The following is a 70354-nucleotide window of genomic DNA, read 5'->3' as shown; positions in this document are numbered from 1 at the left end:
GAAGCGCCCGAAGGAGCCACACTGAGAGGTAAGTGGCCCTGGACGGCCGGTGTGCGCCCACCCCCCTTTGCTGGATAAACACCCTCTACAAGGGAGCAGCCACTGCCGCTGGCCCCCCCGACGGGGCTCCTCTGGCTCAGGAATCTGGTTCCAATCGTTGGGCTCCACGAGGCCTGGCGTGCCCAGGGTGGGGAGTGAGGGGCCCTCCGGCTACCCTGGACGTCTGTGCTCAAAGTGGCCACCAGGCTACTCCAGGGCCGACCCCGGGCCCCCTCCTCCGAACAGCAGCCCGGCCCTCCCCAGACCCCGACCCTGAGCACCGGACCCCGAGTGAGGGCGGGCAGGCCGGGCGGGCAGTCTGCTCCACGGCACCCTTCCCGTTTCGGTCCGGACGGGCGAGGCTCTCAGAACTCAGCGGGTACCCGTGAAGCCAGACGCGCAGGCGAAGGTGACACGCTCGGGCTCGGGTGGAGGAGCCCGAGGGGCCCAGGGCTGGGGTGCAGAGGGAAAGGGGCCAGGGGGCTGCAGAGGCTCAGGAAGGACGCGGGGGGGGGGCGCTCTGGGGAGAAGGGCCGCGAGGGGAGGATGGGGCCGCACCCACCTGCTTGACGGCGGCTCTGAAGGCCCCCAGCACGGCTGCGGCGCCCCCGCAGTCCCTCTTCATCCCTGGCATGGTGGTCTGTGGGTGGCACAGGGGGACGAGAGAGAGGTGAGCGGATGCTGACCCCCCAGCGCCAGGGCCCCCGCCGCAGCCCGTACATCAGGGCCCCGGAGGTGCAGGACCTGGTGCCCACAGAACCCAGGAAACGCCACTGGTCGCCTGGGGTCCCCTAGAAGCAACGGGAAGCAAGGGCTAAAGATGCCGGGGTGCCTCCGGCTCGAGCAGAGCTTTGGGAGTTACTGAAGGGAACTCTGCAAGGGGGGAGGGGGAGGGGGAGACGTCCAGAGCTGCCGGATTCGCCGTGGCCTGGCTCCTGGCTAGGCCATGACCAAGTCCCCCTACCCTGACCGCCCCGTCCGGGTTAATGGGAGCTCTTCCCAAATGTCACCAGTCACTGTGACATCACCAATCCCACCCCCACCCTGAGGATACCTGCCACCCGCCCCAGCTGGCGTCTCTGGGGTGACGGGTCTAATGGGAGGATCACTGGAGACAAAGGCGCCCTCCGGCCCCAGAGGCAACACGATTTTCTTTAGGCTAGCTGAGAGCAGGTACGCGTTTTTACATTCCATAGGTTCCCAACACTAACCAACAGGTTCGTATTTTAAATTAACAACAGGTCATCGGATGTAAGGATTTGGGATTGAAAGGTGCCAAGAGATTTTTCTCAACCCTTATTGGATTACGTGAGCCTCGAGTTTTAATGGAAAGTATCTTTAGATATAAACGGAGCTGCTTTTCCAATTACGTTGAGTGAAAATGACTCAGCTAGCACTACTGAAAATAAGCCATCTCTTTTGACCTAATCTGCAAGAAACCACAAGATTGTTTAAATGGAAAAACAGGGCCTCAGACCTAGAATCAAACCCCTTGCAAAATGGCCACACAGAAAATGGCTCGAGATGGTCCCTGAAACCCCGTGATCCCCTGTCACGGGCAGAACAAATGTCCCACCAAAAACGCAGCTCAATTGACTGTGTCAGCTTCTCGGACCCCACCCGTCGTTCCTGTTTTTATAAGAGAAACGATTTCCATGGTAACGCCTTGGTCACTGGTAGGCTGACGCGTGCACCAATGGGGCAGGGGCAGTGATGGCTGGAGCCGTGGCCCGGGGCCCCACGGGAACTGGTAGTCACTGGATTCATTTCCAGGCCTTCCGGGAAATAAGGCACTGCTCATTTCACTCGAGTCTTCTTGCTGAAGCAGTAAACGATTAACTTTTCAAAATCTCAGCCGTGGAGTACAGCTGTTCCCAAACTGTCTGTGATGAGATGGAAGGTGCCGGGAAGGCCCTGCTCTCTCTCCCCGACGCCCGGCAGTCGGTCACGGTGGGTCGGCTGGAGCCCAAGTGGGAGCGGGCACTGAGTCCTTCCTGAGCTCAGCAAGCCTCTCTGTTCTTGCAAACACCGTTGTACTTGGAGGAACCACTGACACGTGCTGGGGATCTAGACTCAGGTATCTGCAGCCATTTTCTCAAAAACTATCAAAGTGAGCCTCTCGCCTCCAGGAGGGCACCGGGCACTGCCTGGTGCCAGTGGTGAACTCGGAGCTGCCAAGCAAAAACCAGAAGTTTGGGAAACTTGTATCTGCCTCCATGAGGGCTTCCTAACACTCACCTTTCTACATGAGCTAGATGGTGATATTAACGAGTATGGTTTTAAAAGATATTATATAATGAAATGTGTCAAAATCTGGAGGTTCCGCATAACTCTGTGAACAATATTTTCCAAATGACCCACATCATGGGTGATATTATAAGGTCATACAAAGTTCGAGACAGACCCCGCAGATTTCAACGTAGCAGAACACCAAAGCGCGCAGACGTGGTTTCAGATGCCACATCGTAACTAACCTTTCAGAAGCTCCCACCTGTCGAGTTTTGGTGTAATAGCAAAGAAGAATGTCCTGAGTTACCTGAAGAGGGTCCTAAAATGCTTCTCCCTTCTCTAACTACAAAAGGACTGAGGCCAGATTTTCTTTTTATATTTCAACCAAAACAGATCACAACAGACTAAATGCAGATCACAGCTGTCGTCTATTAAGGCACACATTAAAGAGCTGCAAAAATGTAAAACACTGCCACTCCTCTCGGTAATTTGTTTTCGTTTTGGAAAATACAGTTCTTTTCATAAAACTGTATTATTTACAATGGTATGCAATGGGGTCATATTGTTATTTTTTAATGAATTAATAAATATCTTTAAAATCTCCCAGTTTTAATTTCTAGTAGGGTAAATACCAGCAGACATCACCCTTATAAGCAAAATCTCTTTGGAATCAATACTTGTTAAGACTGGAAGGGGTCCTGAGTCTAACACACTCGAGACCTGTTAATTCATGCTGATCCTGATTTGCCTTGAAAACTGGGGTTTTTCCTGCAAAACTGGGAGAGGGTACCACCGGCAAAATGACTAATTTCCAGGAAGTCCTGCTTCTCACTCCTGCCCTCCAACAAGCCACCATCCAAATGAGCCCGAAATCCTGCCCCCAGAACTCAAGGCAAGAGCCCTCGTCAAGGGTGTGGGCGGGGAGCCAGCCCCAGGTGCAGCTAGAGGGGCTCATCATCTGCAGAGCATTTAAAACGGTAATAAACCTACTAGAAGTCAGTCTGCCTGTTGTCATCAGTGGAAAAAATATTCCTCCTGCTGTTGGCTGAAGCGAGCCCTAATCACGTGAATAAAAGCTTCAAATCCACCTATGTTCACTCCTACAACACTGACTCCAGCAACACTGTCCTACACGGATGCTCATCGCTGCCGGTGGCGCAGACTCCGCGAGGTGCCCTGGTTCTGAGTCGGGCGGGCTCCGGAGGCGGCCGGCCGGTCAGCGTCCACGGCGCCTGGGATGGCGAGTTCCTGCCCTCGGATGGTGCGCTCGGAGCGAACCCCAGGGAGCAGCGAGCCTCTTCGCTGCCCTCAGTCTCGGGGAACCACTGGAGTCGTGGTGTTTAAAATGTTTTTACTCCACAGACGTCTGAAAGCTGCTGGACTTGATCTCAAAGGACCGGAGACACGGCTGCTACACCAATTTGGGGAGTTTCTTGGGAAATGGGATTCTTAGCAGTCTCTGCTGAGGGACCCTACTGTTGGAGACTTTCCCTGAGTATTTGTGTATCAGCTGCTTCATGGGATAGAAACTCTTCAAAATTAAAATGAATTGTGTTGTTTTGGGTCAACCATGAGTGAACACAGACTGACCAACCCGGCACCTCTGTCTAGTGAACACAAAGATGTGAAGATGACCGATTTGGATAAAGTCATTGACAAGTCCCCAGAAGCTAAGGCCTGGCAGCAGAGCCTGATGCTGGCACGCATCACCACGCGAGAACAGCGTGGAGGCGTCAGTTTTTTCCTATCAAAAATGACATTAATGCTATTTTCTTTTTTTTTTTGGCCGCACCTCACGACATGCGGACTTCCCTGAATAGGGATCAAACCCACGTCCCCTGAAGTGGAAGGTGGAGTCTTAACCACGGGACCACCAGGTAAGCCCACATTAATGCTGTTTAGAGGTGTTAATGGATGACTGTTTTATTTGTACTATAACATTCATTTTTAATTTTTTATTGGCATGATAAGATGTATGGAATTCAATAAAAGGGAATTCACTATCGGGGAATTCACGACTGGTGTTTGGTTTTTTTGAACATTTATTATTTGTTTCATTTCCCGATTAGTCCTGAAAGTAATTTTGTTGTTTAGAAGAGGAGGGATGTTAAAAAAAAAGATCCTCCACTCTGGGTACCAAATACAGAAATGCAAAGAGGAGCAGCACAAGCCCTACCCTAACCAGCAGCTGACCCTGGGGTGTGACGTCAGAGGAGCGACAGGGAGTGGCGGGACCGGCCACCAGCCGGAGGAAGGAGGCGCACCCACAGGGGCAGCTGCCGCTTAGCTCCAGCAGGGCGCCCCAGGTGCCAACGCACGACCAGCGCTGCCAGGTCCCCTGAGGTTACAAAAGGTACGAGACCCAGTCCCGTGAGAATTCTTCCTGTTTTTAAATGCTGGTAACGAATTCGGATTTTAAAACACCATCTGGGCCAAGAGGACGCGTCTGAGAGCCACGAGGGCTGCCAGTCGCCAGTGTCTTCCCTGCGCGAGCTTGGCTCGCGCTCGGCCGTCTACAAGCTCCCTCTCCGGGATGGCTGACTCTCCTCTTCCAGTTTCCCCCTAGAGCCCAGCCTGGGCCTGGAGCACCTGCATGTGGGACGAGCAGATGAAGACACCTCTCCCCCTGCTCCTGGTGCAGGGCAGGCCCCTGGGCGTGAGAAGGGGCCGCCCCTTAAGAGAGACTCTGGGACTTGCAGCCTCCCAGCAACGCTCCCAGGCGCCTGGCTCCTGGGCCCAAACTCCCCTCCCTTTAACCAGGGTGTCTGCTTTCCGAAGGTCTCGTGAGAACCACCACTAAGCATCCTCTTGGGGGACCTCAGACGGTCATGGAGACGGTGGGCGTCTCCCCAGGCCCCTTCCTTCTGCTCCTCCAGATTTTCTGTTTCCTGCCTCCTGTCTGAAGTGCGGGCGTGAAATCGTCTGCCTCTCGGGGGACTGGGCCCCACGGTCTCCCCCCTGGACACCCCGACTCCGAGGCCCAGGAACCTTGCTCCTTCCTCCGACGCCTGAGAAGGGGCCCTCCCACCCGGCCCCGCCCGAGCCCCAGCCCCGCACCTCACCTTCCCCTTCATGCTGAGACCCCCGGTGTCGTAGACGATGCCCTTGCCCACCCACGCGATGGTCTGGGTGGCTCCGTCCGGGGTGTGGCTGAGGACGGCTAGGGCTGGGGGGTGGAGGGCGGCCTTGCCCACACCGTAGATCCCTAGGGAAAGCACAGGACACGTCAGTGAGGTGCGGGCTGGACCCAGCAGAGGACTCCCGGAAGCCCCCCAGCAACACTGCTCTCCCCCCGAAGTAGCCACTGGCCTGTGGACGTTCCTCCCGGAGAGCCCCCTGCCCCCTCCCGCCCCCTCCCGCCCTCTCCCGCCCCCTGGCCGGTGTGGGATCGGGGAAGGCAAATGAGTTCACTGCCCTGGGACTGCAAATGAATTCTGCACGAAGTACTGTGAGGCAAGAAAACCCGCTGAGAAAAAAAATACTGTATCATTCCCAGAAAGACGTGAACAGGATTGCAGAATGAAGTGGTTTCTGGATAATTCTGCAAGGCCACTCCAGCCCCTGCCTGCCCTCCCTTCCCTAACCTCTCTGTGCACTCAGGAGGTACCTCCCTTCCCGACCTCGCCCCCACCACTGCCTCACTGTTGGTTCCTGGGCCCCATCTTCTCAAGAAAACTGTGGCTTGCTGTGGGCACAGCCCATGCCTCACGGTCCCCCAGTAATCAGACCAGTAACCGTAGCAACCAGGATAAGAGGCAGTAATAGCTGCCTGGCAAACTGCTACTCATCCTGCGAGACCCGCTGCCAACGTCACCTCCTCCGTGAAGCTTTCTGACTACGGCCTCTGCCTCCACTAACGTGTGCCTCAGATTCTGCCTCTGGGCATTCACGAGCGTGTGGATCCCCTCCCCGAAGCATGGGCAGGACGGCAGGTCTCTGTGCCTCTGGGTGTGGCAGAGATGACAAGACCACTCCCAAGATTAGGTGACAGAAGAAGACCTTGCCTCTATCTTGCTCTTTCTTGGCTCTTGTTCGGAGCCCTTGCTCTGAGAGAAGTAGTTGCCACGTTGTAAGTTGCTTAAGGACAGGCCCACAAGACAAGGAACAGCCAGTGGGGCCCGGAGGCCTGCTGGCGGGGCCATGAGTGAGCCCTGCTGGGAGCACGCGGCCAGCCCCAGTGGGGCCTTCAGATGACCGCAGCCTCGAGAGAGACGCTGGGCCGGACCCAGCTAAGCCACGCCCGATTCCCCCCCCCACAGGACTGCAAGACAAGGGATACGGGTTGCTTTCGGCTGCTACCTTCTGGGGTAATTGGCTTTGCAGCCTCAGATAACAACGACAGTGACCTTCCCAGCTCCTGTCCTAGTCGTCACCGCACCTCAGCGCCTGGGAGTTGGGGGAGGACGGGCCTGGCAAGGAGGAAAGGCTCTCTGAGGAGGTGGCCAAGACGCGCAGGGTAAGACGGCCCCGTCGTGAGACTATCTCGGGGGAAAGCATCCCAGACAGAAAGGGCCGCAAGTGCAGGCCTTGATGTAGACGTGAACTTGTGTATTCGAGGAACAGAAAGGCCCTGCTGGGTGAGCCGGGCAGCCAGGACGGCAGCACGTGGGAGGCTGCAGAGGGAGTGGGTGGGGAGGCCTTGGCTCCCGAGGCTTCCAGGATCTGAATCAGAATCTGAATCGCTGCCTCCGCTCTCCCCCACAGATGGTCTGCTTCCCAGGGTCTCGCCTCGGGGCTGGACACGGGCTGGGTTCCTTCAGAGCGAAGCTTGGGACGACACACCATGCAGCCTGGTGCCCCCCTGCCACCCAGGTACCCCGGGCCGCTCCTGAGGGCAGGATCTGCGAGGACCAGCCCCCACCCACCTCCAAATCCTCTTGTCTTCAGCTCCTCATCCCGGATAACGGTTGGGACGATCCCCAGTTCTTTTCCAACTTTCTTAATCTCCTGGATGTGTTCATGGAAAAAACAACAACACACAAACACGTGAAGACGGCTTAAATCAGGGCGAGGCCAGGGCCTGGGCCAGGGTGAGCAGATGCCTTACGGTGGGAGAGGGATGGGCTGTGATGCCGTGGCTTTGACTCTTGGCTCTGAGCATGATTAAACCCAGGAGAGGCGGCTCCCCCTCCAAATCTGCGATTTCCTGCAGCCCATGGCTGGAGGCCTGCCGAGGGGCCTTGGGGAGGAAGCTCTGCCCTCCCTCCACCCTCAGCTGAGGCCTGGGGGCCCCTCGGCTCCGGGTGGACGGCAGGACTCTGCCCGCAGCAGCCCGCGGCTTCCCCAGACGAGGTGCAGAGACTGTGGACCATCCCCCTGCAGCCCTGGGTTTCCTGACTCTCCTTGGGGTCTACCGACACCATCCCAGTCCTGGCAGGACCCCAGGGCTACGAACCTCGAGGAAGGTGTCTGTGTTCATCTCATTGCAGGGCGTGTCCACGATGCGGGCTGCCAGCCGCACGCCTTCTGTGGCGCTTGTTAAACACTAGGAGAAACAAAAGGCCGTCACTGGGGCCCCGGGACCAGGTGGAAGGCATCCCTCCTCATCCAATGGCCAGGGGCCCAGAGTTGTCAGAGGCACACGTCACCCGGGACAGGTTGCAGGGCTGCCGCCAGGGGAGCGAGGGCAGGTAGAAGGGAAGCAAAAGTTTGCCCGTGACCCTCCAGCCGTCTACATAACGTCCAACGCAGCTCCAGAATCACAGAGGAACCCTTCAAGTGTGGCTGCCCGGCCTACGAGGGGCCCACCTTGCTTTCTAAACCTCATCTTCTGCTACGTACGCCCCTCATCCAGGTGGCAGGTGGCCCTCCTGCCTGCCTCTGAACACACATTATGTCTGGCCTCTGCCAAGCCCCTACCCCCTTCTCAGGAGGAGGTGTTGCCCTCTGTTATGGACTGAATGTCCTGAAGCCCTGACCCTCAATGGGGTGGTATTAGGGGGCTTTAGGAGGTGTCAGGGTTCAACGAGGTCAGGAGGGTGGGGCCCCATGATGGGATGACTGCCCCTAAGAAGAGGACATAGCGGGCTTCCCTGGTGGTGCAGTGGTTAAGAATCTGCCTGCCAATGCAGGGGACACGGGTTCAAGCCCTGGTCCGGGAAGATCCCACGTGCCGCGGAGCAACCAAGCCCATGAGGCACAACTACTGAGCCTGTGCTCTAGAGCCCGCGAGCCACAGCTGCTGAAGCATGCGGGCCTAGAGCCCGTGCTCCGCAACAAGAGAAGCCACCGCAACGAGAAGCCCACGCACCGCAACGAAGAGCGGCCCCTGCTCACCGCAACTAGAGAAAGCCCGCGCGCAGCAACGAAGACCCAACGCGGCCATAAATAAATAAATAAAATAAATAAATTTATAAAAAAAAAAAAGAAGAGGACACAGCAAGAAGGTGGTGGTCTGAAAGCCAGGAAGAGAGCCCTCACAGGACCCACCGTGATCCTGGACGTCCTAAACATGCGCTGTTCAAGCCCCCCGTCTGTGGGCTGTTGTCATGGTGGCCTGAGCAGACCAAACGACTCCCCTTCTGTTGCCAAGATCCCAGCTACGCTTTGAGGCACTTCTCAAAGGCCATATCCTCCAGGAGCTTCTCTGGATCCTCCCAATGGAGAAAAGGTCCCTGGGCCCGCTGGGGAGGTGTTTTTCTCACGTGGGCCCCATGTGAGTGTCACAGCCCCCCACCCTTTTTCCTGGTCGTCTGATGTGACACTGTTCTGGCCACAGGGCCAGAGGGAAGGACACAGACAGACCGGCCTTGCGCACCGACCCAGCGCCCAAAGGGCAGCAGGAGCCTGCCACCGGCCACCACGGGAGGCACTGCAGACAGGGCACGTGCACACGCAGAGGTCATGTTCATCCCCTCTCCCCTCGGCTGACGGACGGTGGCCGCGGGTCAAGCCTGGCTCCACCCCTGCTGGCGTGGCCCCGGTAAGTCGCTTAATACCTCTGAGGCTCAGTCTGCTCAACTCTAAGTGGGGAGAGTTAGCAGAACCCATTTCACTGGGCAGTTGTGAGAATTAAGTGTGTGCGCACACGCGTGCTCGGAGCAGCGCCTGACACCTGACAGGCACTCGCAAAGCGCTGGCCCCTGCTTGGTTGTGAGGCAGTGGGAAGCGGAACCGGAGGGGGGAGTCTGGAGGCAGCGAGGCCAGTTAGGAGGCTGCCGCCATGGTCCCAGAGAACAGTGGGGTGCAGGTGGGCAAAGTAGGACGGGTGGGACGTAGGGGCCAGGGAGACCCTTCATCACATACAAAGCCGGTGCCGGGATTCTTAAGCACGGGACCAGGACCCGGCCCTCCGGGGGCTGGGGGACTCTGACTCCAGCGCAGGGAACAGAGGCTAAACTCAGATGCGTCATGTCCGGCGCGGATGGCTCTCGGCTGGCAGAGGGTCTGGCAGTGTGGGAGAGGCCGGGCTAGCCAGGATGGCCAGGCCTCCCCGAGGAAGGGATGTGGGCAGAAGCCGGACTGAGACCAGGCAGAACCAGAGCCGGAGGGGCCCTGGAGAGGGACCCTGGGCAGGACTGGGCTTGGTGAGGCCAAGGGACAGCAGGAAGCCAGTCCCTGTGGCTGCGGGCAGGAGGAGAGGGGCTTGGAGGGGCTAGAGGAGGCTCAGGCCTCCAGCCCCAGCCCAGAACGCAGAAGGAACTCCCTGGAGCTGGAGGGAAGGAGTGATCATTGGCGTCCAACTGCAGGCTGGAACCCAGGGGCACTGAAACCACCCAGAGAGGAGGGAGTGAGGCCAGAATGCCCCCACGGTTGGGGGGGGGGTGGCGACCACAAAGGGAATGCGGAGAGGGCGGGGCAGGCGGGAAAGGTATGGGGAGGAGAGAAGGCTCAGGCTCCTGGCTGGGCGGGTGCCCTTCAAGGAGGGATGACCAGTGCTCAAGTCAGACAGATGTGGCCCTTGGAAAACAATGTCAGGAAGGGGGTGGGCGAACTCCATGCTGGTGGGCTGAGGGGGGAAAGGGAGTTAAGACAGGCAAAGCAATCGGACCATGGGAGGTGAAGGGAAGAGAAAAGAGGAGCTGTCTCAGGAGGGCAGAGATGAGGCACATGGTCTCCTCCTAGGGGAAAGAATCCCGGTGGAGGGGGAGCAGTTACAGACCTGGGGGCACAGGGCGGATGAGGGGCTGCTCAAGGGGCTGGAGACAGAGCGCCAGGTGAGGGAGGGGAGGGGAAAGGACCACCTGAGTCTGGCGGTTGGAGCGGGGGCTGCAGGTGGGGAGGGTGAGACCGCAGCACCACTGGGCTGGGAGGGTCACCACGGGAGGGAAAGCTGGCATTCGGCCCACACGAGGACTTCTAGGTTGGAAATCACTTCCAGCCTCGCCGTGCCTCAAAAGGATCAAACGAAGGAGGATCAAATGAAATAACATACGTAAAAGTGCACCATGAAGGGTAACGCGATACACACACGGGCAAGAGCATCAGCATCAAAACGTGAAAGCGCCTGGTGCGGGGTGGGTGCTCGATCAACACTGGCTGAACAGAACCGAACCCTGAGAACGAGACCACCCCGGGGAGAGGGAGCCCGCTGCCCGGCTTTGGACGGGCCCCGGGGGCCTTCTCGGGAATGCCAGCAGCCCTGTCCACTCCCAGGGAGTGGGAAAGAGAGCTCTGCCCAAGCTGGGGGGTGACGGGGAGTGCGGCATGGGGCCCCGGTCTGAACTTCCAGACACCCACTTGCAAAGTGGACACTTCCACTGGCCCGTTGTCTTGTCCCACCAGGAAAAACTCCACTGTGACGGTCTTCTTCTCCGGGCGCCGTGATGCCCCCGAGCGTTGGGTGAAGAGTGGGAAAGCGCGGGCCAGGGCACAGGCCGAGGCGAAGGCGTCCGACCGCTCACAGACCATCTGCAGCACAGAGAGTGGAGCTGTGGTGAAGGGGAGCGAAGCGGGGTTGGGGCGGGGGGATGGGACCCAGGGCCCAACCCATGGGAGCCGCCACCAGGAAGTGCTAGGGCCCCAGAGCTGGGTCAGAGGCCACTGTGGAAACAATCTGGACGGAGACGCCCCAGCAAAGCCATCATCCCAGGGGCCTTCCCCGGAATCACTGTCCCACGATGTGAGAAGAAAATGTCAGCCACCAGATGGGGTCAACTGCCTCTCGAGACAGGAAGGCAGGACGTGCAGCGCTGCACAGCGGACACAGGCTCAGGAAGCCTGGGTCTGAGTCTCAGATCTGATCTGCGGTAGACCGTTCCGTCTCGGGACCCTCGGTATCCCCGGCAGCGGTAAGGCCGGGGTTGCACGGTGCGGTCGCGGCAGCATCATCCGCACCGGGGATCCCGTGGGCCGGAGTGCTCTGCGGTCCGGAGGGCTGAGCCACAGGCCCCGGCCAACAGGCCAGCACGCAGCGACCCGAAGCTCGGGGGCCCGTGCGGGGCCAGCCCCTCAGAAGAACTCACCAGAATGCACCGATGGGTTCCCGGCGGCAGGCAGGTCCGCACGAGCCGGGTGACGAAATGCGCGGCCGAGGGGCTATTGTGCCGGCTCACCCTGGAGGGCAGGGCGGCCACGGTGGCATAGTTCAGGTAGAGGGGACAGCTGTCCGTGGGGCTGGGGTTGAGCGTGCTTAGGGCAGCCTGCCAGAGCTGCATCAGAAGGGGAGACACAAGACAGACACCAGCCTTTACAGGGCCGCCGGCCAGAGCCCTGCGCGCAGACGCCTGCCTCACTTGCTAAAAGGGCACTTTGCAGCCTCCCCGCGGCACCCAGGATCCCTAATTAAGAAGTGTCACATCTCACTAGATAAGCGCTGTGTGCGTATGCTGGCACGCGTCCACCCTCGTGGGATTAAACAGTGGGGACTTAAACGGCCAGGCTGGAGGCTGCTATGCTAAAAACGCTGGAAACCTGCACTGGGGTGGGACGCAGCCAGGTGCCCCTGGAGGGGGGCGGGCGGCACCGCCACAAGGGTTCTGGAAGGTGGTGTCAGGGCCGCGCAGGCTGCCGGGGCCCGGTCCCTCGAGGGCAGTTCCTTCGCGCCTGGTCGAAGGACAGGCCAGCTCTGCCCACGAGCCTGCGGCCCGGGTGGGTGCGGGGCACGCGCGGCCTCCGGGCGGGGCTGCTGGACGGGAGCCCGCTCCTCTGCTTCCTGGGAGGCGGGCGGCCCCGGGCCTCGCCGGCCGGCCTGGCCTGCTGGGCGCGCCCGGGCCGGCGGGCGGGCGGGCTGGGGGCGCCGGGCGGTCGAGGCGGGGCCTCCGCGGCCTCCCGGCCGGCCCGGCCCCGCCCGACCTCCGCTCGCCGGCAGGGCGGCGCATGGCGGCCGGCGCGGCCCGCTCACCTCCTCGGTGACCCGGGGCAGCAGCTTCCCGCGGACGTGGCTCCAGGGCACGCGGTGCAGGTGGTGCAGCTGCCCGAGCAGCAGCAGCGGCCGGCTCTGCGGGTCCGCGTCCCCGGCGCTCGCCTGGAACTGCAGCCCCACGCTCGCCATCTTCGCCGGCCTAAGCCCCCCGCCCCGGCCACCGCGCCCGCCGCGCTTGGGCTCCCGCTCCGGCCGGGCCTCGGCGCCGCCCCGGCCCTGCCCGGCCGCCGGCCCCGCCTCCCCCGCCGCTCCGGGCCGCTCGCGAGACGTGCAGGGCCCGCCCGGGGCGCGAGGGGGCGCCGGGCCGGCGGGGCGGGGGGCAGGCCCGGGCTGGGCGGCCCGGGGCCGCCCGGACCTGCAGGCCCCGGCCCGTGGCGGGCCCCGAACTCCGCCAGGCCCCGCACCGCAGGCAGTAGGCCCAGGCCCGGCCCCACCAGGCCCCATTCCCGGCAGGCCTCAAGCCCCGGCAGGCCTCAGACCGTGGCAGGCCCTGACCCTGGGGCAGGTCCCGAGGTGGGTCCTTCCGTGCTAGTGAGGAAACACAGTTCTCCAGACGGTACTTCCGGGAAGGGGCCCCCCAGCCCCGGCAGGCTGCCAGCGGACCCTAGTGGACCTGAGCTCCAGCAGGTCCTGAGCAGACGCAGGCCCGACCTCAAGGCCACCCCAGCCCGTCCACCAGACCACAGTCTAGGTGGGCCCTGAGCCAGCCCAGCCCCGAGGAGAGGCAGGCCTCCCGGGGTCTCTGAGCGGCAGTGGTGGTCCAGCTGGACCCCTCCCGGAGCCCTCGCCACACCCTGTCGCGTTTGGGCTGGCTGGGTGATTCTTGGATTCGGGCCAGCTCCCAGTCGCACGAGGCCCCCCCTGGCATGCTAGGCAGTGTACATAGTCCCCTTCTCCTTAGTGGGTTCCTGAACCTTTGTCAGACCCCAGTATTTGCCAGGCCCGTCCTGGATGTAACGAGGGCACCGGGGACTGGGTGTCCATTCAGGTTGCTGCTTCTGGGATGGCCAGTTATGAACCCAGGCATCACCTCGCCAGACCACCCCTTTGCGAGAAGCTGTCCCTGCAGCCTCCCACCGCGCTTAGGGAGAGAGGAGGGACAGCCAGTGGTTTACAAGACCCCTGAGCCCACCCCTCGCTGAGGAGGGAAGGCTAGTGGAGGGGCCCCTAGAGGGTGGGGGGCACCTGGTGGATGGTGAATGTGCCCGGCTCCCACTGCGGCTCAGGTACGAGGGTCCAGGGGGTGGGGACCCAGTTGAGGAAGCTCTACCAGGAGTCATTTAAAGATAAACACCTGTCACTCCATCCCGTCCACATCCTGATTGCTCAAGGGCCTTTGGTTGGCACCCCTCTCTGCTACCTCAGCTAGTTCCATGCACCAGTCCTCTTATATTTAGAGTTTTCTCTTCATAACCAACCTTAAAAAGCAGCAGAGCCAACTCTCTAGTGTGGCAGCCAAGCGCCACGGCCGCTGACCTCCCAGCGTGTCCCTGACTCCCTGACTTGTGACTTGCGCCACCCACGCACGAGCCACACTCCCATCTTCCCTGTCTGCTCCCTCCACGTCTGTCCCTGGCACAGGGCAGACGGCCCCAAGCATCCCACGGACTAGAGCCTCTTTCTTCAGGGCCTGGCACAGAGCAGCCCTCAGTTTCTGACTGAGTGAAAGGAATTCCTTCGAAACCCTCAGCTTTCCCGACACAAAAGTCGGCGCTAATTGGAGCTTATTTTCCTCAAAAGATTTTAAAGCAGCTGAATGTTTTCACACATTTGTAAAGGGTACGAAGAGCATGCATGAAGATCTGTCACTCTTCTGTTTGCAAATATGCTGCAGACAGGCGTGTGGGGCACTTGGGGGCGGTGGGGAGGGCTTCCTGGAAGGTGAGGGACATTAAGCCCTGCCCTGATGGATGAAATAGGACTTACGCAGGCTAACGGGATGGGACGGGACGGGACGGGACGGGGATGGGGGGAGGCACGGACCCCCGTGTCCACGGGGCTCTGAAACCAGAGTGTAAGAGCAGCGGGTTGCCAGAGACTAGGGAAGGAGCAGGGTCAGGGGGACCAGGGAGTCTTTGATTCAATCCATAGACTTTTGCAAAGTGAGGGAGGATCTAAGCCGCATTTCAGAAAGCCAGGATCTGGCAGTGTTTGTGTACAGGGAGTTGGGGGGCGGGAGGGGGGCAGAGAAACTGCTGGTAGACCATCTTTCCCTTTAGAATTCTTCCGTATTTAATAATAGACTGAATAACCCCGATGGCCCCAAGAAAGGGTGAACAAGATGATTAAATGTAACCAACATTTATTGAACACTTACGTACACAAAGCAAGAGAAAATGGTAGATGCTTGTTAGAAGCAGATATTCCTGATTCTGGTTTTAAGCCATCCCTGAATCAAAGAAATCCAAACTAAACAGAACACTAAGGAATTATTCCACTTCAAACGCCTGCCAATTTCCTCAAGATGCCGCTTGTGACAGATATAACTATATTCCAGGAAAGTACTTTCCCCTTTTCTCTGCAGACTCTGCAGACTTCAACATAAATAAGACAGGCCCCACTTTGTTTAGATAAATTTTTATGAAGGTATTAATCCTGAGCTTAGTATATATTTCACTGTCAATGAAAAATTCACCTCAATTTAATTTTCTTAAAAAATGAAAATTTAAAACAACTTACCAGGCTCTTTAATGCAACCCAAGAAGTAACTCATGTTTTTGATGACTTGAAACTCATTCCAAACTCAACTGGGTCTTCAGACTTTTAATTTAGGAGTTGAGGAAAAGACTAAAATCTTCTGGAAGAAATCAGAATAAAGTTCCCAGGACATATTAGGAAGTTTTTTGGTACAGGTTACACACTAGAACATAATACTTAAGTCATATCATGTAAGATGGCTCTCTGTGTATGAAATGTGCATTTTTGTGTTAATTTCATGCCAGAGTTTACCTATATAAAATGAAAACATATGAGTACCAGTTCTGAAGAGCTTCAGGCCAGGTCAGGCTTTGGGGATGTGCAGCAGTGTGTGTGTGTGTGTGTGTGTGTGTGTGTGTGTGTACGCACATGCGTGTGTGCGTGTGTGCACGTGCGCACAGGGGTGAAGGAACAAACACAGCAGTAAAACCAAGAAATTCAGTCACTGGGAGAAGACTGAGTTTGGATGAGATATTTGAGCTGGGTCTTGAGGGCAGGTGTGCCGGCCAGTCTGATCCCTGACAAGGGAATCGCTCACGCGAAGACCCAAAGTACTACTAACGGGCAGGGCCCATTCTGGAACCACCGTGGCTCCCGTGGCTGCACATAAAGTGTGCGTGAGATGTATGCTGAGCCCTGGCCTTTGGACTTGACCTTGCGGGCCACTGAAAGCCAGTGGACGTGCCTCAGTCAGGACCAACGTGAAATCAAGGGAGGGCTTGTCCCTGGTGGAGAATGACCTGCTGCTTCTTGTTCGCAGAGGATGCAGAGGAAGGCTCGGCTCCAGCCACCTCCCTCCATGGAGCAGCTGGCCTGCAAGGGAGCTCCCATCCAAGAAGGGTGGTGGGTGACCCATGCATGACCTCCCTGGAGGCTGCCTGTGTCCAGCGTGTGCCCTCCATCACCATGCCTGGACCTCAGGGAGCCTCCCAGTTACATTTTGTAAATACTGCGTCAGACGTGGCAACTAGAAGATTTGTATGTTCCCTCAAGGATTGAAAATTAACTGATTGCCATAAAAATCACATTTCCCTAAACACTTTTTTGAAAAATGCATGAACTTATGGAAAAGTTGAAAAACCAGTACAATGAATATGCGCTTCACCTAGGTTCACATATATGTGTATGGATATGTATGGGTGTAGATATAGGTATTTTTCTCTGCATCATGTAAAGTTAGCTGCACACACTTAACCCTACATGCCTCTGTGCATCTCTCTTAGGAACAGGGACACCAGCCCCCATGATGACAACAGCCATGGAAATTCAACACAGAAGCCATTCTATCACCTAACATGCAGTTCCCATTGAAACTTCTTTAATTTGTCCCCACAATGTCCTTCATGGCCTTTTCCTTTTAAATCCAGAATCCAAGTAAGGATCAGGCGTTCTGCTGGGTTGTCAAGCCTCTTTGGTCTCCTTTAATCCAGAACAATCCCTGCCTTTGTCTTTTCTGACATTGACGCGTCTCACAGAAGGTCCCCACAGTCTGGACTCCTCTGATGGTTTCCTTATGATTAGATTCGGGTTAGATGTTTTTGGCAACAGTGCACATTGTGTTTCCCACTGGGCCCCATCAGGAACCACATAACCTAGGTTGTCTCGCCTTATTGGCCAAGGCTGGTAACTTGGTCTAAGCGGGGTCAGCCAGATCTCTTCATGGTGAAGGCACACTTCCCCCTTTATACCGAATAGAATGGAAATCAGCTTCCTCTTTATAATGCGTGGAGTGGCACTCTGAGACGATGAGAATGTTCTGTTTCCTGACAACCTTTCCCCCATGGCTTTCAAATCCAATAATGATCTCTGCCTGCATCAAGGACTGGTTGCAGCATGGTTATTTTCCAGCTATCTCATCCCTTCTACACTTGCTGCCTGGTATTTTTTTTTTTTTTTTTTTTTGCGGTACGCGGGCCTCTCACTGTTGTGGCCTCTCCCGTTGCGGAGCACAGGCTCCGGACGCGCAGGCTCAGCGGCCATGGCTCACGGGCCCAGCCGCTCTGCAGCATGTGGGTTCTTCCCGGACCGGGCCACGAACCCGCACCCCCTGCATCGGCAGGCGGACTCCCAACCACTGCGCCACCAGGGAAGCCCTGCCTGGTATTCTTGAGTAAAGAAGCCCATCACCTGTGGAGGTCTAGGGCCAAAATGAAAATGCGGAGCCTCTTTTTCAAGATGGTGACAGAAGAGCATTGAACCCAAGACAGGGCCTGGGCGACTGCAGTGGCTGCAAGCCCAGGATGCCGGCCTTTCCCCCACTGAGGACATACGTAAGTGGGTATCTTTCAGCGTCTCTGCTCCAAGCGTCCCCACTTAGGCCGTTGAGAGCCCAGCAGGCAGGCTCCTGTGTCTTTTTCCCATGTCCCTATCGGTTTTTGTGTACTTCTGTCCTTTCTGGAACAATAAGATGACCCCCGGGCTCACAGTGTCCCTTCCTTGCCCCACATCTACAGCCAGCCACTTCCAAGGAACCCTGTTTCCTTTTGGTTGGGGGAATGGCTGGTAAGAAAGTAAGAGCTTCCTATGGAGAAACCCAGAACTGCATTCCAGGTGTGCTCACAGCTCCTTGGGTGTCACTGCTCCCAATCCTTCTAGAGGACAGCAGTAGAATTTGTTTTATAGGGACACTCAGTTGTTCTTTCCTACAACTCTCACCAAATAGCGTCCACTCCTGACAACAAACCTACCGCATCAAGCTTCCTTCCTCCCCTCCTTCCTTCCTTCTTTCCTCCCTCCCTCCCTCCTTCCTTTCTTCCTTCATGTTCTTAGAATGTATCCCACTGAGATCTTCAAAGTTTACTTCGTGTCTGTGTGGTCTGTCTATCTGACGTCCATCTAGATTCCTGTTTCTGTTTGTATTCAACATAAGGGTTTGCTGGGTCAACTGAAGTAAAAACGCACAACGTGAGAGCCGTGAGTTCAGTTCTATTTGGGGACTCACTGAGGACTCTAGCCCAGGAGCTCTGAGGAACTGCTCCAAAGAGGTGGGGCGGGGGGAGGTGTCAGTATATATGTGATATTGGAGAAGGGGTAGGTGCAATTAAGCACACGTCTTGGTAGAAGGTTACTATTAGTCACGAGGAACAGATACCTCAGTTCAAGATTTCAGCACTTTTCTAAGTACGGGAAGATACAAGAATCTAGGTTCATGAAATTTTCTCCTGAGAAGATCTAACTATCTGAGGGCCTGTTCTCCTTGTTTTCCCAGAGCACAGAGGGCCTCATTCCTGATCTCCACCCTGAATTCCTTTCAGGGTATATGGTAGGTAGAACTGGATGACGGGCAACATTCTTTGTTTTACAGCTGTTTTGTAGTTTTTTTTACATTTTCAGTTTTTGAACACGTAAAACATTTGTACGGTTCAAGAGATGAAGCTGTAAAAAGGAACGCTCAGAGAAATCTCCTGTCCCACCCCTTTCCGCATTCTCCCACAGTAACCATTTTTATTACTTTTTAGTTTATCTTTCTTGTTTCCTTTTGAAAAAAAAAAAAGATGATCTATATTCACGGATCTTACACAAAAGACAGCATATTGCACGTCATCTTCTGCGCTTTGCTTTAAAAGCACATTCTGTAGTCTCATCTCAAGTCCTGTGTTTGTTTTTAACCTTCCAGGATCAGTGGGACGACAGAATGTGTTAATAAAAACGTTACTAGTGGAATCATTTATGAACAACAAAAAGCATGCCTTCTTAGCATCAGTTTTCGGGGCTTCTCGATAAAATGAGGGCTGAATGAGTTGCTCTCGGAGCCCCCTGGCCGTGCTAGCAGCCTAAATGGTTCTCCCAGGAAGGGGAGAGTGTCAGATAGTAATGACCCTCATGTCTCGGGAACTAAATTTCTATTTACTTCTCAACACCTGCAAAATTATTTTTGTGGTTGTACAAGTTTTCAAGGGCATATTGAAGACCTGGAGCCTGGGGATGGGGTGGCTGAAGGAAGTAAGAGAGAAATCATTAACAGACCAAACGTGGTTCCACATTCCTTGAAGCAAACTCAGCCTATAAAACGGAGATGTATAGGAAAGCGAAACGAGGGGTCCGTGTTTATTTTGATCAAGAAATCGTTTCTTTAGGAAAAGCTTCCCTTATAGGATCCTCTGAAGTAGTAGGCTTCTCGAGTACCTTGAAAATGACTCAGTCTTCAAAAACCTGAGTCACATTTTTTTTGCAGAAACACTCTTGTGTAAAGGAACACGTCTATCTTAGTATCTAAATGTGGATCTCTTCAAAAGTAAAGACGAATCCGAATCTGTTGCTGATGATTTTGGTAGAGCTGAGCAGTGTGGAGGTGAGGCTGGGGGAGGGAAAAATTCACCAGAAATCGTTGGGTTTGTTTTTTTTTTAAGGCCCATGAGAAGGAAATTCAGTATTTTTTTCTCACTGATTCTGGAAGGCTCCATATTTTGGGCCGGTTCCTAGTCATGGATGGGAAGCACAAAGATGCAGCAACCTTGCACGTATTTACCATGCAGGTTAAAATGCTAGGTTTGAAATCAGATCACTTATCCCTTCTCGGTGATTTACGAAACTTGAGTGACATTATAACCCAAACAGAGTAAAACGCATTCCAATCAGGTCTGTGGTTCTCCTAACATCTTCATAAATTCAGTAACACTTAAACATCACCTATGAGAACCATAAAAAGACATTCTGAAGGCTTTTTCTTAAAACGTTGGGAACATGTAGTAAGTACGCACTATAAAGTACTGTTTTTAAAACATGATTGATTTGTGACATTATAAATTCAGCAGCACATGAAACCAAGAGTTCCCCTCTTTTTTTTCCCTATCCTTTAAATGAGAGGCTACTCTCCATCCTCCAGTACTCCTGGGGCCATAGAACAGGGAGAGGAGAGGTGGGCGGGGTACAGTGTCAGGCGCGGGGGGCTGCGGCAGTCCGAGGGGAAGGAGTGACAGGGCTGCATGGCAGCCGGCTCTGGCACTTAGCAAGTCAGGGTGCACGATCTGCTGTGTGTCTGCACCTTCGCCGGGGACTTTCGCCTGCCGCTGTTGTGCAAAAACACACGACGGGTGCCTCCACAAGGCAGGACGTTAAGTGTTGAAGTCCTGTGTAAATTTAATTATTAGCATGAACTGAAGGTACTGTCATCGTTTAACTCAGCCGACCTTTTAAATGGATAACCAACCTTGAGGCTTAATTGGATTTAAAAAAATCAATTTCTAGCCACTGCCTATCGTGGAAATGAAGCGCTACATTCTCAGGCAACTGTAAAATCAGTTCTGCTCGAGACTGTTTTTTATTATTTACAACGTCAACATGACACGATCCATCTTGGTCAGCGTTTTATGCAGACGTACACCTTTTATGCGGACAACCGCAGATGGACACGTACGCACACCGAGGCATATCACAAAAGCAGCGTTACTGTCTGCTGGGCGGCAGCCTTAGTCATCGGCAGCCAGCTCTTCACACCAATTACACGAAAAACTGAGCTCGGGGTAATGACATACCGCTGTTGGCAAATCTCTCTTAGCCTCAGTCTGCTCTAATCTTTGTAATAAGAAAAAAAAAAAATCCTTGAGGAAGCTTTTACCAAATCACATCTTGACCATTAAATCTTTCTGGAAGAAGGTCATTTAATTTTATGGAAAGAAATGAACAATGAAAAGGGCATAAGCAGGAACAGTACTGGTCTGGAAATTGGGAAGTCGAAGATTCTAGTTCCCGCCGTGCGTTCCACTAGTCTCGTGACCCTGGCAAACCCTCTGTCGGCTCTCAGTTTCCCCATCTGGAAAAGGGGGAGGTTTGGCGGGGAGAAGAGGGGCTGCTCTATTTCCCTAACAGCTGATGAAAATGGAGGTCTATTATGGTGCCGAATCAGACACCAAGTTAAAAAAAAACAAACAAAAACAACCATTTGATTCCCTCAGCACTTCCTCTGAGCAAAAGAGATCAAATGATGCAAACCAGAGCCCTTCTGCTTCCATTACAACAATTACAAAATGAGAGAAATAGTGATTCCTAACGGCGGAATTTGGACAATTAGCTAAAAAGCAATTTTAGCATAACAGTTGACAAACAGAGATCACTAAACCCAGTGGTCTAGCTTAACTAAGCCCGATTTACATGTGCACCGCACTGAGTGGAGTCTCACTTAAATGGTCCATTTTAGCCAGATTGCAGAGCTGAAACGGGGGCCCACACAATTATCTTAAACATTCACGGCAGGCCAGAGAGCTCATTTGGACAATTGGACAAACGGTTATTTTCTTTTGCCTCAACTGACCAGATAATTGTACACAAATCCCTGCCATTTGACGCTGTGGAATGTCCCTTTGTGTTGGAAGAAGACCCAGCCACGGACCAGCAGACCGCCGTGGGGGTGGCGCGGAGTCGGGGGACGGGATGCGCACGGCACACAGCTGATGCCCACCGTCCGACTCCAAGTCCTGAATCGGAGACACCTTCGGACGAGCAGAGGCTCTACACTCCCGCACCAGCACCCTCATTAGTTCTAACACCCATCATTTCGAAGGGGGTTGTTGTCTCCCAATTTAAAAACAAAACTAAACAAAAACATCAGGCAGCAGGGTTCGAGGTGGCACCTGGGTGGTGCAGGGAACTTGGAGAGAGGAAACTAGGAGTTTTTAAAGGGCTCACACACACAGGGATCTACGCCTCGGGCCCACATGTCCCCGTGTGCACAGCGCTGAGTTTCAGTGTAGCTAACATCAAACAAACCGAGTGTGCCCCTCTAAGTCTTAGGAGGAGAGGACACTTAGGATAACCAGACGATGAATTAGCACCACCCCATCCTCCCTACACCCGACTAATGAGTGTCCGATCTGCGGAGACAGCGAGCCAGTTTCTCTGCATGGGTCCCACATCTGACTAGAACAGGGGGTCCTGATGACCAGAGTTAATAAGCCAGCAAGTAGAGAAACACGCTACCCAATAAATGCAGAAGCAGATGATGGCAGGCTGGGTGGGTCGTTCTGCTGTGGCTACACAGGTGTGACGGACAAACCAGGCGGGATTCTAGGCTGCTCCGACTCCAGGTTACCATCACAGCTCTGAGAAGGCGCTCAGGACACTGACAGGGGCAACTACTCGCAGCCTGTCCTCCTACCGTCAGTGTGTGTCCCTGAGAGGAACCACCCAACGGCCCACACGCGACACAGTCACGCCTGAGGGTCGGCACCCAAGGAGCTCTCTGCCCAGCAGGCAGTGTTTCCAATCACTGTACCTGCGCGTACCTGGAGCACCACCTCAAGAGAAGGCCACCAAAACCTCAGCGGGAACACGACCCACGAGGCTACCGCTCAAGGAACACACGCGTCCGGCAGAGCCCACGCGTGTGGCCGCTTCTACCGTGGCCCCATCAGGATGGAGCGTTTCTTCGGTGTGTATCCTCGGAGAGTGGACTTGATCGTGGACAGAGCCAATGGCTGATAAGCAAGCTGAGGGGCTGTGGTTCTAGTCCAAAGACAAGGTGAGCGCACAGGAAGAGGAGGCTGCTTCTTCCGTGTGGATCAGCGGGCTCCAAAGACACCGTGTTGCCTGGGGCACCAGCGACCTCCAAGGACTGAATGCCTGGCGCCCAAGGAGACCGCCTGCAGAGTCAGCTCCCGCTTCCATGTGTGCGGACCCTGGGGTGCAGCTAAGAAGACACACGCCCGGCGCGCCCCGATGGCATCTCTCGCCAGGCATACGTGGGTGAGAGTCAGCGATGAGTTTACAGAGAACCATCCCGGCCTTGGAGGAGCCCAGGACGTTCGAGGGGAAATACGGTCCTGGCTTTGAGTTCGACTGGCAAACACCACCTCTGAAATTTTCGGATTAATAGGATGGGAAACGTTCGAAGTCATTTAGAAGTTCAAGTCTCCCGGAGCCCTTGTGTACGAATTACTTCTCAAAAAGGCACACGTAACTACGGTTTTATCTAAGATCTCCAGTGTTTCTTGGTATGTATAGAAAGCATACATTTTCATAAGGAAAGTAATTATCTGTCTTTTTGTATAGTGGACAGCAAATCGATTGGTCCCCTTGAAAGCATCCATTAGACAGAAAGATGGACTCTCAGACACTGAGACAAAGGCCTCGGCACAAAACAAACAGTCATCAGCCCAAACGATCACAGAACAGGCCAGGCTCTCCCGAAACACAGACGCACATGAAGAAAACATGCACCCCATCGTTAAAATTAATACTAGGATAGCAGGATGTTCTTTAATCTGCACGACTGCTTTATTGTACAAAACGTTTCCAGTAACAGTAAATTAGTTTTTAAAAAAGGACAAAAAAAGTCATTTTAGATAGAAGCGCTTCACTAATTGCTTTATTTAAGGACACAAGAAAAAAAGTCTTATCTGACCAATTAGGTTGGAAGGGTTTTATTACTTTTAAGAAGCCATTAGCCAGGATAAAACACTGAAAGCGCTTGTGTCAAAACAAATAAATAATGCTTTCTCAGTTAGCAGAGAACGCAGTAAATTCGTTAAATTAGAGACGTATGCGGCTTCACACCCATGGTGGGCGAGCCAGCACCTCCCCGCAACCCCAAATTAATAAAACAAGAGACAGTAGCTTTCAGTTACGATCTCCCGGGAAAGATCAGGAGCTTTGGGGAACTGACAGTCAATGTCTATGTTTCCCCTCTCCAGCCCTGGTCAACAGAGCCACCCAGGGCACGTTAACAGGGGGCAGGGGTCCGGGCTGCGCCCAGGGGAGCCCTCCCTGTGGGTCCTCTTCTCGGGGCGCACTCCAGGCGAGGGGAGAAACTGGGCAGGCCATCACCGCCACCGGAGCTGCCGGCAGGAAAAGGAGGGCGGGAAGGACCCTCAGGTGCCGGGATGCTGAGTACTAACCTGCTACCCGCAACGCTGCCGCGCTTTCCGCAAGTGAAGGCTCAGCAGAGCAGGACAGCGCTTTGCGGTGCGTGGGCTCAGGGCCACTTCCCCACCTGGGGCCACAGTGGTGGCAGCGGACGGCTGGCCTTTAGCTGGCACTGCACCGGATCCGGTCAGCTGCCCGGATCCCACACAGGATCCTTCAAACCATTCCTAGTCAGATTCATACTTTTACCCAAATGAGTTGGGTAAAAAACCCAACTCTAGTCACCCTATTCACTGAAAATAAATACAAATGAAGAGTGATCCTTTCTTAATGGGTCACTTTCCTTCCAACTTGCAAAGCCTCAGCAGTAACCCATATCACCACCGCAGACCGTCTGGGAGGGAAGCCCCTCATCTCGACAGCCCCACTCCTAGCAGCAGCTTGACTCCATGAGGTCAAAACCGTTGAGACGAAAGACGCCTACAGCTACTCTCGAGGACCGCAGAAGCCCCCCGTTTCAGGGGCGATCGAGGAGGGGCTGGCCTCTTATCCCCTGACCTTCTTTCCCAATAAATAACTGTCAGGGAATGCCGTGCTATTTCCTGAAGTGCCAGGGGCACCTTTAGATCCTCCTACAGCCACATCAGGATTAAGAAAACCAGTGACTGCCCGGCGTCGTAAACCACTTGGGAAGGGAAGGCTGGGGCAGGGGTCTGGGTTTTAAGCCCATGATCTGTTTGGACAACTTGAATCTCGGGACTTGAGTTTAAATTTCTGGAAATAACTTCAAAGTCAATCCTAGAGAGACATTTTATGTGACTGGTCCAAATAAACGGCAGCACATTTAATGAGATCATGCTCTTTTAAAACACTTTAAGAAAGGTAAAAATCATGGAAAGCCATTGAAAATGATGCAAAGACCATTAAAACAATACTGGTGTCTCAAGACCAATTAAAACATGAACAACTTCAGTTTTCAAAGTTATCATCACTTTCCACATTATTCCACAGGTCCAGGGATATATTGAAGCACCATATTGATAATAGGTAAGTAAACAACGAAGTCCTACGTTGGCGATCTGATTCACGCGCACACAAACGAGGGGCTTTTCTAGGCAGGATTTTCACAAATTGCAAGAATAGGCCCACTTTCGGGGCATGGTAAGTGGCAATGGAAAGGCCAATAAATCAAACCACTGGCGGAATATTTTACTTTGAAATGGAGTGATGTGTGGTTAATAATTTGAGACCCACTAATCCTATATGGGGTGACCCATTTAGAATGGCCTCTGTGTAAATTCACAGTTCATTAAATGGTGTCTGGTTTGAACAGGTCATTAAGTAGTGAGTACATAAGCAGTGCATTGAGCAAGGATGGCTGGGGACGAGCACAGGGACACACCGGCTGCTTCTGGCGACTTTCACAACACTACCGGGCTTCCTCTCAATGTGAGGTTATTTCAAATCACCAACTTTTAAATTTAGGCGGTTTTGCTTAGTAACCCCTTTTGCTTACAGGAGAACATGCAGTGCACAAATTTTAGATGAGGAATACTCCATTTACAATTAATTTAAACTTATACAGCTGTTTTAACTGGCCCATCTAAATGTGTTAATTAACATCAATGATGGTTTCTTATTTTTCACACTTTGTTACTCTGATCATTAACAGTGATGGAAAAGCTAAATTAAGTTAATGGGGAATGGATTATAAATTCTTAAAGGACTTCTCAGTTTGTTTTCAACTGGAAAATATATCGAGAAAAATGAAGAGGCATTTTTGCCTTTACTCATAAATTTTTGGTACCAAATTTCTTAAAAACCAGATGGTTTAAAAAAAATTTTTCCAAAAATTATTTTAACATGCTGCTCAGACGTGACTGCTAAAAAAAATAGCACGTACAGTTATAATATATTGAACAGCGTGAGGAGGCCTGTGAACCTTCAACTCGTTTTCTCTTTCTAAAAAAAAAATATATTATAACTGAAGAGAGAACTCATCTCTAATCTGCAGCAGTATCCAAGGTCCTTCAAGTGTTGACAGTGAAGGAAAACCAGAAGCCCCTTCCCCTCGCGTGAGCACGACTGTGCGGCCGAGTCCATGGAAACGCTCGTGGCCCCGACGGGCCCGGGGCCGCGCCTCCGCAGGAACCCGCGGGCGCCGGGCGCGCGCACCCGGGTCCACGCGGGCCTCACACACCGACCCCACGCTGCTCAGTGCGACTTCACGCCGACGAGGACAACAATGAGGACAATGATGATGACAAATAATATTAAAATCACAAGCATCTTCCGATTCTTCTTTTGATACTGCTCTGCCTACAGAGAGAGGAGGGAAAAAAGGCCGTCATTTTCCCCAAAATCCCAAATCGTGTCTCGCTCACTTCCAGTCCTAGGCCTCTGGCTGCACCCACACACCCGACACCTCTGCCACCGGCTCCATCACCACGATCCCTGCCATCAGCTCCCGCGGGTTCAATCCACGCGAGTCCCAAGACCCCGGAGCTCCCTATTTACCCGGCTTCGCTAACGCCCGCGCTGGGGACCCGCCATCACACGGAGGCCGCCGGAGAGGCAGAAGGCTCTGCTTTCAGATCCCTGTGGGCCGCTTCTCCTTACTTCTCCTTCCACTGACCGCAAGGACCCACTCTTTCAACAGAAGCCTCTCACTTCCGGACACAGTTCTCTGGATAAACGCACAGCTCCTTCACTAAGAAATCGAACACCTGGCTAAAGTTACCACAGCCAGCAGGGATGGAACCGAGGGTCCCAAAGAAGCTTGTTTTCTACCTCCTCTGAATTCGGGAACAAGAATAAATTCAACCTTTGAAGTAGAAACAGGAAAGTTGGCCCTGTGGTATCAAGCGCAGAAACAACCCACCGAGTCCAGTGCTGTGCGTCCGGTGACACGCACGCCCGTGGTGCAGAATGTGACCCACAGAAAGGAGAGGGGAGGAGAGAGTCGTGAGGGGGTCACTGCCCACGTCGGGGAGAGCACGTCCTGCCCTTCCGTGGACAGTGCTGCTTCACAGTGAAGGTGAAAGCAAGGAGACAGCCTGAGGGCCGTACCTGCTCAGAACGTGCAGCCTCCTCTGCCCTACTTCCCCGTCCCCACCAACCTTCTGACCAGGACGTCTGTTTCCTAAGCGAGCCTGCCCGCCCACCAGGAGCCACTCAGCCACAGGAGGAAACCTCAGCGCAGACAGATTCACCCGTCTGGAGAGCCCGGCCCCGTGTGGAGCAGCTCCCAAGGCTCCATCAGCCTCAGATGAGCCGACCGCCAAGGCAACGGCCAGCCGTGCCTGGAGAAAGAGGACGGCGCGTGCTTAGTTTTCTAATAAGTAACCTGCAACACCACGGAAGCTGACACCAAATGGTATACTTCGAAACCTCTCAAAACGGTTTATAAAGCAGAACCTTAAACAAAATTTTTAGTTCCCACTAGATTTGTACACTTGCGCGGAGAAAGCTTTTTCCCTTTATCTGTGTTATATCAAAAAACAAGTTTCGCTAGTTTTTATTTAAGAAACGTCAAAACCGATGCGTAATTCAACAGCATATGAAAGGCCGGGCATTACAGAGTGACAAACTAAAGTTAGTTTTCACTCTTTTAATATACAAAGCTTGGCAACCGAATGAACCCAACGCTTAAAAAGCCCTCTGCATGTACAAGGCCAGCCTCTTTTTTCTCAGTCTATGCTGGAGCGCCATTCCCCATCCGGCATGTGGTGACAAAAGCACGTGGAAGAGGCAGTGAAGGGCTTCTGGTCAGACCTATGCGAGGTCTTTCTGTAAACCTGACACTACCGTCAGATACGGCCATCTCTGCCACAGGAAGTGGCTGGCTTCAGAAAGGTGATAGAGAAGTACATTAGTGAATGTACTAGGAAAAATGACCATTATATACGGCTAGGAATACTGCTAGGTCTCAAAGACATGAGGAAATGGACACAATTTATTTTATTTGTGAAGTATCACATTCCTTTTAAAGAAAACATGCACCCAATTATATATGAGAGTCACTCAGCAGCGTATGTGTATGTTTCTCATAACTCATTACAGGATTTTTAAGATGTTTTCCATCTATTTTTAACAAATATCATGAAAAACATTCCTGAAACAGCCACTTTACTATTAGCCAAGAATCAGAGAGCTAGTACTCTCACTTCAACAAACTACTCTTTCCTCAAGGTAGTACACAGATACACTGCGGTAATTAAAAGGGAAAATTAGATTTTTATCTCCTCCAGAATGAATCCCCACCAGCAATTTATCAGAAAAGTATCACAACAAAGAGAGGCCTGAGTCAGCAGCAACAAGCAGATAGAATGCTCAACACATATTTTAACAAATACCCACTCAAGTCGATTTCCTAAAACAAGAAGACCTAAACAAGGAATAAAACACTTTCTAAAAGGGAGAAAACCCCAATTCCTTCAGAATTCCCTGTCACGAAAGGGGATTCTCGGCAATTTCAGACCTGCGTGTGAGGTACACCCGGAATCATTAACTGCAGGAAAATGGCAACAGTGCACGTGGTCGGCTCTGAATAAAACGACATGGTGCATTTTTACAGTCCTATCTCGAGCCGACGGCAGACGAGAATGCCGAAGACAGTTATGATGGAAGAGAAGCCTCTCATGAATTCTTGATATCTCATAATAGTTCTTCAAATTCTCAACCACTGAAAGATATGGCATTACCTTGTGAAGCTGTTTCAAGCCATCTTCAGTTTTGATACAGGACTGTTCAACATTATAGTCGATTCTATCAAGGACGGTACCCTGAGTAATAAATGACAGTTACAGACGATCAACAACCACAACTGGGAAAACGGAACTTCAAAGATAAGAGATGCAAATTGCAGACATCATTATCCACAGAATTATCTGTTTTACTTAACTGTGATGAAAAGGTACACACTGCCAGGTCTGGAATCCATCACCGTGCAGTATTAGGCACTCAGTGGCAGGCTGCTGCACTAGTTGCAATCAAAGTCTAGCTCAGGAGAAAGAGATACTGACAAATTGAGGTTTCTTTTTTGGATTTAGCCACTGCAGGATATGCCATATTCAGACTTACTGGGGCTTTAAAAAATATACGGTTCAGTGGAAATAGGCTCTGAGTGGTGAAGGGCTTGCGTCTGTGCCCGTTTGTTGCTTAAATACTTGGATTCAAGCAAGCAGAGAGGGCCAGTTAAGCCAGGCCTGGTTACGATGAGGTCTGGAAATTGACTATCATGTCCATAAACGTCAGTCACCATGTGGCTCCACGGGTCAGAACAAACACGGTGAGCTCCAAGCCACATGTAAAATTACACACTCGCCTCAGGGAGAATTTTGTTTTTAATTGTTTAATCTCTTGGTTCAAACAGGAAGAAGGGACACTGGGCTACGCAGAAGGACAGGGCTGTGAATGGAAACGTGCTGTGTTAGGAGACGACAGCAAGAGCAGTTCCGTGGGAGCCTCGGGAGTAATTATGTAACTAGATCTCCCAGAGCCTCGCCACTCCATTCTGAGGCTGGTTTCAGGGGGATCAGGACCCAAATCCCTGCTGGCAAGATAATAAAATACCCTAATCAGATTGCAACAGCGAACAAACAATTTAATTCTACTCAAGAGCTAGTGGTTCCAGTTGCCATTACACAATAACCTGCCAAAATTAGAAGGGAAACCTTATCTATTGGCAGAATCACTGCTGAGCATGGGCAGACCAACCAGGCCCCCACCGTGGGGTGCTCCCATAAGCACCCTTGGGGTAGAGGCAGAGACTAGGAGAACTGTCACTGACATTTGTTTTTTATCTAAAAAAAAGTTTATTAGTGGTTTTATGGGGAACGATAGCAGTATATGTACACAATCCTTCCACACACATATACATACGTTAGGGGAGTAGGTTCAAATCGTTTTCCTGACGGAAGTGCAGAACCAGAAAAGTCTGGAGAAGGACTAGATACTATGGCAGGAAAGCCCGGTGGGGAGGCAGGTAAGTTCACGTACCTGTTCTGCAATCATGGCCCCTAGGTCCCTAAATATCTCGTTTAGGTCGCAAATAGACTGCACGATGCGGCCAACCTCCCGCTCCCGCGCATCCACCATCAGCGTGCTCTGCCCCACCAGCGCCAACTGGTCATCTGTGAAACCCTAGCAAAACAAAAAGGACGAAATGTGTGCGTTAGCTTCCACTCCCCTCAGGAAAGCTACAGTGTACCATTTTAGATGTCGCTGAAAGGAGATAAATTCTGAAACTAGTGCTATAAAGCACATAAACCACAGATAAGCGCTTATTCTTCCCTAACAGGAAAGCTCCGAGTTCCCCAAACAGGCGGGCTCTAAAGCGCCAGCGGCCAAAGCAGGGGACACAGAGAACCCCGCGTTTGCAGCTACCCAAGGGCTAAGGAGCAAAGCCACCGGGGAGAAGCCTGCGCACCTCTGGGTTCTTCCCAGGAGTGGGGTGGGCAGACTGCTTTCCGGAAGGTTCTGGAAGGCAGATGACAAGGTCTCCCTGCAGCCTTTGGAAAGGAAGAAACAGTATGGCCCCCATGACCGTTCTTCCGCCGGCTGCAAAAGCCACTTGATGGATGTGCACGTCACGCAGGGCTGATCCATTTGCATCGCATGGAAGTTAAAGGTCCACGAAGAGAAGGAAAACAGACCGGCGCGCAAACGCACAGCAGTCAATTCTGCAGCCCCTCACGTACCCGATCATAAAGAGTATTATCGTCTCCATCGTCCATCAGTGGTACTGATGTATCAAAAAAATGCTGGGATCTTTCCTCTCGATTCTTCAGGCCTATCATGGATAGGAATTCACTTTACTTGAATACGTAAACCATCCTGGTTACTGTCCCACCATTAAAAAGGGGAAATCTAGAGTAAAACTCAACAGTCAAAATGGAGACATTCTTAGCAGCTTTAAAAGAGCCCTATCTCACCTCCAACAGAGGTGGGGGGGACAGTAAAGGACTACAAACATGCAACAGTATGGAGTACTTGGGGTTATCTAAGACAAAAGTCACACCGTAAATGTGTATAACTCACTGGATGCCAAGTGAATGACAAAATGACACAACCATGTGAGAATCTCTAAGAGAAGCAGAAATATTTAATCTAACTGCTGTTACAAAACATTAAAAAAAAATCAACATCTCTCCCTAAAACCATCTCTAGTAGAATTCCAAATGGCCCTAGTCAAATTTTAGAAATAGTAAAATTAAAACACAAATATGCCAGTTGTCAGGAGGAGGGAGAACTAGTTTTGGGGGAGCATGTGGGGATACTATTGATTACAATGGCAATAAAGGAAAAACCAGTTTATAGGGTAATCAGAATGAGGGTGTAGCTGAAGGCTGACTTGGCACTATTCAGGAAGGAAGGGAGGCCGAGTGAATCACTGTGCCTGGGGAGAAAACGTTTGTTTAAACTACTCCCAGGAAAGGTGTTGAGACGCTCTCTCAAATACTTCTTGTTGTGCAAATACGAAGCTTTAACATGATTACAACTGTTCTTTACCTACTTAGCAGCAGCTCTTCCACCCCTAACATCTAGAAAGCTACAAGCTTTTAAAATGTGCCAGACTGATTTTCAAATACTTTAAACTTGACACGGCCTATGTTTCTGTTTTGTTCTTTTTTAGATGAGAACGATTAGACACCCTGTCGCCGTGGTTTCAACCTGGGCATGGTTTCCCATTGGGGGCGGAAGGCAGCTCCTTTCTGTTCCGTAAGGTGGGAACGTGCTCAAAAGCTAACAACGAAAGGCACAGGACAAAATGGAGACTAGTAGCAAAAGAGAAGGGTAAAAACACCAAGCTGTTGCAGGCTCTAACGCCGGAACCCCCGTTACTCACGAGGCCCTGCACGGGCGGACACTCACGCTTGAGGTAGCCCGACTGCGCGCGCCGGAAGCGGGCGGACAGCTCCTGCAGAGTCTGCGCCAGGGAGCCCACCACGTTGCGAAGCAGCCGCTCTTCCTGCTCCGAGCAGGCCCTGCGGGCCTGGCTGGGCAGTGCCTGCACCGCACGCTGGCACCTGTGGAAGAGCTGGGAGAACAGGTGGCGCTCACAGCAGGCCGGCGGGTGTGTGTGGGGATGGCCCAAGGTGCCCCTCGGCCTCTTCGCTCACCGGCCAGAGTGAGACACACAGCGCTCTGTCCAGACCGGCTGGCTCCGAGAATGGTCAAGAGATCAATGCTGAACCGGACCTGAACAAATGGGGCGTGTGTGCGCGCGCGCGCCCGCTGTGTGCATCACTCCTTACGGGCTTCTTCTCATTTAGTCCCGACAACCACCCTAAGAGGCAGGTATTATTATTATCACTCCCATTTTACAGACGAGAACACTGGAGTCCAAGGGATTAAATGAGAATCATGCCGTTGTTACATCGCTAAAAGCCAGGATCCAAACACTCCAACACCCCAGGGCTTTCCCACCCACCACACCGCTTCTCTGCGCATCAGCCACACAGGAGATTTAACAAATGAAAGATGTAAGTGCTAGTTTACACACTAGTCACATTATTTTAAAATTATTCAAATTTAACATGTTACAAGAAACATTTCTAGGATGCTGAGTTTCTCTAGGATACTAATATACTCAGTCTGGGGCAATAGCTCTCCATCCTTTCAGTTACAACCACCATTTTTTTTAACATGAAGAAATTTTGCACACTAGTATACAATAGAACTTACACATCTTAAAACCAAATGATTGAACTCAATAATGTTCTGAATTTAATTTTCAAATCAATCCACAGTAGCATCTACGAACAAATGAAAAACAGTCCCCACTCCTCCAAGGCATGGCGCAGATGCTGCCACCTGGAGCAGCTCAGGGCCTCCTAGAGTCCCTCTGTGAACCTCCGGTTGGGAAGTGGAACTCTGGGACTAATCTGCAATCTGATTTAGAGCCGGACCGCGTTCTGGATTTTGAGAGGGGGAGAAGGCTGGGAAGCGCAGGCTCCCGCCTGCGGGCCCCTTCCGTCCTCACCTGCGTGATCTCTTGGGTGGTTATTTCGATGGCATGCTCCTGCTCGAGGCTGTCATCCAGGGTGGGTCTGTTTAAGTGCTGGTCATGAAGGCTGGCTAACTCCTTCATCTTCTGTTTAATCCGGCCAACATCGTACTGTATCTAAACAAATGAAATCACAGAACATCACTGCTGCCTGCCAGGTATCTGTCTGCCTGCCTCTGAGACAACTGGCTACACTCACAGTACGGAGCTCAGTCTTCAGCCAACTTGTAGCTGCCTGAGCAACTTTTAATTCAAACGACCAGACATTCAAATAGCACTCCTCCTGGTTACACAGTTCTTCAGTTTATTTCTATAATTCAGGTAGTTAGTACTAAAACCAAAATCACAAGCGTGCACACACACACATACACACACACACACACACACACACACCCCTTTCTTGTGGTATGTGAACAGAATAATCCTAAATCTAACGTACTTCCAGGGACACTCATTCGAGTCTTTCTGGCAGGTATCTTAAAATACGTTAATGTCCTAATTACCTCAATAAATAAGAGAGTGTGAAACCAACATTCAACTTACTTCATCCACTCCATCCACCCATTTAGGCGGTAACCGCTTTGTCACGCCAATTGCTGCTTCTGGGTCTAAGCTAATGCCCGACACCAGAGCCATGCGATCATCAGCAAGCTACAGGGAAATAAAGGGACATTAAAAAATTATTCAAATTCAATTTAGATAAGCACAGTCTTACTCCCTTTTACTGCTGCTCCCTAAGAAGATTCAGAAATGGAGGAATAAATGCACTTCCCTGTGTTACAAACTTGCTTCTGATACTGCTAGGGTATGGAATGGTTTTCCTGTCTCTTCATGCACCACTTCTTAATTTCCTTGGGCATACTTGTGAACATGCATTTGACTTGCTCTGGCTATGGAAATGTAATGAAAAAGTCAACAAAAGATCCTTACAAGAAAAACCTTAGTACTATACTATGATGGGATGGCATGAACCTCAGCAATTAATTTGATCAGACAGATGCAAGTTAAAAAAAAATTCTAGGCTGTAAATGGAACTAACACAAAAAGGTCACAGTTTACTTACATACACTTAGCTTATTTTGTAAATAGGGCTGATCTAGTTATCTTAGTCACAAGATCATTAACCATGTGTTAAACTGTGTGAAAGAATTGCCTAAAACAGTCAGCAAATTATCCACCATTTGGCAAAAGCAATCCTTAAAATTTCAAGGCACTCTTACACTGTCCTTTCCTTTCTTTGGTTAAATGTCCACGGGCAACATTTTCACTTATTTTGAAATGATCTCGATAGTTCTTGTTTACTTTACCTATATAATACACTGCCGGAGGAAGCTTTTAAGAATGGGAGGGAAATCATGGGTTCAGCATGCTGAAGCTGCCCTCTGGCCTGGAGGCAGTAAATGCTGAAAGGGTCCCGAGGTACCCTCTGGAGCCCAGCGCTTACAAATGCCAGTTTCAAAAGATGCAAATGATGATCAAAATAGAACGGAAAACAGCACATGAAAGTCCTTTACAGGTAACACTTTGTAAATTTTCTAAATCACACTGCAGAATTGGGTGAAGAATTTATATTGCTTTTCTCCCCACCTCTGCATTTATCTAAATTTATTGTTTTTCATTCATTCGGCAAATACCTGTTTGCTTTTCTAACAATAAAGGAACAAGGCAAAATGTTTAACATCCTCAGACGAAGGGGAAGATAAATCACATAAGGAAAAGCCTAAATTAAAAGAACTCTTCAAGTAATAAGCCCTAAATCCCGAGCAGAGAGATTGTAGCAAAATCCCTAAAAGCAAATGAGAGTCCTGCGTCTGCCACCCGTCATGCCTGGAGTGGCGCTGCCCCCACTGGCTCAGGGGACCAGCAGCCCCAGCAGTGCTCCCAGAGTGTCTGAGTCGTGATCAGGGCCAGCGCATTCCGCCGCCGCGTGGACCCTGCAGGGCCGGTGTCATTTCAGGTCTTAAAGAAATGGTGCGTCATCCCACCTGCACTATCTGGGGCTCTGTGTCTGTGACATGGTAATTCTCAACCAGAGCCACCTCGTCTGTTTTTAAGAGTTCACTAACAGGAAGTTTACATTCTCTTTATTATTTTAATCCTCACAAAAGCTAGGTGAGCTAGGAACTATTATTCCAATCTATAAATGAGGAAATTGAAACTCAGGAAAGTTAACTAGCTTGCCCAAGGTCACAGCGTATTATGTGACAGATTAAAACCTGGATCGGCTACTCCAGGAGCACCGTCCACCCGGATTGGCAGGCGCGTGAAATATAACTGTAACTTGCTAAACGCACCAGGACAACAAGCCCTCAGACTTAAACGATAACACCAGACACGGTCCTCGGATCCACTCCCTACCAACTACACCAGGGACTACAGGACAGGCTCTGGCTGAGCACAGAGGCATCCACAGAGCAGCCTCTCTCGACGACCAGCTGCAGATGCAGCCCCAAGGTGCAGACCTCACTCCACACAGAGCTGTGTATTCCTCAGAAGTCCTGCCCCAAAGTCACCAAGAGCTATGCAACTTTGTGGAGGGCACGAGGACCAAAACGGAAGGGACAAATCACACATCAGCACCCAGCGTCTGCCAGCTATACAGCAGGCACTGTAGAGTTGCCCGAGAGCAGAACTTGATCTTTAATCTCCAGCTGTTCATACAAAGCCACACCTACGGGTCATAGTTTCTACTACGCCAGTTTATCACCTAACCCACTATGTTCTACTATGACACCGTATCTCAATAAAGTAATAATAGGAATTTGTTTTATTTCGAGTTTTTAAACTCACGGTTTTGAACTGCTGTTACGGTTTACTAATATACATTAAACTAAAAAGGATACAGAGATGGCATTCACCTGAATTTATCTGCACGATAATTGGTATCAACTTCTCTGAAACAAATAAGAAATTATAAATCACATATGAAAAGTCAGTTGAAGTGGATTCAACTCTTTTTTAAGCAGTACTTGATTTTACACCATAGATGCGTTCCCCCAAAAAACGCATGTAAAAGAGTGTGCGAACACACCCTCTTCAAGTGTCCTAAGGAGGCTTGCTAATCGAGAGATGCCCACGTGAGGGGGACAGATGCTAGCCCACCTAGCTGGCCCTGGCTTTCCCACATGCTGTATCAGGATGTTGCCAATAAGACAGAAGAGCTGATTCTTTGAGACTGAGAGCTTTAAACAGGGAAGAATTTGTCCCCTTTATGGTATAATCTGCAGCAATAGCTCATCATGATAAAGAAATGCAGCCCGACTCAGAAGAAAAGTGGCACTTATTTTATCAGTACGGATTTGCAATATATTTCACAGTATGTACTATTTTTTTTTTAAGACTGTTTTGGGAAGGGAAAACCTAATTGAAGATAAATGTCACTTAAAAATGGGAACAAATATGGACATTAAAAAAATACATCTTAAATGCAAAACAATCACCCTTTCAACTTCAGAAACCTCACTGCCAATCTCAACACGTTTTCTCATTTTTAAGATCCAGAATGTATCAGTTTTCAAGTTGCCATCCAAGTCGGTTCAGACCTTAAAAAGCTGCCAGACTTTTCATTCTCTTTACTTGTCCCTACTCCATTCGGTGTCCCCCTCCCAAATAGATGGTGTTGGTCATTAAAGCTTTTCTTAATGAACTTGTGCTTCTGAAGTAAAAAAAAAAATCTTTCTTACTTTTTAAATAAGAAAATTTTTTTTAATAAAATTGTATTTATGAGGATTAAGAATTCTTGTCTCTTTGATTTGTAACTCTTGTCCTCCAAGAACTCTAGGGTGCACGACCACAACCCAGTCATCCAGCTCAACTCCATCAAGGCAGGAAGATTGAAATGGGTGCTCACAATGGCGCACCCAAAGGCTTCTTGTTCAGCTCATCAAAATTACCTTCTGTTCCTGGTCCACTTTAGACACTGACAACTGTCCCTTTAAAGAGTACCAGACAGTATGCACGAGTGCTTGATCTATGGACGGAACACACACACACACACACACACACACACACACACACACGAGCACAGTCTTGTAAATCTTGCTGTCCCAAACATACAGCCTTCCTCCTCTTAGCGAACCCTGCCTTTACGAGAAGGCTGATTTGGTGTACCGTAAGATTACGGAAATGGCAGGGCCCCTGCAGGGACTAGGAAAGTCAAACACAGCCCCTCCCACCCCCCCGCCACACACCCATGTAAAAAAACACACCAAGTTCAGCCATAAGGCCCTGGTAATAAGAACCAGTACTGACAATTCTGGACTTTTTAAATGTTCTGTGGCAACGAACATTTAAAAACAGTCCAGAAGGGACGTGGACAATTACAGCCTGGCAGCTCTGGTTTCCACCTGAGACAGTGTGGGAGTGTGTATGATGCAGTCAGACCACAAGCGTAACTCACTGGGCTCGGAAGGCTAATTGAGACAATTAGGCTGAAGAAATCTCAGTTCTTTGAGGGAGTGAATAAGCCTGCTGTAGAAAAGAGAATCAGGGACTGTCAGCCCTACAGTTCTGTTTTCTTTTAATCTGTGATAGTTTTAAAAGTGTTTACTTTCTCTGATTATGAAACAATAAATGTTCAAAATTGACACTTCTTTAAATGTGCAACACATATAGAAATTTTAAAAATCTGACAATCACACCACCCAGATACAGTGTTACTAGTTTCACTGATTTTCCTTTTTTTCTCAACTCTTATATACATCCTAAAAAAAAAAAAAAAGTAGGGAGCAACAATTACCTGCGCTCTGTTGGTACTGGACCCCCACTGACTTGGTCATTTTAGTCCCAACAACAAAAGTGCAGAGGGGACTGCTCCCTGTTCTACAAATACAGACACCGAGGGGCTCACAGACTTTCCTTCTCAATGCTGCCCTCAGCAGGGGGACCAGTGAGCCAGCCTGTGGCCCCCACGTCCCTGCTACTTCACCCTGCCCTCCCCAGGCTATATGGTTTGGGAGCCTGATTTTACACCTTGTTATTTTTTAATAGTTCCTCCTATGAATTTTAAAACCCAACAACTTGGGAGATGACTTTGTCCTAGGCAGGGAGTAGATGAGAGCAGAGAGCAGAGGACAGGGCCGTACACTGGGCAAAAGGGTGAACGGTGGGTGGGCTTTCTCCCTGGGCACACCTTACTTAGTATTCCTGGAGAACACAGCCTGCTATCCCCAAGGTGCAGCAGATTTTCGAATTGGTTTGAGTAGGATAAACGACAAACCAATGTGAACACACTGCAGGAGGCCACCCGTGACGCAGTCAGGACAGTGTGCTCAGGCCTCACCTACCCAGGGGTGGGCTTCCATCAGACCCACGCCAGGATCGATTCGAAACTCTACCGCAGGCTTGGCAAGGTGAGGCTCTGGACACCGTTCCTAACACAGCCCCAGCTCCTCGGCCAGTGCCTAGCACTTCGCGGTAATAAACACGCAATTATAATTAGCTGCGTGAGACAACAGTAAATGGAATGAATGAATGAAGTCAATAAAAGACAGGTCACATACAATTCACTTCACTGATACAATGGTTCTGGACAAAGGACAAGAAGGGGAAGTGAGTGGCTCGGGTGGCCGAAGGGCCACGTGGCCCCGGAATGGAAAGGCTTGGAGCTCAGAGGGCCTCTTGGCACGTGAGGTGCGTGTGGCTGGGAAGAAGCTCTCCACTCGGGGTCTCTGCTAGAGATCGTGGCAGAGAGAATTTCTGCGGGGGGAGCCAGTGTCTGGAACTTGCTGCCTGAAGAGGAAGTAGGAGAGACTGGAAATAGGTTCAGACGGCGGAGCCCTCAGGAAAGACGACCCTTGACAGGCCCGGTGGGAGAAGTGTTCAAACTTAAGCTGTTCTGCTGTTTGTTTTCTCCCCACGGCCCACTTCCTTTTTGGGGCCACAAGTCCCACATTTCCAAACCGTTCAGTAAGCGGTAGCATCCATTCTTAGATGGATGGGTTTGGTTTTAAATACTAATTGTTTTTTAATGACTCAAGTAATAGATACACATGGTTTAAAAATATATATCCAACCTACGGAAAGGGTTTGCAACAGAAAGGCAGTTTCCCTTCCATCCCAGACTTTTCCTGGAAGGTATCCACTGTTAATAGTTTCTTCTGTCTCTTTTCAGAAATCTAAGTACACACAAGCCTGAATGTTAGTTATTTTTCTTAAAAAAATAAATTTTTTTTTTTTTTTTTTAAAGAGTAGGAATCGCGGTGTCCAGTGTTTCGCATCAGGCTTCTCCCCCACTTGGCCATGTGTCTGGGAGCTCATTCCCTGCAGCCCTCAGAGACCGGCTGCACTCTTTTTAACAGGTACAGTACAGGGAATTAGAGTTGCTATATAATTTATTTAACCAGTTCTCCACGAAGGACCTTTAGGTTGTTTCCCATCTGTTGTTATTATCAACTAGTAAGGGACCCCACTGGTTTTGAAGACAGTGGCCCTAACCCCACCTCACCGTTCATACTTCTAAAATTAAAACAAAAACCAATGACACTCTCCCACCCCCAATTTTAAAAGGACTCTTTTAAAAAGGTCTACCTTTAGGAAAAATATTTTCAACCCCTTCATGGCTGAAAAGATAACAGAAACACAAAACCAACAATCACAGTTCAATCCCCTTTTTCCTCAACGCTTTTATTCACACGACTAGAATAAAGTGCTGTGAACACGTACCCTCTCCATCTTCTGGGAGAATTGCTAATAAGTGATGAAAAGGCCAAAATCGTGCTGCTAGGAAGTCGGGGGGGCACGTAACGATTAGTCAGTCAGCACAACCGGAGGGCCACTCGCTCGGGGCCAGTGACACCTCAGCAGACATCTCAACAGGTCTAGTGGCTCCGGGTCCTGCTTCCTTAGGGCTTTTGCCAGACATCACGTCCTTCTACACCTCTGAGCAACCTCACTGCACAGTCTCAGGAATCAAGGGAGCTGCACGCATAATCCTAAAAACAGTCTGGCTTATTTTAAGTGCAAGAAATTTTACTGCTTCCAAAGTTGAGACACTTTCCCGACAGTAGTAAATAATGTTCCTAAGCCCTTCCCTAGATCATCAATTCACCTGGCGTGAAAATACATTAAATAAATCCTAAGTATTAAATTGTAAAACACGACAATTAGAAGTAATCAAAACAAATGCTAAAATATGTGTACACTCTTAGCATTTTACATATGACCAAAGATTTCAGAAAAACAGGCATAATTTTATAAACTAACATACAAAAATAGTCAAAACACAATACCTCATCCAGCTCCTGAGAGATATGTTGTTCCCATCAGCCCATCCAGTTAGGGATAGCAAAAAAAAAAGAGGGATGGGGACAGACAGACAGATAAGGGATGGTCAGTTGAGAAAACACTGAGATTTTACGCAACTGTAAAGTTGACTAAAAATAAAGATCCACTAACCAAAGCATTTAAAAAAATCTCCCCCTTCTGATTCTTCCTTTTTTTTAAAAAAAAAAAAAAAGCTACGTCAATATTTACCTTATTATGTTTTTTATTTTTATTTACCATGATTGTTGTTTTGGTAAATGAGATAGGATACAAACAATAAATAGTTGTAAAAATTAAAATACAATAGAGACAAATAAAACACACTTGCTTTAGTTTCAATAAAATATAATGGTACTGTTTCATAAATATCAAATATCATACACAAGATTCTAAATTTCCCTGAGGAAGATAAAATCGAGAGAGCAAAGCTGAAATGTAATTTTACCATGTCAAATAAATGTAAATTTTAACATGTAAATCAGCCCTGCAGATGCAGCAAAATTAGAAAATGAAAACCCCCCAAATTGTCTATGGCCGAATTCAGATAATATTCGAGTGACCACATATGCAAGGGCTCTACAGATTAAATCCCGAAGACACGGCTTTCTCCGTGGTAATAAGCAAGCCGAGAAACCACTCTTCCCCGGAGAGAGACACACAGGTGGTAAAAGAAAAGAAAAACTCTTCCCATTTGCTTCGCATGCATTATTATTAGTCTAGAAGGCACACAGTTATTTATTATTAGTCTAGAAGGCACATAGTTATTTATTAGGCTATTATAAAGGAAAGTAAAACAAAACAAAAGGTAAGGAGAGGGGTTTTTTTTGCTGTTGTTGTTTTGGTTTTTAAAGGAGGAGTAGAAAGGAAGCAGCACAGGCAGGCAGAAGATTAAGTTTCAATTTAAAACCAAAGGTTCTTTTTTCGATCAAAGTGGAACTCTATCTTCTGAACAGACATTTACTAATGACAGATAATCTGAACAACTAGGTCTTTTTTTTTTTTTTTACAGTATTGATCACTGAAATAATTAGTGGTGAATTTCAATAATCAACTGTTGATTTTTTTTTATGCTGAGCAGTCAATTTAGAAAATAAAAAACCATAACTTCTTTCTTTAAAAATTAAGTGCAAATGAAACTGGTCTATCAGGGCCAAAATATTATTAAACAATGACAGCAATAACAGTGTAACCACAACATTCCTCCATGTAAAAATCCAATCAGCTGACACTATAGAAAGTGCTCTTCATTCCTTCTACACTTTGCCATGAGAGCAAGAGAACTATATTTCTATACACACCCTGCCATAACAGTAGTACTACAAGATATTAATAGAGAAGATAGTGTCAAATGGAAATCTGATTTAATTACCTTTTACTTTAAAAAGAAAACCTCTTTATTTTTTTAAAAGCTTAACATTTTCAGCAAGAAAGCATGGAAGTGATTTTGTTAATAAAACAAGACACAAAGCAAAACCCCTAATTCAGTATCTCAGTCTGCACATCTGCCTGTTCTGCAGTGGCTCCTTGGCATCCAATCTTTGGATAAAGCATTACTGCAAACCCTGGTTAAGATCTCTGCTGCACATGAGCCTGGCCTCTTGGATTATCAACCAAGCACACACTCTGATCTTTTGGTTTCTACAATTATTAGTTGACAAGAGGTGAAATCAGAATCATGGGCTAGATACGACTCTTTTTTTTTTTTTTTTTTTTTTAACAAATAGGAAAATCAAGCTTCGGAATATATAAATCCATTTCCCCAAAGTCACAGGGCTGAGATGGGGACAGACCCAGGTGTTCAGGCCTCTTTCCACCCCACCTTCCAGTTTCTCTAATTTTATTAACAATTCAGGGAGTTACTAGTGATGGGCAGCTACTACCATGCCACATTGGGAATTAAATTCAGGAGGTCATCTTTTTGAAGAGCATTATCCCCTCCCATTTTGCTACTTAAAAACAGAAGGCCTTTCAAAACTCCCCCTGCCACCAATTTACCAGAAAATGTTGTCAAGACCTGAATTAAAACATTTAGAATTACCATCAGGAAAAGCCAAAATACAGCCAAATGAAAACACGGTACTGCATACCATCACCTTCTAAATCTTTATAACGTCTACATCTAGGTTTCTGACCTGCCAATGGCATACAATCGAGCAAATACTGAAAACTCCAAGTAGCATGTGGAATTTATTGTCTAAAGAACTTTCTACATAAAACTGAAAAATAAGTGGAAACCCATCTGTGTTTACTCAGGAAGTCTGGAAGAGTTGAGCAAAATGAGTTGGAAATACAGGTCTATGCTATAGTGATACTTACTTTATTTCTGTTACTACCAAAGTAAAAGTTTGCTTCACTTTTATCCAACAAAGTACCCTTATTCTCAAGTATGCCTCTCTGCTCAAATGGAATCTTTAGAAGCAGAAAAGCAAATAGATCTAAAGAGAAATATACAATGATTTCATACTTGGATTCTAAAGACAGAGAACTAACTTTCCAACAGACTCAGCATGGACTAAAACATAGAACTTTCAATATGCAAGTCAAAATGGACTTGCATGGTTGTAAAATGAGATAAAGATGCAATCCCATCGTAAGAAAAAAAAAAGATTTTTTTTAATGGGTTCTTCCATTCTCCGGGACCTGCAGCACAAGTCCGGGAAAAGCACCCAGCACTCCTGCGGCCCAGCAGGTAATACAGGGCTCCGGGCCAGGTCTGCCTGAGTTCCCATTCCAGTTCCCTGGCTCACTAGGTGGGCAATACTGAGCAAGTTTCCTAACTCCTCTAAGCCTTAGTTTCCAGATCTGTATCATGAGAAAACAACACCACCTATTTGATGGAGCTCTGTGAGGATGAAGTAGGGTTACACCTGGAGAGGGCTAAGCCCAGTGCCAGGCACATAGTAAGCTCTCAATAAATCTTGGCTAATATTATAGTCAAGACTGAAGAAGGACCTCAGTTTTCTTAAAACCACAGTTAATCCTCAGTTGTTTTTTTCCCCAAAGCACACCATGTTTTATTAAAAATAATGTGCTACTTTCAAACTAATCTAAGACCAATTATCTCTAGCTTCCATTTATAGATTGTGCATTATTCTGAAACAGAGAGTACATGAAGCAGTAAACACTAACAAAGTAGCTCAAATCCCTCTATAAGATCTGTTTCAGGAGATCAAAGGAAATCACACAAGTCACACATCACCTCATCGGATCAGAACAGCAACTCAACATCTACTTATCATTCATTCAAGACTTTACACGTTGTTTTGAACGATTATTTAATGCTGTAAATTCATTCCAGCTCCTTAAAGCTAAGCTGCCTGTAACTACCTGAATGAGGTGCTGCCTTAAAACCTGCACTTGGCAGACAGAACGTTAAAGCTTCTTCTCCACAGTATTGGAGCTACTTTTGAGGATTTTTGAGGTAGCATCGGGCTGATGAGCAGGGCAATGCTGTTGACTGTGATTTCCTCCTTTTCAAGTTAAAGCTAAGGATGCAAGCCTTGGTCAGGAGAGACAATGTATGGAAACAGAATCTGAGAAAGCACTGCTGAATCCACAGGGCCATTAGAAATCACCTAACTCAAACCCTCCATTTATAATTAAGGCAAAAGATGTCAGAAGAGATTAAAAGCTTGCAGGAAGACCTACATTCTGGTCAGCCACAGAGTGAAACTTAGCCCTAAATTCCCAGGTTTAAACTCCAGGGCTCTTCCCTTTATTTCACGCTGCCCTGAGGCATAACCGTGATGGGGCATCCAAAACTGAGACCAAAACAGAATGAATGGGAAATGCCAACAGCTGCATTTTTGCTGACAGTCTAAAAATTAAACCCCTGGTCTATTTTTAACAATTAGTTTTACTAATATCAACACAACCGAGAATACAATTAAGTAGAATTTTGTTCAGTTCTGGGTGCTGAACTTTAAAAAGCACACAGAAAAACTAGACTTCATTCATAGGCAAGAAAACTTAACGTCTCTGCCTGAGCCGGGACTGCTGAGCTAGAGAAAGCTCCGGGGCACCAGCAAGCTGCAGGGTTATCTCTCCTGCAGGAGAAGGAAGAGGCTTCCTGTGTCAGAGACCCGGGGGCCAGAAGCAGAGCTAGGATCACAGGATGCAAGACACAGACAAGAGATGGGGTTAATAGAGGCAAGGACTTTTTTTCGCAGTGAAAGAGGTAGGGGTGACGGCTGCTGGAATTTCCTATCCCCATCACATAATGCGGTCAAGGAAGGCAGGCAGAGGGGTTATCACAGAGGGGATGTTGGGTCAAACGACCTTTAGGTCCCTTCTGGCCCTTGGGACGTTTTGTTTGTTTTGTCACCGCACATCCTCCTTAAATTCCTGCTTAGCTGTGACACATCTGCCTGAATGCGGCGCAAACCTGTTTTATATGCGTGTATAGGTACACACATATACCCACCGCCACCAACCACCAACTTCTACTTTTTTCCTCCAACTAGGATGCAAAAAAATGCCTGTTTAAATTCTTTGAATGATAGGGCTTTAAGTGCCCTTTGTTTTGAGGTGTGTAATACACACAGGCACGCACAAACACCACTTGACAATCAATTTCCACAACTTTCACCTAAAATAAGGATGTGCAAATTCAGATTTAAAACTAAAAAAAAAAAAAAAAATTATTTCAGATGTGATTTATTTCTAATTGTGAGATAATTTGCACACCCCAAAATCAAGGTCTACAGCTTTTTCTTCTAACTAGGAAGTAGAAATTTCAGTTTATGATTTTTTTAATTAAGTTACACTCTAGAATTTAGTTACTTCCTTTTTAAATTACCTGAGTTTTAGATAAATATATACAAATTGCCTTTTAATTGTTTTACTTGTGTTTTTAACATGCCAGGTATTTGTTGTTTTTATTTATGATTTTTTCAAACATATAGAAAACTATGTAAAATGGCACAGCCTCTCCCCACATATTCATCAGTAGACTTAACAATTTGTTACACTCTGCCTTATTTGTTTCCTTTATGGGGGGGGGTTAAGTATATAAACTAGGTGATGTTTTGACATTTCAATACGAAACATTTCAGGAGACCCCTCTAATAGAGCTAACAAATTTATTTGATTAGTTTAATTAACTAACAATTTCTTAATACCTCCTAAAACCCAGTCCATATTCAAATTTTATAGCATTAATTTTGTTTGATTTGCCACATGATTTTGAAATTTACAACTCAGAAATGAGGTTTAAAAATTTTTATGAGCTAGATATGCAGTGAAAAATATCAGATCAGTTATTTAATAAAGTTTTAAAAATTGTGTTAGACATAGTTTTCCCCAAAATGTTTATAACATTTTTCCAACTTCCAGAAAAACTGAAAATATTGTACCCTCTATGTAGTCATGCTAACATCTTGACATATTTAATTTTGCGTGTCTGTGTGTGTGTATAAATGGTTTCTGTAGAATCAACTGTGAGCAAGCTGAAAATATAATAATTCACCCCTAAACACTTCGGAAATTTATGACATGCCATGTTTTTTAATGCACACAATTAAAATATATAAACGTGTGACTTCTATTTAATTCTAACTTAGGCAAACCATCTTTGTTTAACTGCAAAAATCTATATTTTAGATAGTCTTAATTGACTACAAGGATCTTTTAAATGATCTAATTGCTCATAATGATCTGAGAAAGATTTTAAATAGTCAAACCAATATACGTAACATTTTAAATGGTATAATATGTAAAAAACACTTCTTACCGCTCTGACTTAGGCATGTATTTTTAGTCTGACTTAGAAATCTATTTTCAAGAAAATGTCTGAGTTAGCTAAATATACCTGTACATTTTCTGACATATCTATTTTTCCAAATTGTACAGTTTAGCTATATATTTGAAAATATTTGACTTAGTTTATATATATATTTAAATTTACCTAACTTCGAAAAGCATTTTAAAAATAGATTTGACTTAGAGATGCACTTTTAAAAAGCTGCCTATCTCAGACACCAGGTTTTTAAACCGTCTGACCAAATGATTATAAAAAAAAAAGTCTCATGTTATCCTATGGTTCTGTGTATTCTGAACCTTACATGATTAAAAATTTTAAAGCAAACATTATGTTTTAAAATCAGTTAAAGACTGACATCTTAGAAAACATTAACGGGAGTTTTAGTTCTGTTTTTTTCTCCCCACGAGGTAGCATAAAATCAAGTCATTTAAGGAACATGCAATTTTTACATCTTATTTAGCAAAACTAAAGTTTCATGGAGGATCTTTTTTTTTTTTTTCCACCCACTTCTACTCTCTATTTCTTGGCTTATTTCAGAACATTCTTTTCCAAATTAGCGCTGGAATTAGCCCGTTCCCATTTTGCACTTACTTCAGTATAATACGACTTCTTTCAGTTTACAAACGTAAAAAACCTTCAAATTCTTAAGTAAATGAAAAGCTAAACACACTCTGTCCCTCTGTTTTCTATGCTTTTTGACCTAAGTTTACTGTGACTTTATTCCTAAAACTGCTCACAGTTTACAATATCTTTTCTATATACGCAAGCTGACCAAATACATTTTCCTCTTGTGATTTTTACAAAAAGGAAAAACTGTCTTTGTAGACTCTCTGTCAATAATCAAGACAGATGGCCTGATTTTTGTGACGCATTTAGATCAAGTCATAAAGAAAAAATGTAAAGGGAATACAGTCCCTAACAGGTGAAATAAATGTGAGATTCCCCAAACTGTATATGTCAAGTATAACCTCCAAGAACCTGGTCTTGGGGTGACTTTATTCTCTCCTCCTCCAATGCTGCTTCTATTCAAACCCAGCCCGTCTACAGCAAGGACCCCCCACGACCACCACCACAAACTAGTTTCATAACTTCACTTTTCCATTTAGGCTACCACAGAGCTCATCTTCCTCCTCCTGTTTAGATCATGCACACACACCCCCTTATTCAACAGAGCAGGAAACTGAGGCTCAGGAAGAGAAAGGAGCCCCTTAAACAAACAGAAAAGCAACAGCAATCTTTCCAGGCCCTCCCAGTAAAAGATTCTACTGCTGGGCTAAAGAAAGTTTCAGGTTAATTAAATCAAAAACCGTGGGCTATTTGGGGGGGTTGATTTTCACATACACACCATGTTCTTTTTAAAAAGTTCGAATGGAGGGGAAAGCTTAATTTCCTGTCTGGGAAATGGAAAACGAAGAAGCTAGCACCTTACAGCCTCACAAACGAGAGCCCCCAGGAAAAACAGCGAAGCAATTATTCACAGGGAACACGAAACACAGAGGGCTGCGAGGCCATTAAAAGAAAACGGACGAAAAAAAAAAACCAAAACAACAACTCCTTCCTCTTTGGGGGAAGGGCATCGTGCATTTGCAAGGATTTGGGTCTGCGAGCCTGCAACCCGACCAGCAGAACCGAAGTGAGGCTCAGTCTGCGGGGGCGGAGTGGGGGAGGGGAGCTTAAAACAAAACGGAACGAAAAGGCTTCAGAAAGGCCCAAAGCTTCCAAACCTTAGTGCTAAAACATATGTAAATTGGAGGCTGCGGGTCGCGCAGGGACGGCCGGCGGGGAGGCGGGGAGGGGGGGTGGGGGACTGGGAGGGATGCGGAAGTGAGGAGAGAGTGCAAGGCAGAGGTGGAGCAGGGGCCTAGCACTGGTTCTTCCCCAGCCAGGGTGATCGATGCTCTCGGACCCCAGCCAAGAGACCCTGCGTTTCCGTACTAGTCTTATCTTCTTTTTTAAACAGAGAGACAGACAGAGACAGACAAACAGGCAGAGCCGCAGTGCACACGGTGCGTGTGTCGGAGAGGCCGCCGGGAGACTCACCGCAGCGATACTACGTGAATGCAGAGGGCTGCAGGTGGTGTGACTACTCACTTGCTCAGCTAACAGCTGCCGGTTTTGGATGGAATTATTCCGCAACAACAAGAAAGCGTCCGTTAAACGCCTGGTGGCCATGTCTCACCCTTTGTGACCCCCGCTCAGGGGCCCCCCGCCCACTTCGATTCCAGATTTATTCACTTTCTTTCTCTTGGCCTGGCCTAGTCTAGCCCACCCTTCACAGGAGCTTCTCTTGACGAGGCCTCAGGCCTTCAGCTGAGCAGCCGCTGCTCTGCGCTTCGTCTAAGTGCAAAGACCCCTCCCCAAATAACCACCTAGGCTTTCCGATTGTCTGACTCCCCCTACCCAAGACCTGCCTTCGATCTCTAAGCACTTAAATCCCCCCAATCCTTGCGTTGCTAGCCAACTTCCCAGAGACCCCTCCCCAATCCAACCCTGGATCTACAAGCGTCTAACTCGCCAATCCGGCTCTGGACTGGGAGGCCCTGAAGCCCCCTACCACATTAGTCTCTGACACCCCCTAGGGCCTTAGCCGGCTCTGCCTAACTTGACACACAGGCGTCTGGGCCGGGCCCTCAGGCCTGTCTCCAGCTCAGTTTCCCCACCAGGGGCCTGGGAGGCCTGCTTGAGGTCCCCTTTGGACAACCCGAGCCAGGCCTGGGCCCTGAACTCCTGCTGCTGCCTTCTGGGGCCTGGTCTGAGCCTGCTAAGGCCGAGGCCCGACCTCCTGACCCCTTCCCTTTGTGGGCGGCCTGGTCCTGCACTGCCACAGCAGGCTGCCGGCCTGCAGGAGGGCAGCAGGGCCTGCCTCCCCGGCCTCCTCACTCCTCTTCTCCGGCTCCCTCCATCCCGGGATCTGACTCCTGCTCAGCCCCGGGCCGTTTCCGTGCTACGGTCCCGGGTTCTGGCGTCCCCCCTGGCCCTCTTCCTGTCCGTCTCTCGCGAGTGCCCCCCTGCGACGTTCATAAGCCTTGCTCGCAACGTTCCGGGCGCGGGAGATCCCTACCCCCCCCCCCCTCCCTGCCCCGGGGCACGGGAGCGCTCCGCCCTCTCCCGGGGTGCTCCCCCGACGCTCGGTTTCCCCTTCCCAACTGGGCCCAGGCACCGGGAGCGGGCCGCCGGGCGGGCCTGAGCCTCGAGAGCGTGGCCCCCACGTTGCAAACAACCGCCAGGGGCCTTGGCGCGCTTATTAGAGTGGAGTCGAGCGGCAGGCAAATTTGGGCTCCTGCAGAGCCGTAGTTTGAGGCGCGCGGAGTTGGGGCGGGAGAGGAAAAGTTGGAGACGACTGCCTCTGGAGGCCGAGCACGCTCCACTGCAGGCGGAGGCTCACGCTCGCTTTTTTTCTTTTTCTTTCTTTTTTTTTTTTTCGATTCTAAAAAAAAAAAAAAAAGATGTATCAGAAAAACAACCAGGAGGGGAAAAAAAAAAAAAAAAGCAAAAGCAAAATCTGCAGCTAGAGCTCCAGGCCGCCTGGGCCGCGCCGCCGCTTGTGGTCGGGGGTCGTGGGGGGTGCCCGCCCTCCCCGGCTGCCGCTTTCTGTAGGGGGCACTGCAGGGTTGTAGAATCTCAAGTGGAAAAGTTCCCCGAAACTTTGACAGCCCCCCCCCCCCGCCCCCAGCAACTTTTCCCTGCCTAGTGGGCCCACGCGCCGGCGTGCCAAGCCTGGCCCCGCGCCCCCCGCGCCCCCGGCCCGCTTTCCGGCGCTGGAGTCGGGTCGGGGAGCCCCTCACGACCGCGGCTGGAGGTTGGGGACCCGGGTGGCCGGGATTCGGGCAGGGGCTCCCCCGGGAAGCGTTGGGATCGAGCCGCCCGAGCCCGAGCGCGCGAGCAGGGACTAGGCGGTCGCCCCGAGAGGTGTCCAGCCCGGGGCCACACCACGGGCCGCACGAGGCCACCCCACCGGCGGCACGAGGTCACCCCCTGGGCGACCCGAGGCCGAAGCCCGAGCCAGAAACGGCCTGGGCCGGGCGCGCGGGCCCGAGGGGGTCGGGGTCGTGGAGCCAGGCGGCCGCGCCTCCCCCGGGCCCGGGCCCGGGGCTGTGCAGGCTTCCCCTCCCCGGGCGAGCCGGGGCCGCCGTGCCACGCTCGCGACTGAGGTCTTAACAAAGGAAAATCGCCCCGGCACTCGGGAACGGCCCCCATCCCCGCAATTGGTCCTGCATTAAACAAACTTTACACACACGTGTGTATTTTCCGAGCGTTTCCCGCGTGCTAAGCTCCGGGTTTGCAAAAAAGAAGGAAAGCAAAACGGGAAACACAAAGCCGGTGTCGGCGCTCACAAAGGGCGGCCGCCCAGGCGGCGCGGAGACCCGCGCGCGGCTCTCAGCTGCACCCGCTGGGCGCTCGGCGGAGTCCCGCCGGGGATCCGCCGGGCAGCTGGCGACCCGCTAGATAGAAATATATCATTTTTCTTTCCTAAAGGAGAATGTTTCTGTGCATCGGTTGTGTAACTAAAAATTGTTGTGAAACATATCTTTGGGAAGGATATATCAAAATGCATAAAAGAAAAAGAACCGGGAGAGCCAGCGAGCAGGGCTGGCGCGTTCGTTTCGAGGAAGGGGCTGTGGTTTCCGGAGCCAGGCGGCGGGAGAGGGAGATGCGCGGGTTAGCGGCGCTCGTTCGCGGGCTTTCGCGGGCGGTGGACGATGCTCGGGGGAGACAAAACCTCGCAACCGTCTCGCCGCCGCGTGTCTCCGCGGACAGCGAGCTGCCTGCCTCTCCGAGCGGGAGGCTGCGGCGGGAGAAAGCCGCTGCTCCAAAGGCAGGGACCCCGCTTATCTCGTGGAGGGAAATTCGGGGAACCTGTGTGCGGACCCCCGGCAAGCTCGGCACCCCGGGAGATATGTGCCTGTTTGCCGAAAGAGGGAGAGAACTGTCCCCACACCGCGTGCGATCCCCGCAGTGAGACCTGACCCGGGGCGCACGGCTAAGCCCCCTGCTCCCCCCTTCGGGGGACAGATATTGTAAATAACAACCGAGCCGGTGTTCGGCAAGACATCAGATTAGAAACGTGGTCCTCACCCTGTTCCTTTCTTTTGAGCACTCATCACCTTGCAAAGCGGGGACGTGTTTATCCCTGGCTTTCTCCCCCAGGCTAGAACGTGATCTTCCTGTGCAGGCACCGTGTTTTATTCATCTTTGTACCCTCTGCCATTTCATCTATTTGGGGCCAGGCTCCAGATAAATGTTTTGTTTTGATGTGCATGCATGAATTAGAGACCCGCGATACCCTCCACAAACTCTCTGACCTCCCTCAAGTGACTTTAAGCCTTTAGAGCCCTTATCGGTTAGGAAGGGGAAAATGTGGGGTTTTAAAAATCCGTATAATCCGTGCCCTGTTTACCTCTCGGGGCTATTGTGAAGATCCAATGAGATAAGTGAAAACCTTTGTCAACTATCAGGTACTGAGCAGATATTATATAGGATGGTTATTCATTCATTCCCTTCACTGGGAAAGCTTAACAAAGTAATTCCTGGGCTTGTGTTTCAGCAGATGGTGGTCACCCTTCCTGGTCAGTCTTAAATATTTATTGCAGGACAATCTCGTTCTTACATTTAGGAAATCAATCAAGCTTCCATTTCTTTGAGAGAGATGAACGGGCGCTTGCCCACATAAATAATGGAAGAAAAATCCCTGTATTCTCCAAACAGCCACCTCAAGCAACCCGAGAGCCCAAGAGCAGGGAAATCATGAAGAATCCGTGAGACTGGCATAGCAACCCAAAGATGGCAGCGTGCAGTTATAACCTGGCTGCGTCCAGGCACAAGATCATGTGCGTGAAACAGTGTTAAGTGAAATGGAAGCCCTGGCCAGGGCATGCACACTGGTGGAGACCGTGTCCAGTCCGTGTACGCCCTGACCCATACTGGAAGGGAGGTGGGTTGGGGGGAGAGGGAGGATGTAAATCATTACATTTGAATGTTCCTTGGCTGTTTTATTTTCCTGTCAAGTGGCTCAAGACTGATTTTTTTTTTTTTTCAAGCATTCCCTCATGGCCAAGTATGTGTTTCCTTGGAATTGAAATCTAGGTTGATGGTTTTATATTTTAAAAGCTTTCATTGTGACTCATTCTTGGCCTGGGATAGGATTCTGTAATACTCCCCAAGCTCAAAGAGCCTGGGTGTCCTGTTTCTTGGGCTTTGTACCCACTTTCTAACATTTTGCCAGTGGATGCAAGAAGTCACTTTGGGAGACAAGTGTTTCATTGTCTTCTTGTCATCTTAATCAGTGCGGAAGGGAACCATAAACATGGACTTTCCTGGCTGAAGCCAGACAATGGCAGGGGCAGGAGAAGGTTTTCAAGTGCAGATAGGTCAGTGGTTAGACAAAATGGGTCAGCAGCGCCAGACCCACACCCTTCAGGGAAGGAGTTTAGATGAGATAGGGCTCACGGAGCCCTCATCTGGGGCCAGCGCGTACTAAGTGTGCCGACCGTGGCCACGTGTTTTATTTCAGGAGCCGTCTTGCTGACACAAAGCTCACGTAGGCTGGACTCTCCCTGGAAGGCTTCACGGCAAACTCCAAATAGTAGGTCATGGTGGTGGGAACTGGGTACTCCCTGAATACATTTCAAAATTCTTATTCTGTGTCTTAGGAACCCAGATGTGTCTAAACAGGTGGAAAAGGGGTTTAAACAGTCTCAAATGGACACCTTTTACCTTGGGCCTTCCTACCTAGCGCCTTTTGGAAGACAGATGGTCATTCTTTTATCAGGATGAGCAGCAGAAGCCCCTGAGCCTCATGAATGTCTCCTCTGCACAGATCCGACGTAACAGGCAGATTCTGACCAGATTTAGGAAACAGGAGCTTTGTGATCTGTCTCCCCAAATAGCTCCTCAAAACCTTGAGTATTTCCAACCTCTGGAAACTCCCTAGCTCTGTCTGCCTTCAGCCACGATGCCTCTCGTGAGCAGAGAGATGCCAGAGAGAGGCAAGTTTTGTTTTGTCCAGACTCCATTAGGTTTTTATAGCAGACAATTCAATTCAGGAAGCATTTCTAAAAAATCTAGCAGTGGCTCTGCCTAGCTCTTGCCAGGCGCTGCTAAAACGGCTGAACCAGAGCAAACCTCTGGCCTTCAAGGAATGCAGCCTCCACTGTTCTGCCCAAATGCTGCTTCTCATCATGTGTGTTTCTCCAACAGCCTAACACACACTCTCTCTTTCCCTCCATCCATCCTCTACCCTGCAGCCGTGGTGACCTTTCCAAAGCGCGACTCTCATCATGTTACTGCCTGATTGAGGCTCTGAAACAGCTCCCTCTGGCCCACACCAGCGACGCTCAGCAGAAAACAGGTGTTCTCCAAGCCGGGCCATCACTAATAGTAACTAATGACGGTCTTTTCTTGGTTGGCAGAAACAGATTAAGCTAATTGATGGAATAGTCTCCATCTTAAGTGTTTCTCCCCTCACTGTTCCTTAAGCCTTTGTTCACTGCTACCCCTTGGCTGAAAATAGTGTAAGATTATATCTGACTGATCCCAGGATCACGAATTTCACTGACACATTTTTTTCACGTATCAACATTTCCTGGCGTTCTGCACGTGGGCGTTCTGTATGGTGGGGGGTCTGCGGGGAGGGAGGCCAGGCATTCAAGACCGTTCCCAACAGCCCTCCACCCCAAACAGCGAGCTCTTCCCTTTCCAGGCCTTGGATCAGGTGGTTTTCTCTGCCTAGATTGTGGGTCTTTCCCCTTTTGCTTTGTGAACTCTTCCTTCAATTCTTAGTGCCACCCATTGTCTACATGTCGTAAATGTTTATGGACTAGATGAATGACAGATGGAAAGATGAGAGGAAATATATTAAGGACCAGCATATGCCAGCAGGTCAAGGCCTCTGGTCCTCTTTCCCCACTTCCTCCTCACGGTGCTCCAGCTCCACTGGCCCTCCTACTACTTCTCAGACCGCCTTAGAACTTGCCGCTCCTGCCTACTTAGTCTATTCACACGACTGGCTCCTTCTCACGACTCAGGACTCAGATCACCCCACGTAAAATAGTCCCCCAACCTCGTCTGTGCCATTGGGAAACGAACATCCTCTCCTGGGGCCCTGGGCCATCATACCATGTGGCTGTGTTTGATCAACTTCAAGACTGAGATATCTAACCTCATGGCTTTTGATCTTTGAGGTCCCCAAAGAAACCTCTTAAGTAACAGCTCATGCCAGCAAAGCATGCATTCTATTCTCTTCTGTGCTCTGTTTTCTTCTGTGGGGTGATGTTGACACATGTGTCCTCAAATAAATCAACCTTCACATCTTAACCATCTTCCTTGGCAAGATCAATTAGTCGAAGTGCCGAGGCGGGGCTGACCTGGATGACTCAACCCTTGAAAAATATAAAGGAAATCATTGTGTTTTCACGTTAACAGGCGTTGAGACACAGCCAGCTCATCTATTTCTATTTTTTTTTTCCCGTGGCGGCAACCACTGGCCTGTCCATGGTATTCTGAGTGTTGTTGTCAAGTACAGACCTGGACCCAGTCTTCTCCAGATGCCACCCTGGTGACCAGCAGCCTCTCATTAGCCACGTGGCCTAGTAGGAGTCAAGACTCCTTGGGCTGCAGGGGACAGAACCCAAATCAAATTGTTTTCAGCTTAAAAGCAAATGTATTGGCCCAAATAACTAAAAAAAAAAAAAAAGAAGAAAGAAAAAAAAGGAAAGAAAAATCTAGGCAGAGCTGGATCCAGAGGGGAAATGCTATTCACAAGAGTCTATCTCTCAGCTCTTCCTTCCTCTGCGTGGGTTTCATGCTCGGGCTAGCTCTCCCCAGGAGGTGGCAAATTGATACCTGGAAGCCCAGCCCTGGTGTCTCTTGGCATAGCAACCCCAGTAGAAAGGACGCTTCTGTTTCTCAATAACTTCAACAAAAGGCTAGAACCGACTCTCACTGGCCTGTCTTAGTTCCATCCTCATCCCTGGACCCTAAACACCAAACTGTGGCCAGAAAGTAGTGATCATCTGATTGGTCGGGCTTAGGTCCTGTGACCACTTCTGGACTCAGGAAGGTGAGGGCGGCTGGGTCTGAGCTACCCAAACAAAATGTACTGCAAGTTCGCCCTTTCTGAAATCAGTGTGTTGGACCCAAGAAAAGGGACACTGGGTACTCGCATGCAGCAGGTTTCTGCCTCAAGCCAGTTTTCAATCCTTACTCTGTGCCCTTCACACGTGGCCATCTGCCTCTCCTTGAAACTCACTCCTTCGTAGTCTGTCTGTGGCCCAGTCCCCAGATGTTTGGTTCTTGCTTTTCTTATCTTACCCTTTACCTACCCGTGGTTTCAGGGACCACCTAGCGAGAGGTTCTCTCCACAGACTCCACCGTGTCCAACAGCACAGAGCCTCCTGGATGTCCTCCCCGTCCCACAGTGAACCCCTGGCTTCCCCCCGACTCCTCCTCCTGGATTCCTGATCATCAGTGGTACCACCAGTCAGCCGAGCCCCTAAGCAGAGCCTTTGCCATCATCCACCATCCTAGATCCTCCTTGCCTGAGCCAACGTACCATCCACAACCAGAATGCAAAAGATTCCTCCTCCTACGTATGGGCGGTCCTTCTGCCCCTCTGCGCCCACGACCGCTCCACTGGTCTCGTCCCTTTTGCCGGGAAAATCACAACAGCGGCCTCTCAGCCTTGTCTCCACGCGTCTAATGCTGGTCCCTGATGCAGGATGTTCTCTAAACCGTCACCTTCCCAAAAAGATCAATCTGGTCGTGCTTCTCTCCTGATTAGACGGCTGCTCTGTCATCCTACTGCATGTGGAGAAAAAATGAACGCCTTAACTTTGCCTCTAAATGCCTGTAGTGCCCATGCCTCTCGAGCCACGCCCACGGGGAATCCTACGCCTGGTGGAACATTCTCCGCACCCTCCGTGTTGACCATTTCTGTGCCTTTTGACATCTGATAGCTTCTGCCTTGGGTTTTTTCCTTCACTCCCACCCCCTCCTCCTGGAAGGCTCACTCACCTTTCAAGATCAGGTTCCAATGTCACCGGTGAGCCTGTCCCCAGCCCCGCAGGCAACATCCGTCACTTCCCCTTCTTGGAGCACAAAGCACCACGTCCATTCATGGCCTGGAGGACACGCCACGCTGTCTCGTGTTGGTCTGTTTCCACGTCTGTCTTCTCCACTCGCTGGGGGCCGTGGGGAGGGCAGGCACTGCCGGGGGAAGTACTTGCTCGTTGAGCGTGACTGGATGAATGACATTTGAGCACTGCTGATGGGGGATGTGGAATGAGGCAGGTTATAGCACATCACAGTGGGAAGATGGATCCTTGTTTTACAACCAAAGCCCAGGGTTTGGGATGTGAGGTTTGTGAGGCCAGGCCGGACCAAGCGAAGTCCAGGTAGATGTCTTTAGGGCCAGCTACCTGTGATCAGGAGGCATCCGTAAGCCCGAATGGCTCGAGGTGTATTGGGGCTAAGGAGAAGTTTGTATAAACTGAGGACAGAGGGAGAAAAATCCAGCTGAATTCTGCATCTCCAATTGGCAGATCTCCTCTGAAAGTCCGGCTCATCCTTAGCCAGAGTCTAAACCAATTTGAGCCTCAAGGTTGGATTGTCAGGGGTAAACACATGCCTCTGGTACCCACCCTCTTTCTCTGTTTTTGCTTCCAAAGTTCAGTTACAAACCTAGTTAAGTGTTTCCTTTGGCTCTATTAGATGTGACTCACCTATTCTCCCCTGATGGGATCAACGGTGTGCTTCATGTCTTTTTGGTGGAAATAGAGGCTGAGTGAGTCAGACTGGAGTCAAATTATCTGTGGAAATATGACTGGGCATGAGTCTGAGTGAAACTCATTCAATTCTCTGTAGGTGCCCTCTTTCCCCCAAGGAGCCAGGGAAGCAGGGCGTGTGCCACTTGCAACATTCAGTGGAGAGTTGTGTGCAGGCCCATGGGGACCACAGAGTGACACGACTTGATGTAACTGGGACTCACTCTTGCCGAAGACCCAGTCTAAGCAGGGTGGGATAGAGGTCTAGGGAGGGGCCAAGCTCCCACAGACTTTTCTACATGGGTCACATCTCCTACTTCAAAGGTTACCAGGACTGAGATGTTTAGCACCTCCTTGGTGCTCTGAGCACCATTTCCAGCCATCGGCATTGAGATCCCACTCAGTCAATGAAGGCACCAACTGCTTTCCCAATACGGAAGTATTGAACAGCTACCATGAACACAGCATCATGGAGCCTCTGGGGTCATGGAAGACGCTCTGCTCTCAAAGAACTCACTGTCTAGCTGGGGACACAAAACCAACAGACGGGAAAAAATTAGTGAGCATTGGAGCTTGAAAAAATATGCCAAAGTGACTATAAAGGCAGCAGCGGTTCAGAAAAGGGAGAGATTGATATTTCAGCGAAAGCTTCCTCATGAAGGAAGCAGAGGAGGACCTCTTCCTGGAACGATGGGAAAGGGCTTCAGAAGGGGGAGGACATTCCAGAGAGGGGGAAGCAGCATGGGCGGAACTGAACAAGCAGGGCTCAGAAGAAGGTGGGCGAGGGACCAGGAGAGAGCCCCACTGAGCTCTGTAAACACTGGGAGGTGACCATGCAGAAGGAGCGAGATCTGGAGTCCCCTGAAGGTCAGGGGTTTAAATGTGACATTCGTTCAATTCATAAGCACTTATCTCATGCCTACTCTGTGTCAGGCACTGTGGATTGTGCCGGAGGTTCAGAGATGAACCAGACACAAGGAAAGTCAGACCCTTCAATAAATATCTTCCAGTAAGTGTTACAGGGGACATACCCACCAGCTGCCTGGAAGCCAGAGAGGGGCAGCTGGCCTCACTTAATGAAGGTTAATGGGGGCTTCTCAGAGGGAATCTCATAGAGCATCAGAAGTTGTCCAGGTGGGGAAGGGGCAGAAGCATGACATGGTCATGTACAAAGATGTTCACTGCAGTGTTGTTTATCAGAGTGAAAACGGGCAGACAATCTGAATTCCCAGCGAAAAGCCACTGATGCAATAGGTTATGGTCCATGCATATGGAATCCTGTAGAGCAGTTAAAAAGGATAAAGCAGGGCTTCCCTGGTGGCGCAGTGGTTGAGAATCCGCCTGCCGAGGCAGGGGTCATGGGTTCGTGCCCACGTCCGGGAAGATCCCACATGCCGCGGAATGGCTGGGCCCGTGAGTCATGGCTGCTGAGCCTGTGCTCTGCAATGGGAGAGGCCACAACAGTGAGAGGCCCGCCAAAAAAAAAAAAAAAAAAAAAAAAGATAAAGCAGTTCAGTGTATATATTGATTTGGAAAGGTCTCCAAGATACAGTGTTAAGAGAAAAAAAAAAAAAAAAAGCAAGATCCAGAAAAAAAATACTGTATGCTCTATTTCACATGAGGAAAAATTATATATGTGTTTTGCTGGCAAATGACTAGACATCTCTAGAAAGAGATGCAAGAGATATGGAACAATGGTGGCTTCCAGGGAGGAGAGCCAGCAGGGGAGCACAGAGGAAGGCTGTGACTCAGCCTTGGTGTAAAATGACTCCAAAAGGAGCCATCGCTTGAAGCTTGAATCTTAAAAGGTGCTGAGGGCCAGCCAATGGATGGGTGAAGAGCAGTATTCTGGGGGACGGGACGCTCAGACGAGCCTGGGTGTTCCTAGACCCTTAAAGATGGTTGGGAGGACGATGGGCAGGTAGAAGATGCACCCTGATGCACCATAAGGAGAATGATGTTCCAGCCTAAGGAGTTCACACCTTAATCCAAAACCACTCACTCACTCCATCAGTCAATACTGATTCAGGATGGCTCTCCGATATGCTAACTTGGTATCTCGGTTGCCCGGTTCAGTCCAGACAGGCTGCTAGAACAAAATGCCTCAGACTAGCTTATAAACAACAGAAATTTACTCCTCACAGACCTGGAGGCTGGGAAGACCCAAGATCAAGGTGCCAGCAAGGTCGACCACTGGTGAGGGCCCTCGTCCTGGTGAATCACTGGTGTCTTCTCACCCGGTGGAAGGGGGCGAGGGAGCTCGACGGGTCCTCCTTTATAAGGGCACTAATCCCATTCATGAGGGCTCCACCCTCGTGACCCAGTCATCTCCCAGAGGCCCCACCTCCTAATACCATCACCTTGGGGGTTAGGATTTCAACACAGGAGTTTCGGGGTGCAGTGGGGGGAAACAAGCATTCAGACCATAGCACTTGGCCAGGCTGAACGACATTTCCTAGAATCCCCTTTCTTCCATGTTTGTAGTCGGGATGGGCCACAAGGAGATTCTTGCAAGTTTCCGGAGGCATCGTTCCTGACTTGGGACACAGGATGGACAAACCAGTGTGCTGCCTGTCCTCCGACAGCTCCCTTGCCAGGAGGAAGAATCAGAAAATAAACAGCAAATAAATAATGCGATCTCAGAAAGTAAGGATTCGCCAGCAGAAAACTAAAAAAAAGTGGCCTGCTTTAGACCAGGGATGTTTCAGGGAAGGCCTCTCAGAACAAGCGACCTTGATCTGAAGGACAGCAGGGAAGGCCAGTCGTAGAGGCTCAGACTGAAGGTCGAGGTCAAGGGCTCCGAGGTGGGCCAAGCCAGAGCCTTTGGGGAACAGGTAGGAGCCGACAGGCTGGCGGGTCGTGAAGGAGGGGAGAGCGTGAGGGGTGAGGTCAGAGCCGAGGGCCTCGTTGGCCTTGGAAGTCGGGCGTTTGGATTTTATTCTAGAAGCGTCCTGGAGTCAAGGTATCTTTCAAAGTTGGCCACGTGAGAGGCCACACACAGCTTTTCCTTTGAGAAGTGGGGATAAACCGTGGTCTTGCTGTGTGTGTGTCAGAGAGGGAGGGAGAGAAATTTCACGTCTTGGTCTTTGCCTCGGGCTGACTTGCAGATCTCGCCACCCTGCGTCTGTGCTGGGAGGGCCCGGCTCCCTGCTGGTCTCACCAGAATTCCGTCTTTCCAAGGAAATCAGACTTCCTCCTGCCAAGGAGTTCTTTCCAGGCCCCTGATAAAAGCATTATGTGAAGCCGAATAACTCACACGGTTTTACGTTTCATTACCCGGGAAGCCATTAGCAACGCGGAGCCCTTCTGCCTTTTTTCAACAGAATTTCCTACCCTGCTCTTCCTGGAACAGAAGAAAAACGAAAGGGGAGAAACGGTCTCGGGGAATTGGGCCCCCTTTCAGCAGAGGGAGGACCTCTCAGAACACAACAGATGGCAGCCACCTTCCCAAGGGTCATTGCTCCACGTCTCTGGCTCCTGTTCCAAGCCTCCTGGCCTCAGCATTTCTATCTAATTGATTTAGAAATAATGAATTTATTAGACAGATACTTAGAGATCACGGAGGCCGCAGGAGGGAAGCCATTTGGCCAAGGTCACGTACTGCCCAGTGGCAGGATTTGGCCTTGAACCCAGCTCGACCCCCACCATGGCCCTCAGCACACTAGAGTCCCTCTGAGAAGAATTAGGACCTTCCCTGGGTTCCCGACGAAGACCAGCATCTCCTCTGTGTGGGTCTCTGGGAGAGTGGGTCTCCCTTCTCACTAAATCACTTAGATCGTGGCCTGTTCCCGAGCAGGAAGTGGGCTGGGGGTGCAGGTCAGAGGGGACGGAAGCAGGGAACCACTTACATGCTGGGGAAAGGACTCGGACCCTTCAGCAAAGCCATCCACAGGCTTAGAACACAGCCAGCTTCTCTTGGGTCGGAAGATGACTGGTCACCTCGTGGGAGGGCTGGCTGCACTCACTTCTCTCCCATCATTTAAGACCCGAAGCTCTACCTTCAAAAAGCCTTCCTGGATTGATGGAAGACGAATGGATTCTTTGGCCTCGACCAGCGTTTCTGGACTCATTGGTCATTCCAGTAAAGGTCCCAGAACTGAGCCTCATTGGTCAGAGTTAGGTCACCTGCCTCTTCATCCCAGAACCAATCAATCTTTATCCCTGGGGGAGGGAGGGTCTGTGTGGCCTGGCCTGGTTCACCCACAAGGGCTGAGGCAGGTGTGGGGAGGCCTTCCCAAGGAAAATCAGGGTGTTGTTAGTGGAAGAAGGGAAAGTCGATGCTGGGCCGGCAGAAGGAACAGCGAGCCCCAGAGACCGCAAACAAGGATTTCCCTGTGTCCATTTCAGAACCACAAAGAGCTGCGGGACCACAGATTCATTTCTATATTACGCTCGGGCAGAGTGAGGGCTTTGTAAACATTTGTGGAGTGAATGAAAGAATAAATGAATAGTAAGTGAATGATGGACCTCCTGGGAGAGAGAGGCAGTCCCCACGGTGGGAATAGAGCAGGGGACGGACCCCACGTTTGGCTCCTGGAGAGCGCACGAGGCCCCGGCAGGCTGACTGCACCCCTGCCAAAGGCGCCTGGGCTTGAGGCTAAGCCGGAGGCTGCGTGAGCTGGCATGCTGGCGGCAGGGCTACGGGCTCAGGGTGCAGCTCCGTGTGAAATGAGGGCGTTCTGCCCCCTGTGTCAGCCTTGGCCAATGGCCCTGGTCCTGGAGGAACTTTCCAAGCGACAGATGGATCCAGAGTGACAGGAGGGAGCCCCCAGGCCTGATGATTTCCTCGCTCCTGGGAAGCCAGCCGTCACCAGCCCAGAATGAAGAATCGTCGATGGGCTTGTCTCCTGAGTTGGGGGGTGGATTGCCGGGGGGGCCTGGACAGTATCCCGAAGAGATGGCGGGGCAGCATCCCTTCCCCAGAGGCTGTTCTGGCTGGAGCAGGGCTCCCTGGGCCCCTGACAGTAATGCTGGGCATGGGCAACGGTGACTGAACAGACAACTCCTTTGTTTCCAGCGCAGGAGGCTCTGATGGGCCATCTTTAACACCTGGGAAGGGTACTGGGGAGGGGCCATGCATGTCTGGATGCTAAACAAGGCTGCTTTGGGATGCTTTTCATGCAAATCCCATGATTGAGTTCCCCATGTGTGGGAGCAGTCTTTTCACAGCTCCTTGTTCTTAAAATCGAGGCACACAGAGGCTGGAAAGATTTGGTGGCCCCCAAAGGACCTACTGGGAAAGAAACATCCCCAGGCTCTTGGCTCACGAAGAAAAAGCATCCCATTTTTCAAGAAACGCTGCCTAACCGTGCTTCTCCTTGCGGGGAGGAGGTGCTGTGCTACATCTGTGCTCAGCACCCGATCCGAGTCATCTCAAATAACCCTCCAAACAGTCCTAGGGGCCAGCGTTCCTGAGGTCACGGCGAGGCAGAGCCAAGATGGAACTCAGGTCCGGCTGGCTCCAGGGCCCACACCCAGCCCCTCAATCATGTTGTAAATTTTGCGGGAATCTACGAATGCCACCCACGATGACCTTGGTTAAGCCCACCCAGCCAAGAGCACCTTGTAAGCAAGTCCTCCGAGGACAGCCGTAGCAGAGCCCCCAGGGACAGGGGTGGGACAGACACTGAGAGTGTGCCAGGCACAGAGCCGGCTGCTGTGGATGCCGTGGCCGGCAAGACGCAAGGTCCCTGCCTCAGGGCAGACAGCAGAACCACATGAAGGGTGATCCGGGAAGGCCTCTAGGAGGAGGTGACACTGGAGCAGAGAAACTGTCTGGGGAAGAGTGTCTCAGGGAGAGGGAATAGCAGCACCTGTGATGTCGCCCGAAGGACTTGGGGTTTGGCTGAATCTAATCGGGCTGTTGCCCATTCCTCGAGTCTTTACTTGTGGGCCACCTCTGCGTCTCCCTCTCCAGTTCTGAAACGCTTTGTGCCCCTAAGGGCTGTGGTCTGAGAGCAGTAGTTCCTCTGGCCTGGAAGCCCCCATCCAGTCCCTGCAAGCTACAGCCACAGAGGAGGTTCTGAGTCGGCCTTTCCTTTCCACGCTGGGTCTGGCGGGCTTCCACCGGCTGGGTGGTCTCATTCCCCCATCCCTGTGGTCGCCTGCCCTGGCCGTCACCTGAAATGGAAGGATTCCGAGGCCCTTCTCCCAAAACTTCTCCAGAACGTCTCCATGTGACACAAGGGCTGGCCAGCACTTTCTTCTCTGCTCCAGGGAGATTCACCATTAAGAACATTTTCTTTCTTTCTGATTTGTTTTTGTCTTTTAACAACCACGGATCTCCAGCTGGCTTCACGTTCTTTCCTCTGGTGGAAAAGGTTGCAGGAATGTTTCTGGCGCTCTCGCTCTCACTTGATTTTAAAGGTGCAACAGGCCACCATCAAAGAACCGAGTAGGACAGAGTGAGGGAGGTGGGGAGGGGCGGGAACAGCTGTCCAATGACTGTCCCTGGCCTTCAAGGAGGTCACTTCCCCACCGGACTCCTCAGTCTGTCCGCTCCTCAGGTGAGCACATATATTCTTGACCCACAGGAGAGTCCTGAGAGACAGAAGGAGGAGTTTCCACGTGGCTGCAAGCATTCGAAAGAAAGGAAGCTGGAGAGAAATCTCTCTAGATCAGGTCCCCAACCTGGGGGCTGGTTGGTTCTCTGCTGGGAGGCTGACCAGCTTTCCTGGTCCACACCCATGAGAGGCCAGTATAAAACCTGAACTGTAACAACCAAAAATGTCTCCAGACACTGTCAGACACCCCCAGTTGAGATCCACTGCTCTTTATGTCCCAAGGCCCTGGATGGTGTCCCCAAGGCTGGTAGCTGTCAGGACTTGGCGGCCTTCAAGGGGAAGGCTCTTGCTGCCTCAAGGACTGGGGCACATTGACACTGTTGGGAACCGGGAAAGACTTGGACCCCAAGCTGGTGCGAGGCAACCCCTCACCTGGACCGGGACACATCACCGCCTAGGAGGCCCTTCTCTTGGGAAAAGATGTCACTTCCTCTGAGTGCTCAGAAAGGCCCGCAGGGTGCAGAGGATCCTCCCAAAGGCCCCGTGTTCCTGCTGCTCTGTGACCTACAGGAGCATCAGCCCCATTTCGGTGGGAGATGTGTTCCCGAGTTGCGGGGAGAGAGGGGTCTGCGGCCCTCCAGCACGTCAGATTCCAACAAGGAAGGCCAGGTGGGGCCTGGCGTTTCTTTGAGAACCTCCCTTACACAGCTCCCCAAACTGGGGTGGGTATGGCCTAAGCTTTACTTTTCTTACACTTTCATTTTTAATTTTTTTCCCTTGGTTCTTGGCTCCGGAAAAAGTGGAAAAAGGTATACAGTGACCATACTGTTGGTGTCTTGTTCAGAGAGGAGGAAAGATTTCACAGTTACTCAGAGAAAACACTGGCTGACGTGTGGCTTAATAAATCACGCCCACATGTATGCATTTGAGGGGGGGTGGGTCTCAATGGCATTTCTCCTTTCTCAAGAAGAAAATGTAAGCTCCAGACTCTGACACGCGGCCCCATTAAATAGGGCCTTTCTCCCTCCTGCCTGCCGAGGGCTGCTTTCATAAGAGTGTTTGTCAAACAGCACAGATCCCCACTCCCCCTCCGTAGGGAGTGCGGAGACTCCCACACCGGCCCAGCATCTCAGCCCTGAGGACCTGGCCTTGGGAGAGGCAAGCAGGGTTTCCCCGGTATCGAGTTCATGAAACTAGAGACAGGAAGGTGCCTTCCTGAGCGGGGACCACGGCATTTCCAACATCCAGGACAGCGCCAGGCACGTCGTCTGTACTTAGTAGGTGTAGAAGAATGACTCCTTTACACCCAGACTGGCGAGATCTTGGTCTTCGGCACATCCCCCCGCCCAGTGTCCTCTCCAGCACACAGATCCTCCCAGCCCCTCAGGCTCTTCTCCCCCTCGCTTATTCTAGCTTGTAGTCACTAGGCTATATAACGACTGTTGAATAAACTATCGATCAAATAACAAATATTTTTAACATCTATCATGTATATACCACTGGGTTAAGACCTAGACAATATATGGGGCTTTGGGGAGGGGGAATGAGGCTCTCAGTGATGAAGGATGGCGAATACATGGTATGCCTGCCCGTCTCTTCCCTCCCGTGCTCCTAGCAGACATCGCTAATCATTCACTGCACGTGTCGCTCCAGAATTCTGTTTGACATAGAGCTCTGGGCTGCTCCTCCTTGGGAAGGTCTCTCAGTATGTAGCTCTGGGAGATAAGGGGTCGCCCACTTGGCCAGCCAGATGTGTCACATCTATCCTGGTGATCAGTGGAGTAACAGATGTCTTGTCACCCTATCCTGTGTATCTTGGGAGGATTAGACACCCATCCGTCATAAAGCAAAGACCCTTAGGAGGCAGAGCCATGAGTGCCGATGGCCAGATGAGGCCATGGCAGAAGGCCTAGGCTTCCTGAGGGGCTACTGCTCACCTCCACCATGGCCAGCCTGAAAGACTTCCTAGAGAAGGTGGCATGCCAGTGTGTTGGCTGTCTCACTAGGGCATTTGTCTCTGATCACACGGCAATCCTGCATCCCTGCTCCTCAGTGGAACCCACTGCTATGCAGCCATGGGAGCCTTGGATACATTCTTAGAACTGGCCAAGCCTTCCCCTCCCCAGGGCCTTTGCATCTGCTGTTCTTTCTGCCTAAACTGCTCTTGTCCTAGCTCCTCCCATGGCTGGCTCCTTCCTCACCTCCAAGTCCCAGCTCAAATGACTCCCCCTCAGAGAAGTCCTCTGGCTGCACCCTCCTGCTGGGTCTTCCCATAAGTCTCTATCTCAGCACCTTGTGTTGTCCACTAGATGTGAGCTGGCCTGCAGGATATAGAAGCAACCCAAGTGTCCATCAACAGATGAATGGATAAAGAAGATGTGGTGTATACACACACACACACACACACAATGGAATACTAGTCAGCCATCATAAAGAAGGAAAGTTTGCCATTTGCAATAACATGGATAGACTCAGAGGGTATATGCTAAGTGAAATAAGTCAGACAGAGAAAGCCAAATACTGTATGATGTCACTTATATGTGGAATCTAAAAAATACAACAAACTACGGAACATAACAAAAAAGAAGCAGACTCACAGATATAGAGAACAAACCAGTGGTTACCAGTGGGGAGAGGGAAGGGGGGAGGGGCAGGATGGGGTAGGGGATTGAGAGGTACAAATTATCACGTATAAAATAAGCTACAAGAATATATTGCACAACACAGGGACTATAGCCAATATTCTATAATAGCTATAAATGGAGGATAACCTTTAAAAATTGTGAGTCACTCTTGTATACCTGTGACTTATATAATATTGTACATCAACTGTACTTCAATAAAACAAAAATAAATGAATGACTACATTGAATGCCTGCATGAATGAATAAAAATTTTTTAATGGTTAAAAAAATAAATAAAAATAAACGCTATGAAAATGGTAAAAAAAAAAAAAAAAAAGGATCTGAGTTGGCCTGGGCAGCTCATAACTCTGGCCCTAACACAGACGGTCAGGCACACTATAGGTGATCAATAAATATTTGTCCAAAGAAGGAAGAAGGAATGAAGCTCAACTGGTTTCGTGGAAGGTGCAAGGGACAAGGAGGCCTTTGCAAAGCCTGTCTAGAAAGCAACAAACCACATCGCACATCTCATGGAACCCTGGTCACTACCCTGAAGTTGCCGTTAACGCTTCTGCTGCGGAAACCCGTATAGCAACCCTGTCCCCTGAAGTGAGCTCACTGGTCCTCCGAGAAGCTGGCTTCTGCACAACATTCCCACATGAATTGCGGGTGGGGTGAGCATTGGGGGCAAGCAATGGTGCGGCCAACCCATTGGCTGATGGAAAACAATGGAGAAATTGTGCCTCAGCACGGGATAAGATGAACAAAAGCCCTAATGCCCATGCACCTGGCCCGGGCCCTGTGCTAAGAGTCCCCCAGCCAAGTTCCTTTCAGTCCTTCTAACAACCCAGTACCTCCGTTTTATAGATGGGGAAACTGAGGCTCAGAGAGGCTTGGCCAACATTTTAAAGAGGGGGAGAGAGGAGCTCAGAGAAGTGAAGTTGCTTGTTCAAGGCTGCGCAGCTAGTAAGCAAGAGAGCCAGGGCTCAAACCTGGACGGCATTACCCTCTCAGGCCCTGGTACTCTTTATTCAGAGATCCTGCAGCAAAGGGTCTCAGAAGGGGAGGCAGGTGGGGCCTGGCCAGAGTCAAGGCGTTGGCCCCCCACATGGGCTCAGGGCTGAGGGACTCTCCCTTGGTTGGGAGGAACCCCGAGAAGGTCTGCTGCTGCCCCTGGCCACAGCCATCCCAGGGCCTCTGGTCTGAAGTGGGAAGCCAGGTCAGACACAGACCTGGAGCCCAGCCCACGTCTGGAGAAGGCCCGAGGGCCCTGGCCCACCATCTTGGATGGTCTCTAGGCTACCCATTTCTTCCCCACCTTTCTGGCTATCAGAGCCCCATGCAGCCTGGAACAGCCTCCACAGCCCAGTCCCCCATCTTTTGTGCAGCTTCCCATCCAGGTTTCTTTGGTTTCTGCAACTGTCTTCCCACCCAGACTCCAGTTCAACCTCCTTTGGGTTGTATCAGTGTCTTGGGGCTGCTGAAACAAAGTGTCACAAACCGGGTGACTTAAAACAACAGGAATCTAATCTCTCCCGGTTCTGGAGGCCAGACATCTGAAATCAAGGTGTGGGCAAGGCCGTACTCCCTCTGCAGGCTCTAGGGGAGGATCCTTTCCTGGCCTCTTCCAGCTTCTGGTGGTCGACTTGTGGCTGCATCCCTCCAATCTCTGCCTCTGTCTTCACATCATCCTCTCCCCTCTGCCTCTGTCTTCTCCTTTCCTCTTCTTTTCTTTTGGCTGCATTGGGTCTCTGTTGCTGCGCGCAGGCTTTCTCTAGTTGTGGCGAGCGGGGGCTACTCTTCGTTGTGGTGCACGGGCTTCTCATTGTGGTGGCTTCTCTTGTTGCAGAGCACGGGCTCAAGGCGAGTGGGCTTCAGTAGTTGTGGCGGGTGGGCTCAGTAGTTGAGGCCCGCGGGCTCAGTAGTTGTGGCTCGTGGGCTCTGGAGCACAGGCTCGTAGTTGTGGCGAATGGGTTTAGTTGCTCCACGGCATGTGGCATCTTCCCGGACCAGGGATCGAACCTGTCTCCCCTGCATTGGTAGGCGGATTCTTAACCACTGTACCACCAGGGAAGTCCCCTCTCCTCTTCTTATAAGGACACCAGTCATTGGATTTAGGGCCCACCTGACTAATAATTTAGGGCCCACCAATAACTTCATCTCAAGATCCTTAACTAGGTACATCTGCGAAGATCTTCCTTCCGAATAAGGCCACTGAGGTTCTGGATAGATGTGAAATTTGGGGGAGACACAATTCGGTCCACGCCAGGGGTGATCAGGACAGCGGCTGGATGTGGACAGCAGCCCCTGGGCATCCAGAGCTGTCCTCAGATCCAGACGCCCCAGAGCTGAAGGCAACATTAACAGTCAGAGCTGCCCTCTGGCTTGTTGCCCTGGTGGGTACCACCTCCCACCTCCCACCCCCCCTCAGCGCCAAGCCCCCTCAGTGGGGTCTACGCAGCCCCGTTTGCCAGGATGACTTCAGGAAGGGCCTGCGTTGCCTTCTTTCTTTAGGGCCAGGATGGAGCTCGGGTCATCCCGCCCCTTGGATTCCATCATCACTGATTTTTACTTTGTTTTCTGGAGTGGTATGTTTTTAACTTGTTTTGTTTCTTAAAAAGCAAGCCGGGGCCACGGAAGAGCCTTTAAGTCCTAGTAACATCACCACAGGCTAACAGAGGGCCCATTGTCCCCTGGGCCAGGGGCCCTCCGGGGAGATGTGGGTCTCTCTCCTCCTGGGCCTGAGGCTGGTCCCAGCTGTCCCTGAATCCCGCTTTTGCTGGAAAGTGGGTGGTAGAGTGGACCCCGTGAGAGTCGTAAACCCCAGGCAGGAATGCAGCATGGCTGGAAAGGCTAGGCTTTGAATGGAATAATATACAGCCTGGGAGCTAAGCCTCCTCTTATTCCAGGGCCCGGGTGCTGTAACAAAGCCCACAGGTGGATTCCTGGGAAGATCTGAACCAGGAAAAGAGACCTAAGGACTGGCCTGCCTGCCTTCCAGTGTTCAGAGGCAGTCAAACCAGAGTGACTGCCCTCAGGGAGCCCCCTGTTCGTGGCAGAGACCAACACACAGGCAGGGTGCTGGGGGAAGGGGGAGGAAAGCCAGGTGTGGGGTTCAGGAAGGCGGGTTTGGAACACACCGGCTTCTCTCCATCTGGTCCCGCCTGGTCCCCCCGCTGCCTCCCTGCTCCATGACATCATGACAGGTCCCCTCGCTGGGCTCCCAGGTTTCCACACAGGAACCAGAGGGACTTTTATAAACCAGATGAGGGAGCTGGCGTAGGCAGAGGTAGGTAGAGCGATCCTGGATGGTCCAACGATAACCATTTTATTGAAAATGACAAGGAAGTAGTTTCTATATGTACCAGGGGTCCCCAGCCCCCGGGCCACGGCCTGTTAGGAGCCGGGCTGCACGGCAGGAGGTGAGCGAGCGAGGCATCACCTGCCGCTCTCCATCGCTCGCATCACCGCCTGAGCCATTCCCCGCCACCCAGCCCCCCGTCCGCGGAAAAATTGTCTTCCACGAAACCGGTCCCTGGTGCCAAAACGGTTGGGGACCGCTGCTCTATACACACACATTCCCCCAGCCTCCTGTGCTTTTTTACCCTCTCCCTTGTCCAGGAAGGGTTGTTGCTGGGACACGGATGAGTATCTCCGGCCACAGTGAGCACGGGCCTCTCTGAGCCCCTGCCACACCAGCGATGCCCCCTATGCAGCAAGTCCCCCCTTGTGGCCGTTTCCTGACTTCTCTGGGGAAGAAGTTGATGAGGATCTGCCTACAAACCCTCTATTCTTTGAAAATCACACACAGCTCTTGAGACCAAAACAACCACCTTTGCCCAGACTTGAAGGGTCCTTGACACAAACCGAGGGCCTTGGAGGAAAGACAAGTTCTCACCCGGGGGATAAATGCATCCTCTCAGTAGGGAATAGTGCCTAGAGTTTCCAACTGGATTCCAGAGGGCCTCAGGGAAATCCACGGGCACCGTCTTCGGGTGGTTTCAGAAGCACCTGGCATATGGTAGGTGCTGGATGCCTATCTGAGTAAAGCAAATAGCAATACTACTACCAGTAATGTTAACCCAAAGGCTCTCGAGCGCTTACGAGTAACCATTCTCTGTGCTAAGCGCTTGACTCTTAACGGGAGACACAGCCCGTCCCCCGATGGGACAAACCAGGCACATTCTGGCTACGGGCAGGGGAGAGAGAGGCGGACGCCTGCCCAGCCCTCTGGAAGCCCACGTCTGGTTAGAAAGACAAGATATCGGAAACTTCACCACTGATAAGGGTTAAATGCTGTTCAATACAACAGCAGAAGACATGTTCAAGGCAGCACATGATTAATTGCCCCATGAATCGTAGGGAT

At 50.5% G+C, this 70354-nt stretch overlaps 2 protein-coding genes across 12 annotated transcripts in view; both read right to left on the bottom strand.

The window, feature by feature from the left end:
* The window catches only part of NPEPL1 (aminopeptidase like 1), a 21057-nt gene extending 8256 nt beyond the window's left edge, over nucleotides 1-12801 (bottom strand). For 2 of the 4 annotated variants that reach the window (XR_004522301.2, XM_033841212.2), the window contains exons 1-7: nucleotides 12551-12800; nucleotides 11673-11858; nucleotides 10948-11118; nucleotides 7664-7753; nucleotides 7134-7215; nucleotides 5331-5473; nucleotides 602-679 (exon numbers count right to left, since the gene is read on the bottom strand). Coding sequence is in view for 3 of the 4 variants with exons in the window: in XM_033841212.2 (XP_033697103.1) it covers nucleotides 602-679; nucleotides 5331-5473; nucleotides 7134-7215; nucleotides 7664-7753; nucleotides 10948-11118; nucleotides 11673-11858; nucleotides 12551-12700 (900 nt within the window). In the remaining variant the exon portion in view is untranslated. Of the gene's footprint in view, nucleotides 1-601; nucleotides 680-5330; nucleotides 5474-7133; nucleotides 7216-7663; nucleotides 7754-10947; nucleotides 11119-11672; nucleotides 11859-12550 lie in introns of all 4 variants that reach the window. The other 2 variants (XM_033841214.2, XM_033841213.2) reach the window with 1 other exon arrangement.
* A 10656-nt stretch (nucleotides 12802-23457) lies between these two features.
* Nucleotides 23458-49066, bottom strand: STX16 (syntaxin 16). Of its 8 annotated transcripts, XR_012326412.1 has the most exons (9): nucleotides 48142-49061; nucleotides 33621-33728; nucleotides 33054-33194; nucleotides 31943-32108; nucleotides 30769-30860; nucleotides 30068-30211; nucleotides 28771-28851; nucleotides 26585-26777; nucleotides 23458-26386 (listed from the first exon to the last, which is right to left on the bottom strand). XR_012326412.1 is itself a non-coding variant. In XM_033841228.2 (8 exons), the coding sequence occupies exons 1-8, from the start codon at nucleotides 48271-48273 to the stop codon at nucleotides 26282-26284; spliced, it is 969 nt and encodes a 322-aa protein (XP_033697119.1). In that variant the 5' UTR covers nucleotides 48274-49060; the 3' UTR covers nucleotides 23458-26281. The 8 variants fall into 8 exon arrangements, 7 of the variants coding, with proteins under 7 accessions (XP_033697119.1, XP_033697122.1, XP_073649239.1 ...); XM_033841228.2 differs by lacking the exon at nucleotides 26585-26777 and having other exon boundaries at nucleotides 48142-49060; XM_033841231.2 differs by lacking the exon at nucleotides 26585-26777 and having other exon boundaries at nucleotides 48193-49059.
* Nucleotides 49067-70354: the final 21288 nt, after the last annotated feature.

This window comes from Tursiops truncatus, chromosome 15 (assembly GCF_011762595.2).
Source record: "Tursiops truncatus isolate mTurTru1 chromosome 15, mTurTru1.mat.Y, whole genome shotgun sequence".
NCBI classification, from domain to species: Eukaryota; Metazoa; Chordata; class Mammalia; order Artiodactyla; family Delphinidae; genus Tursiops; species Tursiops truncatus.
The sequence above is the reverse complement of the archived record's forward strand: the minus strand, read 5'-3'. Positions and strand labels throughout refer to the sequence as shown.

Bases quoted from the DNA above. Each gene is read 5' to 3' on its own strand.
- STX16 (XM_033841216.2), bottom strand. From the start codon at position 48,273: ATGGCCACCAGGCGTTTAACGGACGCTTTCTTGTTGTTGCGGAATAAT. The intron at 32,109-33,053 runs GTGAGGACGGAA...CTGTTCTCCCAG, and splicing joins CCACCCAAGAGATCACGCAG to CTCTTCCACAGGTGCCAGCG. The intron at 30,861-31,942 runs GTGAGTGTCCGC...TATCCATGATAG, and splicing joins GCAGTCGGGCTACCTCAAGC to GCCTGAAGAATCGAGAGGAA.